The 65,262-nt window shown below is 46.7% G+C and overlaps 2 protein-coding genes across 3 annotated transcripts; one reads left to right on the top strand and one right to left on the bottom strand.

Moving 5' to 3' along the window:
- Positions 1–25,772: 25,772 nt before the first annotated feature.
- On the top strand, positions 25,773–49,372 carry LOC132574300 (uncharacterized). Of its 2 annotated transcripts, XR_009555602.1 has the most exons (3): positions 25,773–25,900; positions 46,625–49,005; positions 49,126–49,372. XR_009555602.1 is itself a non-coding variant. In XM_060242663.1 (2 exons), exon 2 carries the CDS (start codon positions 46,651–46,653, stop codon positions 47,788–47,790), a length of 1,140 nt encoding a protein of 379 aa, XP_060098646.1. In that variant the 5' UTR covers positions 25,773–25,900; positions 46,625–46,650; the 3' UTR covers positions 47,791–49,372. The 2 variants fall into 2 exon arrangements, 1 of the variants encoding a protein (XP_060098646.1); XM_060242663.1 differs by having other exon boundaries at positions 46,625–49,372.
- A 2,894-nt stretch (positions 49,373–52,266) lies between these two features.
- On the bottom strand, positions 52,267–60,385 carry LOC132574361 (PHD finger protein 23A-like). The gene is given in 7 exon segments (XM_060242723.1): positions 52,267–53,911; positions 53,914–53,964; positions 54,172–54,216; positions 54,762–55,350; positions 56,356–56,448; positions 60,200–60,246; positions 60,361–60,385. Coding segments are annotated over 7 exon segments (1,023 nt in total). The 3' UTR covers positions 52,267–53,738.
- Between the last annotated feature and the right edge of the window lie 4,877 nt (positions 60,386–65,262).

The raw sequence follows: 65,262 nt of genomic DNA on the forward strand, positions 1-65,262 counted from the left end.
TTAGGCCACACCCCCTGACATCACCATTGTTTCATGCAGTGCTTCTTTTGTAGAAAAGCCCAGCAGGAAGTCATTTGCATATGAGGCCACACCCCCTGACACAACCATTGTCTCACACAGTGCCTCTTTGGAGAAAAAGCCCAGCAGGAACTCATTTGCATATTAGGTCAACCCCCCCCCCCGACATCAGCATTGTTTCATGCAGTGCTTCTTTTGTAGAAAAAGTCCAGCAAGAACTCATTTGCATATTAGGCCACACCCCCTGACACCACCATTGTCTCACGCGGTGCCTCTTTTGTAGAAAAAGTCCAGCAGGAAATCATTTGCATATTAGGCCACACCCCTGACATCACCAGTGTTTCACGCAGTGCTTCTTTTGTAGAAAAAGCCCAGCAGGAACTCATCTGCATATTAGGCCACACACACCTCCCCCCAAACCCCAGATGCCAAGCCAGCTGGAACTACATTCCTGCTCAAAAAAGCCCTGTCTTTTACCTTCCTCCCGCACAACAAACACCCTGTGAGGTAGGTGGGGCTGAGAGAGCTCTCACAGAAGCTGCCCTTTCAAGGACAACTCTTGCAAGACCTATGGCTGACCCAAGGCCATTCCAGCAGCTGCAAGTGGAGGAGTGAGGAATCAAACCCGGTTCTCCCAGATAAGACTACACGCTTAACCATGACACCAAACTGAGCTATGGCTCAGTGGTAGAGCATGTGCTTTACATGTAGAAGACCCCAGATTCAATTCCCAGCATCTCCAGATAGAAGGCTGGTGAGGTCAAAGACCTCTGGCTGAGACTGTGGACAGCCACTGCCAATGTGAGTAGAGAATACTGACTTTGATGGACCAAGGGTCTGATTCACTTTAAAGCAGCTTCAGGTGTTTATGTGAAACCATCCTTGGCAAATGCTGGCATAGTTTGAAAAACAAAATATATGGGTGGAGCATCGTCAGCGTTAATGGCGGATGCGTGAGGGAGGGCCGTGTTTCCTGCCCTCTTAAGCCTCCGATCATCTCAAACTGCTGCGAAAAATGAAGAAAACAGAGGGGGGCAAACAACAAACATGGCGGATATGCTAGGTGAGGAGGAAGCGTGGGACGCCTATTCTGAGGCCTCTATGGAGGTATTCTTCCAGGCTACTCTTAAAACCTCCTTGCAGGCAATGGAAGAGTCTATCCTTGACAAACTGTCTACCCAGATGGCTGTGCTCTTGCAACCTATCAATATCCAACTTCAAGATCTTACAAAACCCCTCTCTCACATGGAACAGACGGCAGACACAGCCCTGAATCTTGGCATGGCATTGCAAGAGGAAAATCAACAACAAAACAATCGCATACTGCAGGGGTAAGGCAAAATAATCTCAAACTTCGGGGTTTTCCTCTTGCAATGCCATGCCAAGATTCAGGGCTGTGTCTGCCGTCTGTTCCATGTGAGAGAGGGGTTTTGTAAGATCTTGAAGTTGGATATTGATAGGTTGCAAGAGCACAGCCATCTGGGTAGACAGTTTGTCAAGCATAGACTCTTCCACTGATTTAATTGATCTACTATCGACATGGTTGGCTCAAGTGTTAAATTTATCAGATGATTTCCCCTTGATTATTCATATAGCCTACCGCATTGGAAACCCCAACAATCCCAACAGAAAGCTTCCCAGGGATATCTTAATAACACTGCCTGACCCCCGTATAAAAGCATTGCTGTTAAAAACTGCAAGAGAAAGGGGATATTTGCAATATCAAGACTGCAGAGTGTCCATCTTCCCTGACCTCCCTCAAGATGTGCTGGCATTAAGGAAGGCACTTAAACCGGTGACCATCAAACTGCAACAAGCCAATATCAAGTATAGGTGGACAATGTTGTATAAACTGCAAGTGAAACATATTGGCAAACAATACATGGCTTCTGACTTAGCCACAGGAACGACTTTACTCAAAGCTTTGAACCTTGAAGTTCCAACTGATACGATGAAGAAAACTGCAAAATGAAAACTCACTCTTACTCCAGAGGAAGCAGAGCAAGATTCCAGTCCTGGACAAGACTGAAAGACTTAAAACTCTGATCCTTTTCACCTGATGCAGACTCCTGAAAGAAGAATGTGAAAATTGCTGGATCCAACACCTGAAGCATATATCCTGAAAATATGTTATATGAGTATAAGGGGGGAGGGGCAGGGAGGTTACGTTCTCCTTTTCAGTTCTCCAACGTAGTATTAGGAATTGTGTGGTTTTTTTATGTTTAATTTTGCTTGTTAGATTAGGTATAGATATATTTGTAGATTAGAGTAAAATAGAACATTAGGATATTAGAATAAATAACAGAAAATAGATATTTGGAAGTTGAAATTTACAAAGTTAATATAGAACTACAAGTAGGGTATTTCATTTAGTGAATTCAACTAGCTTTGGAAGTAAGTGATCAGCCTACGGAGATCTTGAATCACTTAGCTTACATGATGAACTCCCTTAAAATTACGACATACAATATATGCAGTTTGAACAACAAAACCAAACAAAAGGACATACTAAAGCAAATAACGAAGGACAAACCAGATATTTTGTTTCTCCAGGAGACTCATCTAAAATCCAAAGATCACCCTGTGTTGAACTCCTCCTGGTTCCCAACGCTACTTATAGCTCCTGGAAATTCAAAATCAAGAGGGGTCGCCATCTTAATAGCCAAACACCTCAGTTTGAAGTCCAAGACTCTTTAATCGATCCTCAAGGCAGATTTTGGTTTGTAAAAGGCAGCTTAGCTGGGCTCCCCTTAACATTGGCAACACTCTATGCTCCAAATTTGAATCAATTAGACTTTTTTAAAAAGTCTTTGTAACAATTACAATCTATGCAATCCGAGAATATAATCCTGGGGGAGAGTCAGAGACTTTAATTTTTCCGAGAATATAATCCTGGGGGAGAGTCAGAGACTTTAATTTTATTTCTGATAAATTCTTAGACAGAACCCATGTGCAGCTATACCGTAGAAAATTAAATAATACAGACACAGGTCTAGCCTCCATATTAGAGAGTTTTGGGCTATACAATGCATGGCGTCACTCACACTCAATGAAATGAAAGAGATTATACATTTTATTGAGCAAGACATGATGTTTACACACGTATTGATTATGTTCTCTTATCTCAAGCTTTAATGCAATACTTACTGAATGTACAAATTGGTATAAAAGTATGGTCGGACCATACACCAATTGTATGCGCTCTGAAATCATTCACAAAACCAAACACAACACGGGGATGGAATTTTGAGAAAAAAAATTTATTGGATGAAGCTATAAAAGACCAAACTACCTTAGGCGTACAAAATTACTTTAAAGAAAACGACATACAGGAGGTCCCAATAAATACAATTTGGGACGCATCTAAGGCGGTAATTAGAGGCATTGTTTCTTCTTGCACAATCCACCTCAAAAAAGAAAGACAACAATTAATAATCAAAACACAGGAGAAAATAAAAAAAATTAGAATCCTTACACAAAGCAACCGGCAGCCCACTCATATATAGAAAATTAGAAGCAGAACGAAAAATTTTACAGGATAAGGAGACTGAAGCAATCCATAAACAACTGATGTATGTTAAGCAAAGATATAGGAAAAAATCGCCTAGAGCGATAAAAATTTTGGTATGGGGGGTGAAATAAAAGAGGCAAGCATCTCATATCTGCTCACTTAGGGACGCTTATGGTTCGAAACAGGTAGAAACACAAAAAATTGTTAAAGTCATGGCTGATTTTTACACCAAATTGTATACCACTACAGGGCCTGACTTGTCTAAAATGCAGGAATTTTTCCAAAAAAAGGACCTGTTATCCCGGCTGATTGACTCTCCCAAACAACTGATGGAGAAGGCTATCACAACTTCAGAGGTACTTGAAACTATACAATAGGGGTGGCCAACAGTAGCTCTCCAGATGTTTTTTGCCTACAACTCCCATCAGCCCCAGCCAGCATGACCACCCCTGCTATACAACAACTAAAACCTAACACTGCACCTGGCTGAGACGGCCTTCCCCTTGAATACTATAATTTTTTTAAAACCGAACTGGCTGGCCCTTTGACAACCTTATGTAACCACATTTTAGAATCTGGCTCCATGCCTTAAACCTGGTCAGAAACAAACATTATAACAATCCCAAAGCCAAATAAAGATCACCAAGACCCCGCCTCCTATAGACAGATATCATTGTTGAATGTTGATAACAAAATCATTCTAGTTGCCCTTTTCTGGACTTTTCCCAAAGGATATTATAGCATTGGAAAAAGTGCAGAAAAGGGCAACTAGAATGATTAAAGGTTTGGAGGTGTGTTAATCACCCTTTGGGTGAAGAAGGACTTCCTTTTATCCATTCTAACCCGACGGCTCAGCAATTTCATTGAATGGCCACGAGTTCTTGTATTGTGAGAAAGGGAGAAAAGTACTTCTTTCTCTACTTTCTCCATCCCATGCATTATCTTGTAAACCTCTCTCATGTCACCCCGCAGTCGACGTTTCTCCAAGCTAAAGAGCCCCAAGCGTTTTAACCTTTCTTCATAGGGAAATTAGCCTTCATAGGGAAGTTATAATAATAATATAATAATACATTTTATTTATACCCCGCCCTCCCCGCCGAGGCAGGCTCAGGGCGGCTTACAGGACATGGCAAAAGCCATATTAAAACAATAAAACAAGATTATACAGTTCAATACAGTTAACAATTAAATATTTAAATAATCTAAAAACAGTCTAAAAAATATAATCTAATAGTGCTATTATCTCAGTTATGTTAATGTTAATGATGGCGTGATGTTTATTCCAAGCTCCATCTTAGAAGGCTAGCCGGAAGAGAGCGGTTTTGCAGGCCCTACGGAATTGGCCAAGATCCCGCCAAGTTAGCCTTGCCCAGGGTCCCTGCCCACCCCGGCTCCACTCCCAAATTTCCAGGGGTTTCCCAACCTGGAGATAGAACCCTCCCCTCCCCACGTGTTTTATTCTCAGCCAGGGTCATTTCTGATATCAGACCTGGGGGGAAGTGAATGGGGAAAGGGAGGAAAACAATTTATTAGCAGGGAGCAGATTCTGAACTGCCTGCCTTTGTGTCCCTTTTGCTGTTGTTATTGGAAACACACACAACCCCCCATCAATTTCTGGATGTTGTGGCACCAGGGTTGCCATCCTCCAAGTGGGACCTGGGGATCTCATGCTATAATCTCCTCTCCAGATGACCACGATCAGCCCCCTTGTTGAAAATGGCTCCTTTAGAGGGTGGATTTTATGGCATTTTACCCCGCTGAAGTCCCTGTCCTCCCCAGGCTCCATCCCCAAATCTCCAGGAGTTTTGCAACCATGATCTGGCAATCCTATTCCCATCCCCCTGCTAATGGCTTGGGGGCAGGGCCAGATTAACAATTAGGCCAAGTACACATATTAACGCCGCAGCCAGGATTCTTTTGGCACAAAGATGGAAGCTTCAGGAGATTCCCACAAGAACGGACTTGGTGGGGGAAAATTCTGGAAACAGCTGAGCTGGATTACTTATCCCAGTTGCTGGCTGGGAAATCTAAGGAAGAAGCAAGAAAACACTGGTTGAAACTCTATATTTGGCTAGATACTCAAGACTCCTAAGATTCTTTGGTGTGAACTTCTATCTCCTTTCTCCTGTATTTTTCACGATAAGATTGCCTTTGTCGGAAATGTCCACTTGAATAGGTACTTTTAACGGAAGACTTAAAATACAAATGTATCACAATGCTGGTGCCCTAAAATTAAGAGATGATAATATGTGACGATTCATGTATTCTAAGAAAATATACTAGATGCAGACCTGTATTCTATGAAAGTATACTGCATGCAGATCAAATCAGATTTATGACTATCATTTCTTATTCCCCTTTACCCCTTACCCCCAATTTCTGAAAATTAATAAAACTCTTAAAATAAAAACAATTAGGCCAAGTAGGCACTGCCCTATGCCCCCCCCCCCGTGCCTTTAGGGGCTCCCGGCCAGCTCCCCCCCCCACCTCCTGGTTTCCCCCCTGCTTGCAGTCCTCAGAGCCTGCATGAGCAGCCAGCAACTGAGCCACTCTTTGCCCAATTTGCCAGGTGTGGCTGTTGCTGGTGTCGTCGCCAAGTCTGCCTCTCTCTGCTTCTTCCCCACAGCTTTGCCAAAGGGGCTTCCGAGAAGGTGGCTGCAGGCTGCAGTGGGGCAGGCACTCTGACTTTGAGATAATTTGCAAGGGCCCCCCAAGATTTTGACTGCCTAGGGGCCTCCACGGGGTTTAATCCGGCACTGCTTGGGGTGGGGGTGGCGGGAAGCTGGCAACCCTAGGACACTTCCATGTTTAAAGACACAGAAGTGCTGGCGTCCGAGCTAATTTGTCCCTTTACTGTTGTTTTGGACTGACATGGCTTTTTATTGGACCCCCGCATTAGTGGACTTGTACATTTGTAAACAAGCAGGTTTTCTCCAAAAGCAGAAGTATTCCCAGACTCCAATGATCTAGGAACAGACAGACAGAGAGAGAGAGAGACAGCGCAGGAAGAACATGGCCCAAGCTGACCTGTTACTCTGCTCCATGTGCCCAACAATCCATCCTTCTGGCTCTGAGACAAGAAAAATTCTGCTGACTGTGGCAGAAGAAACCATTCTTCTTTTGGCTGCCAGCCTCCCCAATGAACGCACGTTGCTTTTATCATGCAGCTCAGCAGCACACACCCCAGTCTCATTAGAAAAGCCCACATTAGCAAACCAATTAATCTCGAGACTCCCCTTTATTGTCTCTAAAGGGTGCTGCACACCAAGGAGGGGACTGTCTTTGTCTGTTGTGCTCTAAATAGGCTCCAAATATCATCTCGCGGATCCCCCCCCTCCTTTTCAGTGATTTAAAAAAGTAGCAAGAGCCTACAAAAAATACACTGACATTCTGCAAACTTCCCTCTCCTCCCACCAAATCCATGTACTATTAGCTCCAGCTGTAATAAGCTTCCACAACATTTTAAGCACAGAAACATAGAGAGTCTAGCACTGACAGGTTTTCCCTCCCTCTGCCGGCAGCAGAGGTAGGGTTGCCAACTCCAGGCTGGGAATCTCCAGGAGGTTTGGGGGTGGAACCTGGTTGAGGGGTAGGGTTGCCAGGTCTGTTTTGGAAAATACCTGGAGAGTTGGGGGTGGAGTTGGGAGAGGGCAGGGTTTGGGAAGGGGAGGGGCCTAGAGCAGCAGTCCCCAACCTTTTTGGCACCAGGGACCGGTTTTGTGAAAGACCATTTTTCCAGGGACCATGCGGGGGTGGGGGAATGGTTTCGGGATGATACAATTGTGTACTTTATTTCTATTAGTTTAGCGTAGTGGTTAACTGCATGGACTCTTATCTGGGAGAACCGGGTTTGATTCCCCACTCCTCCACTTGCAGCTGCTGGCATGGCCTTGGGTCAGTCATAGCTCTCGCAGAGCTGTCCTTGAAAGGGCAGCTTCTGGCAGAGTTCTCTCAGCCCCACCCACCTCACAGGGAGTCTGTTGTGGCGGAGGAAGGTAAAGGAGATTGTGAGCTGCTCTGAGACTCTGAAATTCGGAGTGGAGGGCAGGATATAAATCCAATGTCGTATCATTATTATTATTGTTATTACTACATTTGTAATATATAATGAAATAATAATACAACTCATGGCCTGGTTGCTAGCAGGCCACGGACCTGTTGGAGTTCAATCATGCACGTTACAGCCTTGCTCCTGGCTCCGCCCCAAAGTCTCCTGGCTCCACCCCCAAGTATCCCAGGTATTTCCTGAGTCAGACCTGGCAACCCTACCCAGCAAACTTCCATAGCAGAGTGGGAATTAAAATCTAGGTCTTCCAGGTTCCAGTCCAGCTAACCACTATACCACACTGTTCCAAAACTTCATTGCTCATTCAGTAGTTGCAATAATCCTAGGGCAACTTTTGGTTTCAACCTGCTATTGGCAACGTTCCACGCCAAGGTTGTTTCCTCTGATGCTTCACCAGTTTTCACAGAACTGCTGAGATCCCCTAAGCCTCTGCTTGCATTTCTCTTGTTTTCACCAGCCTCTTTCCTTTCCTCTAGCTGAGGACAGACAACTGTTACCTCAGACCACAGTCAAGAGCTACTGGAAAGCATAGTCCCTTACTCGATATTGCTATCACACCCAGTGTGCTTTGAGGATAAGATTGGTGAATTAACCAAATAAAACTCAATTTACAAAAAAAAAAAAAAATCAGGAAAAAGAATACACGGAAAGAAGGGGAGGGTTAGAAATATTATCTATGCTAAAATCTGACACAAACATTTCAACTTGAAGGAAAGAATATACATAGGGAGAAAAAAAGACAGTAGATACAGGAACTATTAATCTCCCTGTAGGTGGTGAGAAAGAAGAATGGGGTAATTACTCCCACTTTGGATCGCACCAATATTGCATTCTTCTGAATGGATTACAGCAGCGGTCCCCAGCCTTTTTTGCACCAGGGACCAGTTTTGAAGAAGACAGTTTTTCCATGGATGGTTTCGGGATGATACAATTGTGTACTTTATTTCTATTAGTTCGGTGTAGTGGTTAAGTGTGCAGACTCTTATCTGGGAGAACCAGTTTTGATTCCTCACTCCTCCACTTGCAGCTGCTCGAATAGCCTTGGGCCAGCCATAGCTCTTGCAGAGTTGTCCTTGAAAGGGCAGCTTCTGGGAGAACTCTCTCAGCCCCACCCACCTCACAGGGTGTCTGTTGCGGGGGAGGGGGGGAAGGTAAAGGAGATTGTGACCGCTCTGAAACTCTGAAATTCAGAGTGAAGGGCAGGATAAATTATATTATTATTACTACTACTACTACTATTATTATTATTACTACATTATAATAGAAGAACTGCAGATTTATACCCCGCCTTTCTCTCTGAATTAGAGACTCAGAGCGGCTTACCATCTCCTATACCTTCTCCCCCCGCAACAGACACCCTGTGAGGTGGGTGGGACTGAGAGGGCTCTCCCACAAGCTGCCCTTTCAAGGACAACCTCTGCCAGAGCTATGGCTGACCCAAGGCCATTCCAGCAGCTGCGAGTGGAGGAGTGGGGAATCAAACCCGGTTCTCCCAGATTAAGAGTCCACATACTTAACCACTACACCAAACTGGCTCTAATATATAATGAAATAATTATACAACTCACAGCCTGGTTGCTAGCAGGCCACGGACCAGAGGTTGGGGATCCCTAGATTACAGGACTAAAATGTGATATTTTGTGAGCAAAAATTCTGCTTCATGGGCTGCTGGCATTAAAGTTGTGAGCAAGCGATTTGGCTACTGCATACATGAGTTTCTTCTGGGGCCACCCTTCCCGAGCTAAGACAAAATGTGTGAGCCTGAGGATAAGAAACTGTGAGCTAGCTCACACTAGCTCAGCTTAGAGGGAACACCGAAGCTGACCTTCTCATCTCTCTATAGGTAAAACTGGAATGGAATATACTGGCTGAATAGCAGCATAGCCTCTAGGGAGGCAGGCCAGGGATCTCTTTTATAGACTTCCAATCAAGGGAAAAGTAAATCCTATGCAGATGGGCTCCCACAGCTGTTGTGAGGTTCCCCTAGCAACTGTAACCTTGAATTTGGATATTAAGCAGCAGAAGGTGCAAACTGACAGAGATCTGTTAATCCTCAGTCCATCCAAAAGGGAATAAGGTGTTCTAGAGGGACCACATGACTTCCTGGGAGGAAAGAGCTAGGGACATTGTGCTTCAAACAAAGTGACCCCGTTGTGTGTGTGAAGGCTAGCAAACAATCGTTACCTCTGCAAGTCCGGACTAAAAGCTCACACACCTTAAGATCATCGGGCAGATAGGCTTCCTGACAGGAACAAAAAGGGCGTCAAGGCAATCTGCTCACCTGTTCCAAGGCACGGATATTCTGTGTATTGAATTTATGAATGGAGCTATAATGCTGTGTGATGTTTTGCAGGCCTTGACCCAGAATGCCTTTCTTCGCTTTTTTCGCTTGTGTTTTGTTCAGCACAAACTGAATAAAGAGGGGATACATGCATGACTCTTGGCTATGCCATAAGTTCAGAGAAAGCGAGAGGAGACCCATATTCCCTCTTTTTTCTAGGTAGAATTAGTCCTCAACCCTATTATTATAGGGTTACCAACAACCTCCAAGAAAAATGTCCCATAGCAGTTTGATAGCCCTGAGCCCGCCTCGGTGGGGTAGGGCGGGATATAAATCGAATAAAATAAATAAAATAAAATTGATAGGATGTTATGTACTGGGTGATGTTATATACCAGGGGCGGCCAAACTTCCTTAATACAAGAGCCACACAGAATAAACATCAGATGTTTGGGAGCCACAAGACAAGAACGATGTTTGAGAGCAGCAAGACGGGAAGGCAGGCTGGCAAATAGTGAGGAAGGCTGCAGGGAGAGGTGAAAAGAAAGCACCTTTAAATGCATACTCCAAGTCGCCAGCTGGCTTGGCTTGGAGACATGATTTAAAGAGAGAAGTGCCTTTTCCAAGTCAGCTGATGGAGTGGCAGGGGCTTCAAAAGTCACACAATATGTGTGAAAAGAGCCACATGTGGCTCCTGAACCACTGTTTGGCCACCTTTGTTATATACCTTTCACTATGAAAAACTTCAGCTGTCCATTTCTCCATATTCAGCTGAATTTAAAGAGGCAGGACCAGGGCATTTTTTGTAGCAGGAACTACTATTAGGCCACACCTCCTGATGTAGCCAGTCCTCTAAGTCTTGGCCCCTCTTGTTTTGCCGGACCACCTCTCTCCCTATGCTTTGCAATGACAACTTTGCTCAAGTCAGCAGGGGCTTCTGCAGGTGCCACCTTGCAAATGGGCAAAATCAACAACTGCTCAGGCCCATGCTTTCTCTGTAGTGGCTCCCGCTTTATGGAATAGCCTGCCTGGGGAGGTCAGGAAAGCTCCCACATTCTAGGCTTTCCGCAAACTGTGAAGAACTGAACTCTGAAGAGGGCTTTTCTGTGCAGGTATTAGGACTGCACTGTACAAAATGGTTTCACAAACCCGCTTGGATAAATTATTCGGGACTACAGTCTATACATAAGAACATAAAAGAAGAGAAGCCCTGTTGGATCAGGCCAATGGCCCCTCCAGTCCAACACTCTGTGTCACATAAGAGAAGCCATGTTGGATCAGGCCAACGGCCCATCCAGTCCAACACTCTGTGTCACATAAGGACACAAGAGAAGCCATGTTGGATCAGGCCAGTGGCCCATCCAGTCCAACACTCTGTGTCACATAAGAACATAAGAGAAGCCCTGTTGGATCAGGCCAATGGCCCATCCAGTCCAACACTCTGTGTCACATAAGAACATAAGAGTAGCCCTGTTGGATCAGGCCAATGGCCCATCCAGTCCAACACTCTGTGTCACAGAAGAACATAAGAGAAGCCCTGTTGGATCAGGCCAATGGCCCATCCAGTCCAACATTCTGTGTCACAGAAGAACATAAGAGTAGCCCTGTTGGATCAGGCCAATGGCCCATCCAGTCCAACACTCTGTGTCACATAAGAACATAAGAGTAGCCCTGTTGGATCAGGCCAATGGCCCATCCAGTCCAACACTCTGTGTCACAGAAGAACATAAGAGAAGCCCTGTTGGATCAGGCCAATGGCCCATCCAGTCCAACACTCTGTGTCACAGAAGAACATAAGAGTAGCCCTGTTGGATCAGGCCAATGGCCCATCCAGTCCAACACTCTGTGTCACAGAAGAACATAAGAGAAGCCCTGTTGGATCAGGCCAATGGCCCATCCAATCCAACACTCTGTGTCACATAAGAACATAACAGAAGCCCTGGTGGATCCGGCCAATGGCCCATCCAGTCCAACACTTTGTGTCACATAAGAACCTAAGAGAAGCCATGTTGGATCTGGCCAATAGCCCATCCAGTCCAACACTCTGTGTCACATAAGAGAAGCCCTGTTGGATCAGGCCAATGGCCCATCCAATCCAACACTCTGTGTCACATAAGAACATAAGAGAAGCCCTGTTGGATCAGGCCAGTGGCCCATCCAGTCCAGCACTCTGTGTCACATAAGAACATAAGAGTAGCTTTGTTGGATCAGGCCAATGGCCCATCCAGTCCAACACTCTGTGTCACATAAGAACCTAAGAGAAGCCATGTTGGATCTGGCCAATAGCCCATCCAGTCCAACACTCTGTGTCATATAAGAGAAGCCCTGTTGGATCAGGCCAATGGCCCATCCAATCCAACACTCTGTGTCACATAAGAACATAAGAGAAGCCCTGTTGGATCAGGCCAGTGGCCCATCCAGTCCAGCACTCTGTGTCACAAAAGAACATAAGAGTAGCTTTGTTGGATCAGGCCAATGGCCCATCCAGTCCAACACTCTGTGTCACGTAAGAACATAAGAGAAGCCCTGTTGGATCAGGCCAATGGCCCATCCAATCCAGCACTCTGTGTCACATAAGAACATAAGAGAAGCCATGTTGGATCTGGCCAATAGCCCATCCAGTTCAACACTCTGTGTCACATAAGAGAAGCCCTGTTGGATCAGGCCAATGGCCCCTCCAGTCCAACTCTCTGTGTCACATAAGAACATAAGAGAAGCCATGTTGGATCAGGCCAGTGGCCCCTCCAGTCCAACTCTCTGTGTCACATAAGAACATAAGAGAAGCCATGTTGGATCAGGCCAGTGGCCCCTCCAGTCCAACTCTCTGTGTCACATAAGAGAAGCCATGTTGGATCAGGCCAATGGCCCATCCAGTCCAACACTCTGTGTCACATAAGAACATAAGAGAAGCCATGTTGAATCAGGCCAATGGCCCCTCCAGTCCAACACTCTGTGTCACATAAGAACATAAGAGAAGCCCTGTTGGATCAGGCCAGTGGCCCATTCAGTCCAACACTCTGTGTCACATAAGAACATAAGAGAAGCCCTGTTGGATCAGGCCAACAACAGCCCATCCAGTCCAACACTCTTGTGCCAAAAAAAAAATACCAGGCACCATCAGGAGGTCCATCAATGGGGCCAGGATACTAGAAGCCTCCCACTGTGCCCCTCCCAGCACCAAGAATACAGAGCATCACTGCCCCAGTGCATGTCACAGCATCACTACTGTGCATATCTTATTGTAAGTAGGACCCTCCTATTTATGTAATTTCTGTGCTGCTTAATGTGTCATGTAAATACTTATGCTATGCTTCTGTTCTTTCTGGTGGTTCCACACTTCTAAAATCCTAATATATTTAGTTACTTAATGTCCCCATTTTGTTGATTGTATTGATTCACTACGTGTAATCTGCCTTGAGTCCTTGTGACTCAACAAATGAAATGAAACAAACAAATGAAAAACAATTTCTAAGTTGCTTTCTATTGCAAAAAACCCGGGACATATCCTTGAACTCATGCTATGGTATTCAGGAACTAATGGGGTGTGTGTGTGGCAAAGTTATACCTTTCTTGAACTCATAAAATACCTTGAAACACCCCTGTTGAACATATGAAGCTGCCTTATACTGAATCAGACCCTTGGTCCATCAAAGTCAGTATTGTCTTCTCAGACTGGCAGCGGCTCTCCAGGGTCTCAGGCTGAGGTTTTTCACACCTATTTGCCTTTTTTGGAGATGCCAGGGATTGAACCTGGGACCTTCTGCTTCCCAAGCAGATGCTCTACCACTGAGCCACCGTCCCTCCCAGTTGTTCCTAGTTGCATCCTTTCTATGTACATGAATGGTTGCCGTTAAGTTCAATGGAGGAAAGCAGTGCATTTGAAGAAATGCATGTTTCCCCCTCTGACTTTCAATGGTACATTGCAGAGATGCAATGTACCAGTTCACATACCCTAACAGAGAGCCAGGCTGGTATAGTGGTTATGAACGGCAGACTCTAATCTGAAGAACCAGATTTGATTCTCCACTACTCCTTACATGAAGCCAATCGGGTAACCTTGGGCCAGTCACAGTTCTCTCAGAGCTGCTCTCTCAAGAGCAGTTTCTGTCAGAGCTCTCTCAGCTCCACCTACCTCACAGGGGGTCTGTTGTGGGGATAGAAAGGGAAGGAAATTGTCTGCTGCTCCGAGACTCCAGTGAAGGGCAGGTTATAAATCCTTCTTACCTTTTTCTTCTTACCTAAAATGAAGATGGGCATTTGGCAATCTGTTATAACACAGTCACCGTGACCTGGAAAGCTCAGGCTAGAGTCTAGACCAATCTGGTTAGATCTTGGCTGCTAAACAGGATTGGCCCTTGTCAGTATATGAATGGGAGACCACCAACAAAGTCCTGGGTGAGGCAGAGGCAGGCAATGGCAAACCACCTCTGAAGGTCTCCTGCCTTGAGAAGCAAATATGGACATATGAACATATGAAGCTGCCTTATACTGACTCAGACCCTCAAAGGTCCATCAAAGTCAGTATTGTCTTCTCAGACTGGCAGCGGCTCTCCAGGGTCTCAAGCTGAGGCTTTTCACACCTATTTGCCTGGACCCTTTTTAGTTGGAGATGCCGGGGATTGAATCTGGGACCTTCTGCGTACCAAGCAGATGCTCTACCACTGAGCCACCGTCCTTCCCACTAAACATATGAAGCTGCCTCATACTGAATCAGTCGCCATAATCAGTTGTGACTTGATGGAGCTTTCCATCACCGCCAATAATCTAAATACTGTGATTAGGAGTTTGCCACTGGTTTCCCTTTTTCGCTGTTACAGTAGCTTACCACACAGAAATTAAGCCAGTGACGCTTTAACTGCGTGGAGATTTACTGGCATTGGGAACATTTTACCTTGCATACGTCTGGGCTGCTGTTAAAGGCACATGAATGGGCGCACGAAAAAAAGATGGAAGCCCTAGTCGTAATCAGTGTTCCCTCTAAGCTGAGTTAGCGTGAGCTAGCTCACAGATTTTTAGCCTCCAGCTCACACATTTTCATCTTAGCCCAGGAAGGATGACCCCAGAGTGCAATAATTTATGCAGGAGCTCACAACTTCAGTGCCAGTAGCTCACAACTTTCATGCCAGTAGCTCACAAAGTAAAATTTTTGCTCACAAGGCTCTGCAGCTTAGAGGGACCATTGGTTAGGGTTAGGAACATTGGTTGTAATTAAGATTAGGAACATTGGTTGTAATATATATATTTTGGTACATATATTTTGTACATCTGAGCAGTCAGGTTAAAACAGATAAAAGGAAGTACTTCTTCACCCAAAGGGTGACTAACATGTGGAATTCACTGCCACAGGAGGTGGTGGCAGCTGCAAGCATCACCAGCTTCAAGAGGGGATTGAATAAAAATATGGAGCACAGCTCCATCAGTGGCTATTAGCCAATGTGTATATATATTGGCCACTGTGTGACAGAGTGTTGGACTGGATGGGCCATTGGCCTGATCCAACATGGCTCCTCTTATGTTCTTAAGTTCTTATCTACGCCTCGAGGGCTCAGACAATTGCAACACATACAGTAATCCAAGAACTCCTTCAGCCGACTTCAGTTCCTAGAAAGCTTTAGGCGTTAGGTAAGGCTCTTTCAGCATTAACCCTAAAACAACTAGACAGTTTTGCATAAACACGTTTTGGACCTCATGGATTTCGACCACTTTCAGACCAATGCAGCCGTTAGTGAACCATAACTAGGGGTCATTTAATAGAAAAAGAGGTGCCGGAGCTCATTAGCACAACTCATTTGACAACTCATATGCATATGCCACACACACCCCTGACATCACCAGAAGGTGGACTAAATTATATCAGCTCAGCATCTACCTTAAAATGCTTCTTGAATTATAATGGTCATCATAAAACCTTACTCCCATCATACTTTTTAAATTACTTTCGTCTATGCGGCCACAGTGGCATGATGAAGACTTTCCATCCGGCTGCTTTATATGTTTTGGTTATTTTCCCATTTTTTGTGGGGGAAAATATTAGAAAGTTTGTCAGATCTTCGAGATCAGCAAAATTCTCACAGGGGGTTTGAAAAATGAAGCCCAGAAGCAAGTATTTTTTGGGGGGGGGGTAAGAAAGAAAGAGCACAATAAAATTTAGAAGCATGACAGTTACACTACAGGTTAATTAAAATCTGTAGTGCAGTGCAGAGGCTGTTACAGATTTGTCTTGCCTCACAGATGCCTTTGGCTGCTCTGGTCTACCCTGCTGCTTGGGGCTAAACTTGGGTGCTGAGAACCAAGCGGTGTTTAGAACTTTACTTTCCAGCCCCTCCAAGAACTTCTTTCTCCTTCCGCTAAAAAAGAACCATCGAGAGATTATTGGAGTCAAGCTGAGGAAAAGTGGAAGCAAAGGGGACTCCTAATCTGCTTTATTAATTATTGTGCTTTGAAAGTTACTTTGGTCAGTGGAATGGTTTTATGGTCAGCCAGATGTGCAAATCGATCTGCAGCTGGATTTGCAAACTGATCTGATATGTGAGAAGGAGAAGCAGCAGCAGCAGAAATTGGATTTATATCCTGCCATCCACTCCAAATGTCAGGGCAGCTCATAATTACCTTCCTCCCCCACAACAGACAACCTGTAAGGTGGGTGGGGCTGAGAGAGCTATCCCAGAAGCTGCCCTTTCAAGGACAACTTTGCAAGAGCTATGGCTGACCTAAGGCCATTCCAGCAGCTGCAAGTGAAGGAGTGGGGAATCAAACCTGGTTCTCCCATATAGGACTCCGCGCACCTAGCCACTACACCAAACTGGCTCTCGAAGATCTATACACTCAGAGATCTATAGTTATACTCAAAGATCTTTAGTTATAGATGCTATGTTATTAATTTGGAATAAGCTATGTTGTAAATTACTTCCCCAAACCTCATTTCTAGCTTAAGCAGTAATGGAGCTTCCACCCTAAACAGGTTGGTCTAGATTTCGGGGTAAACAATGGATGCATGCTGGCTTAGCTCACTACTGTGATTTAATTAATGATAGCAGAATGTTGTCCTATGAAGTTATATTCCAATGTAGTAATAACAGCACCCCTCTGTATCAATATTTGCCAATGAAAAACTGTATTGTTCAAAAATGATGTGGAGCTTGAGAAGGTGCTGAACAAATCTGAATTTTGCAAATAAACAGGGGTATGCATTTTTTCCCCTTCCCTGACCTGATTGGCCCAGGTGAGTCTGATACTGTCAGATCTCAGAAGCTAAGCGGAATCAGTTTTGCTTAGTACTTGGATGGGAGACCACCAGGGACATTCAGGGTCATTACGCAGAGGCAAGCAATGCCAAACCACTTCTAAACGTCTTGTGTCTTGCCTCGACATCCTTACAGAGTCGTTGGCTGTGATTTGGCTGCACTTTCCACTAGCAGCACTATGTCTTTTTATAATTTTGCATTAGAGAAAGATCATAGGGAGACTCCAAGATAGTAAAAATGGAGGAAGTTCTTGAATGATAATACAATAAAAATGGAGGAATTTCTTGAATGATAATTTTGTGTGCGTACTCTTTTTAGAGGTAAAATTTTATATCAATAGCATATAACCTGTTAGACTTGCTAGGGTTTATAAAAATTGAACCAGTTAATGCTAGTTTTTTCATCAGTCACATGCTCTACTCAGTTCAGTGTTGACTGAACAGTCAAATGCTGATTTTTTTTTTTAAATACACGTGGCGATATCCTGCAAGAGCCGAATACTTCTGGGAAATGATAATGAATTCATTGTCTGTCGCTTTTGCAATCAGACCAAAAGGTTCAATTGAATGTTAATAATGTAAGCCTAGTACCAAGATTAGAATATTGCTCTCTACTAATTGAGAGCAGCTGGGTCAATTTTTTTTTTTTTGGCAAAGGTCTGAAAGTCTAAGTTGCAACCACGAAAACAAGATTGGTTAAACAGCTCAAAGGAGCTTTATCTGTTGAAGTTAACAATCTTATGACATGGAAAGGAAGTGAAATCTATTATTTAAGAAGCTGAAAAGCCTCGATAAGTGAGTTAAACTTGTTTGATTGTTATGATATGCTATGAATTGGTTGGATAAGGATTTCCCCTCCCTTCTTTTTGGTTGGATAAGGATTCTTCTTCTTTTTTATGCTTAGAAATGTAGGAGTCTGGTTACTAACTTTTCTAAAAAATATATTCTTTCTATTGTGAAAAACAATTTTGTAACTTTTTTTGGTGGTTTGTAGATATGCCCTGTGCACAGGTCCAGTTAGGGTTGCCCAGGTCCCCCCTGGTCACTGGTAGGGGGTGGGCGGATAGGGCTGTCAGATTCAGGTTGGGAAACTCCTGAAGATTTTGGGATGGAGCCTGTGGAGGACAGGATGTCAGGAATGTAATTTGGGATCTAACTGCCCCATTCCAACTGATAAGTCTGTGCGTTTCTGAAAACATCTTTTCCTAACAGATACCTCCTTGATATCTGGAGAGTCAGTTTGGTGTAGTGGTTAAATGTGCGGACTCTTATCTGGGAGAACCGGGTTTGATTCCCCACTCCTCCCCTTGCACCTGCTGGAATGGCCTTGGGCCAGCCATAGCTCTGGCAGAGGTTGTCCTTGAAAGGGCAGCTGCTGTGGGAGCCCTCTCAGCCCCACCCACCTCACAGGGTGTCTGTTGTGGGGGAGGAAGGTGAAGGAGATTGTGAGCCGCTCTGAGTGGAGGGCGGGATATAAATCCAATATCTTCATCTACCTCACAGGGTGTCTGTTGTGGGGGGAGGGGAAGGTAAAGGAGATTGTGAGCCGCTCTGAGACTCTTCGGAGTGGAGGGCGGGATATAAATCCAATATCTTCATCTACCTCACAGGGTGTCTGTTGTGGGGGGAGGGGAAGGGAAAGGAGATTGTGAGCCGCTCTGAGACTCTTTGGAGTGGAGGGCGGGATATAAATCCAATATCTTCATCTACCTCACAGGGTGTCTGTTGTGGGGGAGGAAGGTAAAGGAGATTGTGAGCCGCTCTGAGACTCTTCGGAGTGGAGGGCGGGATATAAATCCAATATCTTCATCTACCTCACAGGGTGTCTGCTGTGGGGGGAGGGAGGAAGGTAAAGGAGATTGTGAGCCGCTCTGAGACTCTTTGGAGTGGAGGGCGGGATATAAATCCAATATCTTCATCTACCTCACAGGGTGTCTGTGGTGGGGGGAGGGAGGAAGGTAAAGGAGATTGTGAGCCGCTCTGAGACTCTTCGGAGTGGAGGGTGGGGTATAAATCCAGTATCTTCATCTACCTCACAGGGTGGCTGTTGTGGGGGAGGAAGGTGAAGGAGATTGTGAGCCGCTCTGAGACTCTTCGGAGTGGCGGGCAGGATATCAATCCAATATCTTCATCTTCTTCTTGAATTCCGCACAGCTATAAATTACAGACTTCACATGTGTTCTTGCTTAGATCGATATAGCATGCTTTGCATGCAAAAAAACTTCGTAAAATTAGTTACATAGGCATAGACAAATGTTTAGCAGGTTATGTATTCCCTCCAGAGAGGAAGCTTTGTAAGTTAAGTTGCACAAACACAACAAGCAGTCCTGTGTTATCCCGATGGCTAACAATTCGTTACTAGCAATTTGTTTCTTTAAAACATTTCTATGCCACCTCTCTTTCCAATTCAGGATCCCTGATGCAGCAAACATTAAAACATTTCAACAATTAAAAACATTTATCATTTAAAGAAGCATTTAAAATACAAATAGAGGGGCCAGCAAACAGGGCACAGAAGATGAGGCCTTTAAGGGTTGCCTCCTGGTGCTGAGATTCAAATGTGGAAGTTACCCTTAAGAAACCATGCCTAGTGGCTAGTAGCTAGCTAGTGATAGTCATATGAACATATGAAGCTGCCTTATACTGAATCAGATCTTTGGTCCATCAAAGTCAGTATTCTTCTCAGACTGGCAGCGGCTCTCCAGGGTCTCAAGCTGAGGTTTTTCACACCTATTTGCCTGGACCCTTTTTTGGAGATGCCAGGGATTGAACCTGGGACCTTCTGCTTCCCAAGCAGATGCTCTACCACTGAGCCACCGTCCCTCCCCTTCATATCCTCCATGAATCTGTCTAATCCCCTTTCACAGCCATCTGTGATTGTGGCCATCACGACATCCTCTGGCAGTGAATTCCATACTTTGTTTAATCACTCATTGAGTAAAGAAGGATGTCCTTTTCTTAAAAGGTAAATTAGCTGGACAGGAAAAACTTCTGGGAAAGAAATGCTCTTATTTTGACTCAGGCTTATTAGCAACAGAATAGTTAACAGACATTCTCACATTCTACATGTTACTGTTTTATTGGTTTCCCATGCTAATGCAACCCAGATCAAAGGTTTGCTGAATTTGTTCATTTTACTATTCTGCTGTTGGATTTTAACTTTGAACCACTTTGCATTCTAAACCCCAGAAGCTATATGTAGCTCTGCTTACTATACCTCATTCCTCGTCTGAGGTGTGTATGCCCATGAAAACATACATTCTGAATAAAAATTTGTTGGTCTTAAAGGTGCTACTGGACTCCTGCTTTGTCCTTTTGTCTGTCCTCTGCCCAACAGATTCACTGGATGCCCCTGAAGTTCTCTCTAGCCACTTTTTAGAGCCCATGCATAATAGTATAAACTTCTATATTGTTTCTCTTTAGTTGTCTCTTTACTAAAACGAAAAGTCCAAAACTCTCCAGTCTTTCCTCATAGGAAAGGTGCTCCAACCCGTTAATTATCTTGGCTCTACTGTACTTTTTCAGCTCTGCAATGTTCTGTTTGAAATACATGGATCAGAACAGCACACAGTATTCCAAATGATGTCCAACCACAGTTCTATACAGGGGCAGTATAATATTGGCTGTTTTGTTTTTAACCCCTTTCCTAATAATTCCCAGCATAGTTGCCCTTTTCACTGTTGCAGCACGCTGGGTCAGCATTTCATCCAGTTATCCACTATGACCTCAAGGTCTCCTAATGTCTCGGTGTCAGCAAATTCAGATGAAATTAGCATATATTTAAAGCTACAAATCCCAGCTACAAATACAAGTTGATGGGGTGTGAACTGGCAGAGACTGACCAAGAGAGAGATCTTGGGGTCGTGGTAGATAACTCACTGAAAATGTCAAGACAGTGTGCGTTTGCAATAAAAAAGGCCAACGCCATGCTGGGAATTATTAGGAAGGGAATTGAAAACAAATCAGCCAGTATCATAATGCCCCTGTATAAATCGATGGTGCGGTCTCATTTGGAGTACTGTGTGCAGTTCTGGTCGCCGCACCTCAAAAAGGATATTATAGCATTGGAGAAAGTCCAGAAAAGGGCAACTAGAATGATTAAAGGGCTGGAACACTTTCTCTATGAAGAAAGGTTGAAACGCTTGGGACTCTTTAGCTTGGAGAAACGTCGACTGCGGGGTGACATGATAGAGGTTTACAAGATAATGCATGGGATGGAGAAAGTAGAGAAAGAAGTCCTTTTCTCCCTTTCTCACAATACAAGAACTCGTGGGCATTTGATGAAATTGCTGGGCAGACAGGTTAAAACGGATAAAAGGAAGTACTTCTTCACCCAAAGGGTGATTAACATGTGGAATTCACTGCCACGGGAGGTGGTGGCCACAAGCATAGCCACCTTCAAGAGGGGTTTAGATAAAAATATGGAGCAGAGGTCCATCAGTGGCTATTATATAAAAAAAATTTGCCACTGTGTGACACAGAGTGTTGGAATGGATGGGCCATTGGCCTGATCTAACATGGCTTCTCTTATGTTCTTATGTTTAAGCTGGGATTTTTTTGTTCAGTATGCATCATCTCAAAAAACACAGATATTGACAAACAACATCCCCAAACAAGAAACTACAGATAACTCAGAAATATTCTACACTTGTATGTTTGCATTTTTCATGGGAAATTTTTAATGAACAGCACCATCTCCTGGTGGAAGTCTTCCATGGTTTAGATCAAAGCAGAAGTCAAGTGGCCCCTTTAAGACCAACCAATTTTTATTCAGAACGTAAGCTTTCATGTGCTCTCTTAAGCACACTTCATCAGACGAGGGGATTAGGTATTGTGAGCTGAAATACAAGCAGTTTGTTGATAAAGAGGGCAAACTAACTGATCACACGGTCACATAAAACAGTGCGGCTTGGCCATTTGGTCTGGATAGCCATAAAAGGTAATAAAATTCCCTGCCAAATGGTGTTTCTGCAAATCTAGGTGACTCACAAAAGGACATGTATATCACAATTGTAGTCCACTCAATCAGGTGTAGCCAAACTTTACTTAACACAAGAGCAAAGCAAAGTCCAGTAGCAACCTTTTAAGACCAACAGAGTTTTATTCAGAATGTAAGCCTTTGTGTGCTCTAAGCACACTTCATTAGGCAGCAGGATGGAATGGCAAGCAGTCCTAAATATAGAGAAAGTGGGCAGTGAATCAGCATGCAAAATTATGAAAATGTCCCTTAGCAGATTAAAAGAATCACAAGCCCGGGCCTAGCGACTGCCAGCCTGTGTCCACTGGGCTAAAGCAACAAAAACAGTAATAAATGTCAGAATAGCAGATTGATGTCCATTAAGTATCCTGCAATAAATAAGATTCTGCTCTGGGTTAAAAGGAGGGCATAAGGTTCTCAGAGGCTTAATTTAAACATGTAACAGACATATAAAAACATCATTCTAGTTTGCCATTATAAAAAAATACATTAAAATAGTGGAAGATGGGTTAGTATATATAATGAGATAAACAGCCAATATCCCTTATTTATGTCAATACAAAAAACATTTTTATACACTATTCTAAAAGCGAAATACATTGCAATACTGTGGACATATAGCTATACTTGGTGAAAGTGGGTTTAGTATATGTAATGAGATAAAAATCCAATATCCCTGTTCAGTCCTGGGGAGGTGCTTGTTCCAAGTTTCATAATAATTTGTAATTCAGCAATTTCCCTCTCCATTCTGTTCTTGAAGTTCCTTTGCAAAACAACGGCTTTGAGGTCACCCATTGAATATTTTGGAAGATTAAAATGTTCTCCTATTGGTTTTTCAGTTTTGTGATTCCTGATGTCAGATTTGTGTCCATTTACCCTTTGTCAAAGAATAAATGTCAGAAATTTGAGAGCCACAAGGCCCGTGAGATGTGATGTTTGAGGGAAGGAAGGAAGGAAGGAAGGAAGGAAGGAAGGAAGGAAGGAAGGAAGGAAGGAAGGAAGGAAGGAAGGAAGGAAGGAAGGAAGGAAGGAAGGAAGGAAGGAAGGAAGGAAGGAAGGAAGGAAGGAAAATAGATGGGAGAGGGGGACGGGAAGGGAGGTGGAAAGAAGGCAACTTTAAATGCATTCTCTATGCTGCCAGCTGGCTTGGTGAACTGAGTTAAAGAGACAAAGCTGGCTGGTGGGGGTTTCGAGAGTCACACAATTTGTGCGAAAGAGCCACATGTAGCTCCCGAGACAGTTTGGTCACCTCTGGTTTAGATAGTGAGGGGAAGGAAAAACGAAATGCAGATATGTGAGTACATATGTAGAGAAAGGAGGAAAATCACTGCAAGGCATAAAAAGAGTAACTTCGCTCCCCCCACCCCCCAAAACCCACAGCAGCAAGGAAAGAGCCTCTCTAGACATCAGTTGATTGGGATTTTTCACAGGTACCTCATATTTGACAATGTGATCCACAGAAATCCGGCTGCCTCCAAGTTCTCAGCTTGATCAGAGGGTGCGTTGCCAGGTCCTAAAGTGCCCATGGTGGGGGATGGGATGGGGTGGTAGGGTTGAGTGATCTTGGGCAAAATCCCGTGATAATTGGATGTGGTGGACAAAGACACAAACATCCCCGCCTACCAGATATGTCACTCGTTCCCGGCCTGCCTCTTCAGCCTCATTGACCATCTTCAAGGGTAAACAGCTCCTCTGAACCCTCAGCAGGGGAGAAATTACTTTCTGATGTGTTGACAGACGATATGATCTCCAAACGGAGGCTGCTGGGCACCTTCCTCACAAGCATTGTCTGCATTGCCACCCAGGATTTGGTTAGGGTTGCCCATCCCTGGCTTGGAGTATAATTTTGGCAGTGGAACATGGCCGCTGAAATGGGAGCCATGACAGGGACTCTTTCATGACAGGGACTGTTTCTTGGATCGTCACAACCCAAGTAGCAGGAGATGGGGTTTTTTTTAGGGTGGGGGGATTGTCATCCAAACACAACTCCCCTGGAGAGGTGGAGGGTGCTACTGATCCTGCCTAGTAAGAAGTCACTCAAAAGAATTTTGAGTAAACTTGATGCTACATGAAAACATTAAGGTTTGGTGTCTTTTGTTATAATCTACCTATTTGGTGTGAAACCTGAATAAATCCCATTTGAGTTGTACTTTCCCCTTGCTTCATCTATCAGCAAATCCTGAATTTGTTTTCTTATTTTTGAGGGGGGGTTTCCAGGACGGTCTTCCTCGCCTGCCATTTTAATAGCACAACTGTCCACGAATTACAGGGATTAATTTCTTTTTGACATGAAAATTCTCCCGGAGAAAATGGTTGCTTCGAAAGGGGGACCGGATGCTATTATACCCTACTTCTCCCTATACCCCACTCTCCCAGGCGACACCCTCCAATCGCCAGGTAGTTCCACACCTGGAGATGGCAATACCCTATTTCCTTTCATAGAACTTCAATTTTTCCCGCCTAAAACCCAGGCCTGTAGCTAACCAGGAGCCCATGGGGCCTGGCCCCCTGACAGCTTGGGGAAGCCCCTCACCCCCCCATCCCAGGGCTGCCCCTCTCCCTCCTATGTGATTTAAATTGTGCAGGAGGAGCAGCCACTGCCCCTCCCATGCCACTTAAAGGGCTCACAACCAATAATCCCTCTCAACTGTGGAGTCTTGTGAGCCAAAAATTCTACTTCCTGAGCTACTGGCACTAAAGTTGCGAGCGTACATTAGTTTGCTCTGGGGCCATTTTTTTCCTGAGCCAAGACAAAAATGTGTGAGCCTGGAGGCTAAAAAAAAATGTGAGCTAGCTCACGCTGACTCAGTTTAGAGGGAACACTGCCCACAAATCGGCTGATCGGTGGGCTCTAAATCATGCGGCAGGAGCAGTCACCAGCCTCTTGCACAATTTAAAGGGCCCCCTTCGCCTGTGGCCCCCCGCCTCCCATGTCTCCTAGCTACTTTTTGGTGTTCAGTCACACAGTCGAGTTTGACTCTTTGCAACCCCATGGACAAAGTCACGCCAGGCCCTGTCTTCAACTCCTCCGAAGTCTGCTCAAATTCGTGTTAGTTACATCAGTAACGCTGTCCAGCCATCTCATCTTTTGCCATCCCCTTCTTCTTTCGCCTTCTGTCTTTCCCAGCATCAGGGTCTTCTCCAGGGAGTGCTCCCTTCTCATTGGGTGGCCAAAATATTGGCACTTCAGCTTCAGCATCCAACCTTCCAGGGGACAGTCTGGGTTGATTTCCCTTAGGGCTGAGTGATTGGATCTTCTTGCAGTCCAAGGGACTCTCAAGAGCCTTCTCCAGCACCACAGCTCAAAAGCATCTCTTCTTCTGCACTCCACCTTCCTTACGGTCCAGCTCTCACAGCCACACATTACTACTGGGAATACCATCGCTTTGACTATAGGGACTTCTGCTGGCAGGGTGATGTCTCTGCTTTTTATTCTACTGCCCAGGTTCGCCACAGCTGTCCTCCCAAGGAGCAAAGGTCTTTTAATTTCATGGCTACAGCCACCATCTGCAGTGCTCTTGGATCCCAGGAACGTGAAGCCTGTCACTCCCAGCTACAGAGCTGCTAAAACCCCGCCGAGCTTCCACCCGGCGCGGGAAGAGCGGCAGAAAGGGTAGCGGTGGGGTGGGAAACCGCGGAGCCTTTGCGCACGCGCCGCTTCCCGTCGCGTGCACCAGGGCGGGGGGCGGAGCTATCGGCCCGGAGGCGCACAATTTGCGCGCGCGCAGACCGCCGCTCCCCCGCTCTGTGCTTGTCGGCGGCGCTCTCCCGGAGGAGGCTGGAGCTTTGCAAAAGTTTTTTGGGGTAGGCGCGTGGTTTTGCAACGGGGTGCGGGGGGAGAGAGGAGGAGGAGGGGGGTCTTGAGCCTGGTTGCGGAAGTTGTTTGCGAGTGAGAACGGGTCTCTTCCGTCCCCGGGAGAAGGCAGTGCGGGGGGGGGCGTGGTTCTACAGCGGTGCGGTTTGCTTCGGTTTCTGGGTGAAGTTTCCTGGGGAGGGGTCGAGGGCCAAGCCGTTTCAGGTGGGTGGGTGGTTTGGGCGGGGTCGCGGGGTTCTCTGCTCGGGAGCTCAGGTGCGCTTGGAGTGCAGCAATCCGAAGCGCTTTCGAGAGGTCCCAGGGTGCGTTCTCACTAAACAGTGACCGGTTTCACACTAGGCTTCGAAGCCTGGTTTAGCCCTGTCCCCGAGGTGACATTCTACACTAAAATCATAGAGCCGAGTTGCAGCTTTAAGACCAACCCATTTTTATTATTAGGGTTTGTAGAATCTTTCGGGCTCAAGTGCCGTGAAAGTTTTCCTTCCAGATGTTTCGTTTTCAGCTGGAAGAAAAACTTGCTCCATTAGAACACGGCACGTGAGCCCGAAAGATTCTACAAACCCTAATGATGATGCCAGCCGAGGAAACCTGAAATCTTTGACAACCAGTTTTTATTTAGAACGTAAGTTTTCGTGTGCTCTTAAGCACGCTTCGTCAGAGCTGGATTCCTCGTCTGATGACGTGTGCTTAAGAGCACACGAAAGCTTACGTTACGTTCTAAATAAAAACGGGTTGGTCTTAAAGGGGAAACTTGACTCCTGCATTGTTCAGCTGCTTCAGACCAACACGGCTGCCCGCTTGGATCTATGGAGTCATAGAGTTGGTTTCTATGATTCTGATGTAGAATATCGGTTTGGGGACGGAGTTAAACCAGGATTAAAGGTCTAGTGCGAAATTTGTGGAACCCGTTTTGCTACTGGGTTTTTCCTGTGTGGGTATAGCGAAAATCCAGTTACAAAACACATTATTTAGGGTCATGTGAACGCACCCCAAGAATGCAGTCCTAAAGCAAAGAGTAGATAAGGGCCACCGAAGTGAGCATAGGGGCTAGCGCGTCTTTGCTGGGGGGGGGGGGGGGGGAAGATGGCTGCGCTTGTGGTGGTGGGGTTAAGACCTATGTTCCCTCTAAGCTGCAGTGTCTTGTGAGCAAAATTTTTACTTTGTGAGCTACTGCCATTAAAGTTGTGAGCTCCTGGCATTAAAGTTGTGATCGACTGCATACATGAGTGTGCTCTGGGGTCATCCTTCGTGAGCTCAGACAAAAACGTGTGAGCTGGAGGCGAAAAAGCTGTGCGCTAGCTCAGGCTAACTCAACTTAGAGGGAACACCGGTTAAGACTTAATTGTTAAATGATGAAGGGCATGAAGGAAAGTGTGTAAAGACTTCTCCCTTGAATAAAACTTCATTGGGCTCAAAGGTGCCACTGAACTCAAACTTCTGTTCTCCTTTCACTGTAATACTGAAGTGTGTGGGGGTCATGTGCCTAAACTGGTTCAGGGTCTATAAAAGGAAATGATATTTCTATTACAATTGACTTTGGCTGCGGGGCACAGTTGCAGCCACTAGATTAACAGGTGGTAAAAGGGGAGGGCGGCCCGATCTTGTCCTCTATTGGAAACTAAGTCGGGTCAGTCTTGGTCAGTGTTTGGATGGGAGACCACCAAGGGATACCAGGGGTGTGGCAGCCAGGCAGGCAATAGCAAACCACCTCTGAACTTCCCTTGCCTTGAAAGCCCTGCTGTGACTTGACGACACTTCCAAAAAGGAACTAGGCAGCTTATTGGTTATTAGTTGTGAGGGTTTAATGGAGCCTCCGTGTTCAGAGGCAGTATATCTCCGAGTGCCTGAAAGTGGGGGAAAGCAAGAATCAGAGGCGGGGTGGGGTGGGGCAAACTGTGGCTCGGGAGCCACATGTGGCTCTTTCACACATATTGTGTGGCTCTTGAAGCCCCCCCCCCCCAATCAGGCAACATGGGGAAGGCATTTCTCTCTTTAAATCATTTCTTCAAGCCAGCCAGCAGCTTGGAGAATGCATTTTTAGATAAAAAGCTGCTTTCTTTCCACCTCCCCCTCCCCCTGTCTGCTTTCCTGTCTTGCGGCTCTCAAACATCTGATGTTCATGTCTTGCATCTCTCAAATGAAGTTCATGTCTTGTGGCTCGCCCAACATCTGACGTTTATTCTATATGGCCCTTGTGTTAGGCAAGTTTGGCCACCCCTGATCAAGGGAGTCTGGTTGCTTTCCTGTCCTGCTTGTAGGCCGGTTGCCGTTGGATGCTTGGGAGAATAGAATATGGGTCGCTTGGTTAGTCTGTAGCTGTAGAAAAGAGTAAGAGTCCAGTAGGACCTTAAAGACTAACACAATTTGTGGCAGGGTGTGAGTGTTATGAAAGGTCGTACCCTGCCCCAAATTTTTGTTAGTCTTTAAGGTGCTACTAGACTCCTACTCTTTGCTAGCTCCGAGAGCTAATTCCCTAAGTACTTGTCCTCTGTCTTCCCCATTTCTCTGCCTAGTATTTGCTTGGAGTTTTTATTCTGTAGAGAATCTTTCCCATCTGGTTAACAGAAAATCATATTGTCTTTGTATAGAAGGGTCTTTGCAGGAACAAGGAGCAGTGATATGCCCTGGCATGCCTCGAGAAGGACTGAGTCACTCTGCTCCGCAAGTGGTGTTTCGGTTTTCATATTCAACACTGTCTCTGCCTCTTTTCTTTTTTTTTTTTGGTTTCTTTTTTTAACATGATCTGTAGTAACAAATGGCTGAGAGGAGGGCTGTCTTTAGTGGGGAAAAGTTGCAAGGAAGCGATGTAATGCCATTGGTTAGGCCCAACCAAATTGACTCAAAACATTGTGCAAACTTTTGAACTCCTTGAAACTTTGTATGTGACTGGATGTTACAAAATGTAAGAAAATGATAGAGCAGGATGGGGGAAAAGATGTTCTCAATTTAACCCAGCCTCGAGGAGAAATAGAGCAATTAACAGACTCCGCATTTACGGCCATTCTTACCATCATTCTCCAATTCCAACATGTTTATTATCTTTTGCTGTTTTCCCACACTATTATCCAGGCCAAACTGTTATTCTTTCCATTTGTTAATTTCACTATTTTGCCACTGAGTTCTAACTTTGTACTATTTTGCATGCTTAACCCTACCCACAAACTATACGTAGCACTGCTTAACTGTACCGCATTTCATTGTCTGATGAAGTGTGCTTCTAGCACACGAAAACTTACGTTCTCGATAAAACTATTTTTGGTCTTAAAGGTGCTACTGGATTCCAACTTTGTTCCATAGCCTGAAAAATCTGCTTCTCAGAGGTGTTTTTGTCTACCCAATATACTTTTTAACATGTGGCACAGCATTATAAATATCTTTTCAGGCTATGGTTTTATGACCTCGTCTTCCGAACAACCTCTGTGGAATACAAGGGAGGATGGGGCTTAAGGCTACTGCAGTGTCAGGTTACAGCACATTCTCTGGAGAGGAGTGTTTTGATGCCACCTGCTCCTTGTCCACTCAGAAATCAAGGAAGAGGTGAACAAGAAGGCAGCGCAGTGAGAAACTAAACTTAATTTCACTTGAGGATCCTTATGGATTTTGCTTGCAGCTTCATCAGGAAACAACAGTTAGTTAAAAAATAAATAAAGGAAAGGTCCCCTGTGCAAGCACCAGTAGTTTCCGACTCTGGGTTGACGTTACTTTCACAGCGTTTTCACGGCAGACTTTTTACGGGGTGGTTTGCTATTGCCTTTCCCAGTCTTCTACACATCCCCCCAGCAAGCTGGGTACTCATTTGACCCACCTCGGAAGGATGGAAGGCTGCGTCAACCTCGAGCCAGCTACCTGAACCCAGCTTCCGCCAGGATTGAACTCGGGGCGTGAGCAGAGCTTAGGACTGCAGTACTGCAGCTTTACCACTCTGTGCCACAGGGCTCTTACAAGTTACAAACCCCTTTTTAAAAAAGCTTTCAATCCTAAGCATAAACATTTCATAAATTTAAAAACCAAAGACTCTACAAAAATACACACTGAGCGTGGTACAGCAATTTACTGGAGCCCTACACAGATGTTGTCTTATCCGGAGATGAAGTGGTTGAGGGTGTTTTTTCTTTTTTTTGTACGACAGGCAGCCATATTTATAGGCTGAGCTGTTTCTACATACTTGCAGGGTCACAATCCATAGAAAATTGTCACTGACATAACTTGTAGGGTGAAATAAAGCAACTGAATCCAGTAGCACCTTAGACCTGGCCTGGAGGGCCCAGTCTAGTCCACTCTTATCAGATCCTGCAGGGTTGGGCCTGGTTAGTATTTGGATGGGAGACCACCAAGGAATACCAGGGCTGTGACGCAGAGGCAGGCAACCTCTTAATATCTCCTGCCTTGAGAGCCCTACAGGGTTGCCAGGAGTCAGCTGCGACTTAGAATCTTGGAAGGGATCTCCAGTGTCATCTAGTCCAACCCTCTGCACAGTGCAGGAAATTCACAAATACCTCCCCACCACCACCACCAGTGACCCGCTGCTTCATGCCCAGAAACCTCCAGGATCCCTGGCCAAACTGGCCTGGAGAAAAATTGCTGCCTGACCCCAAGTGACGAACAGCATTTCCCTGGGCATGTAAAAAAGGGCCATGAGAACTAAGCATAATGCAACCCTTCCTACCCCCCTTCCCGTGATCTGCCTAAGAATCCATACTGCTGTCAGATGGTCCTCTGGCCTTTTTAGAAACCTCCGAAGGAGACTTGTGGGTGCTTTACACACAGCATAGCTCCCTACAGACCGACAAGATTTTTTTTTTGGGGGGGGGGTGGTATGAGCTTTCAAGAGTCAAGGCTCCCTTCATTAAATTCTGTCCAGATAAAGTTCCTGAAGTTAAAGGTATAACTGGGAAGTACCTTCCCGCACTGTTACAGTGATCAGAGGATGCCCATATTAAAGCTGCCTCTCTGCCGTGAAGATCAGTGGGTAGTAAGCCAGTCACATTCTCTTAGCTTCGCCTACCTCGCAGGGTTGTTGCGGGAATAAAAAAGGAGGATCAGGAGAACTACGTATGCTGGTGGGTGCTCCCTGAAGTAAGGGCGAGATACAGGCGCACAAAATACATGAATCGGCGCATTTGACTCAACAGACTTCGGCTCATGAAAAGAAGGTGATTATGATATTGGATTTGTGTCTCACTCCGAATCTCAAAGTCTGAGTGACTCAAAATCTCCTTTATCTTTCTCCCCTGCAATAGACCTGTGAGGTGAGTGGGGCTGAGAGAGCTCTCCCGGAAGCTGCCCTTTCAAGGACAGCTCTGCAAGAGCTATGGCTGACGCAAGGCCATTCCAGCAGCTGCAAGTGGAGGAGTGGGGAATCAAACCCGGTACTTCCAGATAATTGTCCGTGCACTTAACCACTACACCAAACTGGCTCTCTGCTGTAATAAATTTAACAGATCACAAAACTGTGTTTGGAGATGAAACAGCGGTGACAACTGAGGTGAGAGCAGCTCAAGGAAGGGGACTGTTGGAAGCAGCCCCCAACCAGGGTTGCCAGCCTCCAACAAGCATAGGCACTGTGTACCATTGACTCATGTAGCAGAGTTAACCCTTGACAAACCAATTCAAAAAATGTGAAAATGTGTCCAAAAATACTTATTAATTCAGATGGTGAACATCGACCACAAGGGTATAGACAATTTCTCCAATATCAAAAAATTAGTTTCCGCAAGGGAATGAAACTGTTTCTTGGAAGTGTTAGAATGTTATGATCTTTGAGAGTAGAAGTTGTTTTGTAAATTGAATAAACAAAGGCTTAGATAAAGCTTACAGCGAAACAAGGAAAAATAGACCTGTTTTGAAGCTGACAGGCAAAACCGGTCTATTTTTCCTTGTTTCGCTGTAAGTTTTATCTAAGCTGTAATATTTCGCTGCAAGCTTTATCTGTATATATATATTTAATTGTGTTTGTGTCCTTTGTAAAGTTTATATCTCTGCTACCTAATCTTAACTAGGTACACACATGGCCTGGCCCAACATGGCCCAGCCCAACAAGGTCTCATTTATATCAGATCTGGTCCTCGTAACAAATGAGTTTGACACCCCTGGCTTATGGCATTATAACCCTACTTTTCTCCCTTTCTCACAATACAAGAACTTGTGGGCATTCGATGAAATTGCTGAGCAGTCGGGTTAAAACAGATAGAAGGAAGTCCTTCTTCACCCAAAGGGTGATTCACATGTGGAATTCACTGCCACAGGAGGTGGCGGCGGCGGCTACAAGCATAGCCAGCTTCAAGAGGGGATTGGATAAAAATATGGAGCAGAGGTCCATCAGTGGCTATTAGCCACAGTGTGTATATATATGTGTATAAAATTTTTGGCCACTGTGTGACACAGAGTGTTGGACTGGATGGGCCACTGGCCTGATCCAACATGGCTTCTCTTATGTTCTTCTGTGACACAGAGTGTTGGACTGGATGGGCCATTGGCCTGATCCAACATGGCTTCTCTTCTGTTCTTATGTGACACAGAGTGTTGGACTGGATGGGCCATTGGCCTGATCCAACAGGGCTTCTCTTATGTTCTTATGTTCCTACTGAGATTCTTTCTCTCTCTCAACTGCCCTCCCCAAGCCCCACCCCCAAATTGCCAGGAATTTCGCAACCTGGAGTTGGCAACCTTATGCAAATCACAAGACACTGTGGAGTTGAAATAATAAGAGGGCCTTGGGAAAATTAGCTGGAGTCTTGTGTGAGTGGGCACAAACTCACACAGCTTTCTGCTTCTAATTAAATGGCTTCTGTGCATGTGCAGTGCTTTATTAACAGTGCAACCCAACCCTTACAATGGGAGTAAGCTGGGGTGCCAGCCCAAGAAATTCTTGGGAGATTTGGGGGTGAAGGTCGGGGGTGGTTTGGGGATGGGAAGGACCTCAGCAGGGTTCCATGCCATAGCCCCGCCCTTCAAAGGAGCCATTTTGTCCAGGGGAACTGATCTGTGTCAACTGGAGGCCAGTTGTAATTCTGGGAGTCAGTTCTCACTTTTATCCAGAATTGAACTTTGTCTTGAAGGTGCCATTGGACTCACTCAACCTCCTTCTCCCATCTGTTAACTCTTGTATTTGTATGCTAATTTACTGCCATTCACAGATCTTAAAAAGGTAAAGGTAGTCCCCCTGTGCAAGCACCAGTAGTTTCCGACTCTGGGGTGACGTTGCATCACGACGTTTTCACGGCAGACTTTTTACGGGGAGGTTTGCCACTGCCTTCCCCAGTCGTCTACACTTCTCCCCCAGCAAGCCGGGTACTCATTTTACCGACCTCGTAAGGTGGAAGGCTGAGTTAACCTTGAGCTGGCTACCTGAACCCAGCTTCCGCCGGGATCGAACTCAGGTCGTGAGCAGAGAGCTCAGATTGCAGTATTGCAGCTTTACCACTCTGCGCCGCAGATCTTACCAACTCCCTTAATCTAATCTCAGCTGTAATCACCCAGTCCTTATGCATCTTGCCTCTAACTGGCCCTTCCTGACAACCAGCCCCCATAGGTAATAACTGAGTGAATTCTGTTCCACTGTAGCTGAAGAAGTGTGCTTGCGCATGAAAACTTATACCACGATTTAACTTTGTGGGTCTTAAACTTCGTTCTGCTGCTGCAGACCAATGTGGCTCCCTCATCTGTTCTGTGATTGTCAGTGGAGCTCAGAGGAAGAGGTTTTGCGGAAGAGTAGTGCACATCCAGGTGCGTTTTGGGCAGGTGCATGGTTTTGCAAAAGTGTGTGAGGGGGAGGGTCTTGATCTTCGTTCTGGCAGCTGCTTAAGAGTAGGAACACTTCTTTTTCTCCCCTTCCCCTGTGTGGTTTGTCTGATTAGACATTCTTTTAAAACGAGGTGGGGTTTTTTTTTGTTACATCTGGGATTTCCATCCAAAATATTCCAGTAGAGAAGCAGCAGACCATTCTCCCTAGGTCAGCTTTTTCTGACTTCAAAGCCAACTATCTCTGCTCTGAGATAACGCCTCAGAATAGGCTAGCGGTAATTTATGCTTTGGGTACCCTCTAGTGGTCAAGAGATTTCCCCAAACCACGCCTCTCTTTGGAAGTCTTTTATCTTGGTACAGTTCCTCCTTAATCTAAGGAATTGATGTTATGGCACAGTTCTCTTAATGTGTGTTGGATGGTGGCTATCAAACCTTGAAAAAGAATTCTCTGTAGGGTTGGGTTTTTTTTTTTCAAATAGGCCTGTATAGACGTTCCATTCCTTGATGCAAACCATAATGTCCAGGAAGTTACTTGCCAAACTTGCAAAAGTTTACTTACTTTGGGACACAGAGGGCATGCATTTGTCCCAATTCCTTACCGAATTGGTCCTCCCAGTGTTATCATCTGGGTGTACTGGGTTCCAGAAGTAGACCAGTGCTTGCTGTATTGCAGTCCTTCAATGTAGGGGAATATGATTTGGGGTGGCCTAAATTTGGAGGAGCAAGTTTCAAAGCCCCTTTGTCCCACAAGGAGGCCTTGAGTGAAGGACAAGAGCACAGTACTGGGGAGTGGATCGTTGCTACCTGAGGTAATGAGCCACCACCAGCCTCTTTAAGATATTCCTCAGCTGATAGGCAGTTTGGTTAAGAGTGGCAGACTCTAATCTGAAGAACCAGGTTTGATTCCCCACTCCTGTACATGCAGCCAGCTGGGTGATCTTGGGTCAGTCTCAGTTCTCTTAGAGCTCTCTCAGCCCCACCTGCCTCATAGGGTGTCTGTTGTGTCCTTGCCTTGGCACTGTCTCAGCCTGACCTGCCTCACAAGGCTGTTGTGAGGAAAAGATGGAGGAAAGGAAGGAGATTGTAAGCCACTCTGAGTGAAGGGCGGGGTATAAACCCAAGTCCTCCTGAGAGACTGAAGGACCCAGTCTCCAACCCTACTGGCTGTTAATCGAGAAGTTATCCCTGCCAGGTAGGACACTTGTAAGATGAGTTCCACAGTTATTTGGTAGCTGTAGCCAAAAGAGGCCAAAGTACTGGGTTGGAAAGGAAAGGTCCCCTGTGCAAGCACCAGTCTTTTCCGACTCTGGGGTGATGTTGCTTTCACAACGTTTTCACGGCAGGCTTTTTACCGGGTGGTTTGCCATTGCCTTCCCCACTGGGTTGAGAAGCCCCCAAAACCCAAATGACATCCCAGGAGTACAATTAACTAGGTTTATTAAAAAGAAACGTGCAAAAGCATGGAGTTATAGAGGCATTCAAAGCAGGGGGGAGGGGAAATAATAAAGCTAAATAACTGTCTCAGAATTCTTTTTCAGGCTTTAGTCATTTGCTCTAGATGTTATCTGGTCAGACTGAAGGTACAGTGTCCAGATAAAACTCCAGAGTCCAACATTCAAGATAGTGATATCCGCCCTGTGTGGTGTGGTGGTGAAGAGTGTTGGATTAGAACCTTAAAAGACACAGGTTCAGATCCTTGCCTTGGCACTGTCTCAGCCTGACCTGCCTCACAGGGTTGTTGTGAGGAAAAAATGGAGGAGAGGAGAACAATGCAGGCCAGTTTGGTGTAGTGGTTAAGTGTGCGGACTCTTATCTGGGAGAACCGGGTTTGATTCCCTACTTCTCCATATGCACCTGCTGGAATGGCCTTGGGTTGGCCATAGCTATTGCAGGAGTTGTCCTTGAAAGGGGAACTGCTGTGAGAGCCCTCAGCCCCACCCACCTCACAGGGTGTCTGTTGTGGGGGGGGGGGAGAAGATATAGGAGATTGTAAGCCGCTCTGATTCAGAGAGAAGGGCGGGGTATAAATCTGCCCCCACCTCACAGGGTGTCTGTTGTGGGGGGAGAAGATATAGGAGATTGTAAGCCGCTCTGATTCAGAGAGAAGGGCGGGGTATAAATCTGCAGTCTTCTTCCTTGTTGGAGCGAAAGGCGGAGTAGAAATGAGCAAAATAAAGTCAAAACTTGGTGGCAGGAAGCAAGGTCTGAAGGTCTACATTAGAATGAATTATCTTTATGTTAGACCACCTACAGCAGGCCTTATCTGTGTACCTCTGCAGCTGGCACGGGCCCACAATTGAGCAGCACACCCAGTAAGTAAGTTTTTATTTATATTTATACCCAGGCCCACTAGTGCAACCCACCTCTGGCCTTGAAGCTCCCAGGCCATGATCTCACCTGCACCTGTGTCCTGCCTTTACCTCATCTCTTATCTCTCTTGAAACTGCATATTGTGACAATGATAATCCAGAGGGAGCCTTCAGTAGGCCCAAAAGCCTTACCAAAATTTGAAAGTCCGAGAAACGTCTAGACAAGACCAGTTTCTTGACAGGGATAAGTGCCTCCATATTCGTCGTCTGCATTTCACCCTGGGCTACCCCACTTTGGATCAGTTAGCCCAGAAACTAGGTTTTGAAACAGGAAACAGCCTCCCCTTGTAGGGCAGAATCTCCTGAATGTGGGGATTACTATCTGTGGCAGTCCAAAGCTTAATGCTGGGTGCAGAGGTTTGTAAGTGTCGTCAATATCTGTGGTTGGAGTCATGAAGAAGGAACCATGAAGTGTGACTAAGGAACTGGGAACCAACTTGAGTGTCATTCCCATACATGCTACAAGATAGCTTTTAACTGGAGTAGGCAAGGATTGACCTTGGGATTTACTCCATTCAGAGTTTAAGAGCCAGTCTGGTGTAGTGGTTAGAATCTGGATATCCAGGTTTGAATCCCCACTCTGCCATGTAAGTTGGCTGGGTGATCTTGGCCTAGTCCCTACTCAACCCTAACCTGCCTTACAGGGTTGTCGTGAAGATAATGGGGAGAGGAGAACAATGTGAGCTGTTTTGGGGCCTCATGGGCGCAGAAAGGTGTGTTATCCATAAAGTAACCACAGCAGTGGATATTTCAGGTTTGGCTATACTGCAGTGGCTTCCGTACTATAGCATCTTTGGGAAGTGTGTGTGGGGGTCTTCTAATAACCACCCATGTTGAAAAAACATAAATACATAGTTTTTGTCTTTATTGGGGGAGGGACATTTCCCTGCCCATTGCTTCAGAATTTCTGGACGTACACTTCTTATTTCCTAATCAAATATTTCAGTTCAGAACATACACTTATAATGGAATAATGGATAATGCATGGGATTGAGAAAGTAGAGAAAGAAGTACTTTTCTCCCTTTCTCACAATACAAGAACTCATGGGCATTCGATGAAATTGCTGAGCAGACAGGTTAAAACGGATAAAAGGAAGTACTTCTTCACCCAAAGGGTGATTAACATGTGGAATTCACTGCCACAGGAGGTGGTGGCGGCCACAAGCATAGCCACCTTCAAGAGGGGTTTAGATAAAAATATGGAGCACAGGTCCATCAGTGGCTATTAGCCACAGTGTATGTGTGTATATAAAATTTTTTGCCACTGTGTGACACAGAGTGTTGGACTTAATGGGCCGTTGGCCTGATCCAGCATGGCTTCTCTTATGTTCTTATGTTCTAATACTTGATTTTTTAAATTAAACATAAGTCAAAATAAATATTCTAAATCAGATAATGCTGTTTGGGGTATTGGACAATTTTCATATTTGTGTTTTTTTCAGAAAACTCTGGGTGTGATAGATCAGGGATTTGATGAATAGGTTAAAAATACCACGCCCTTATGTTTTGTCTTGGACTGTCCTAACTTGTGCTCCAAGTGATATATTGTTTGAGTAGCTTAAATTGGTATTCTTTTTGTTATTGGGAACAGATTGCTGACTGCACTGTTAGTGGAGTACAAGCGTTGGAAATAAGCATCTTTGTAACTGGTAAAGTGTAACTTCTTAACTCATGATAATAATAATTTAAGCTTGTAATAATGGGTTTAAATTAAGGGTGGGAAGGTATCGACTGGATATTAGGGAAAATGTTTTTACAGTCACGAGTTGTTCAGCAGTGGAATCAACTACCAAGGAAGGTGGTGGTGAGCTCCCCTTCACTGGCCGTCTTTAAGCAGCGGCCATATTGTGTGGCTCTTGAAGCCCCCACTGCCTGGCTTGGAGAAGGCATCTGTCTCTTTAAATCACTTCTCCAAGCCGAGCCAGCTGGCAGCTTGGGAAATGCATTTAAACCTGCTTTTTTTTCTACCTCCCCATCTATTTCCTTCCTTCCTTCCGTCTTGCGGCTCTCAGACATCTGACGTTCATGTCTTGTGGCTCTTACGTTAAGCAAGTTTGGTCACCCCTCATCTAGCTGTATGGATACTTGCTCTGACCTGGATGTCCCAGGCCCGATCTCAGAATCTAAACAGGGTTGTCTGCGATTAGTATTTGGATGGGAGACCACCATGGAAGTCCAGATCTACTATACAGAGGAAGGCAGTGGCAAACCACCTCTGTTAGACTCTTGGTTTGAAAATCCTATGGGGTCACCGTGAGTTGGCTGTAACGTGAGAGCACTTCACACACACATGAATTCTTGGGAGGTATCTCCCTACCCCAGGGGGGGAAGGTGCACAGAGAAATGACTTTGGTGCAAATATATGTCTGTGTTAATGAGGTCTGGGTTAGAAAGAAGAGGTCCCTGCTTGCTCCCAAGAAAGCTACACTTTTCTAATTATTACTCCCACACAGTCCTCAGGCCCCCCAAGAGATTTTCAGGTATTTAGACCTCACGAGAGACTCTTAGATTAGAATAAACAGCTTTGAGAGGAAAAGCCCCAGATTTAGAAACAGAGGACTGACTTGGGAAGTAGGAATGGTCCTTGTGCTCTTCCGGCCTTATACTTCAGAAAACAGTTGCTGAAGGACTTTAATGGTGCATATTACACCCTTGTGCTGTGATGAAACCCCCAGGGCAGCATCTTAGAAAGAATTGCAACCAAAAACATGATTGTGACCAGGCACCTCCAGACTTCTTTTGATGGGTTCAGTGACAGCTAAATATATTTACAGTAGACTGGACGAAGCTTTGGATTTGGCACAACTTCCTTGGTCAGAACTGCTCATGCTAAGTGGCGATGTCAACAGAGCTGTCGCTAAACTTATAAATATCTTATTTTGACAGAGAGACAGCCTATGGTAGATATTGGCACTCGTAGCGCTCGTATAGTCCATAATAAAGTGAAAGCAAAGCAAAGTCTTACCTCACAGTTTTGTTTTGTTCTCATAATGATTATTTTATGTATGATTTTAATATGTTTTGCTGTTTTATTATCTGAAGTACGTGATAATCATTAATAGGGAATTTTTTTGCCTTAATTTTTGTACAATAATGAAAACGTTGTCCCATCTTCATACAAATATATATATTTTTTATCAGTAAAAAGGTGTGTGATGGCTGGTATGGGGATGGTGGAAGCCAGATGATAACTTTTAATGAAGTCCCAGTTTTACTTTGAAAATGCTAACTTATTGATAGGCTGAAATCGTTCAGTAATTTGTCAGTATTTGGCTAAGGTTTTTTTTTTTTTTTAAAACTTGGCCAGTAAAATCAGTAATTTTGACCCTTTTGACTAGTTTCCAGACTGTACTGATTTTATCTGAGTTATCTATATTGAGTTACCTCAGAAATTTTACCCTTGATTTCACCTGATCTTTCCCTACTGTATTAAATAAAATATTTTGTTAATTTTGAATTTCAAAATGTCCTGAGTGCCATTCAAGTGAAAGGGAGCTGCCAGGCCTTCCCTCAGGTTACTGGGCTGAGCAAACAGCCAAAACGATCATATGAACATATGAAGCTGCCTTATACTGAATCAGACCCATGGTCCATCAAAGTCAGTATTTTCTCAGACTGGCAGCGGCTCTCCAGGGTCTCAAGCTGAGGATTTTCACACCTATTTGCCTGGACCCTTTTTTGGAGATGCCAGGGATTGATCCTGGGACCTTCTGCTTCCCAAGCAGATGCTCTACCACTGAGCCACCGTCCCTCCCCACCGTCCCAATATTACACTGTGACCAGCATTCCCTCTAAGCTGCGTTAGTGTGAGCTAGCTCAGTTTTTTTTTTAAATCTTAGCTCAGGAAGGATGACCCCGAAACAAACCAGTTTATGCAGTAGCCAAATTGTTTGCTCACTACTTTAATGCCAGTAGCTCACGAAGTAGAATTTGTGCTCACAAGATCCCATAGGAGGATTGACTGTGACAAGGTGCGACATCCAGAGTTCTTCAGGAAAGAAGAAAACACATTACTCTAGGATGACTCTGTCAGAGCAGTCGAAGAGAAATTGAGGGGGAACCTTGCCTCTGAGGGAAGGAAGTAGATGGGGTTGGTATAGGGGGCAACAATGGGAAGGCTTCTGGAGTTCTAGCCCTGGTGGTGGACCTCCTGTGGCACCTGGGTTTTGGCCACTGTGTGACACGAACTGTTAGAGTGGATGGGCCCCAGGCCTGATCCAACATGGCTTCTCTTGGGGATGGTCCTGATATTCAGTCTCTTGTGGAAAGTGAAAGTTAAGAGAATAATTGTGCTAGCCAATTTGGCAGAACATTTAACTAAACAGAACCCATTCAGGTTCCTCTAGTTCAGGGGTGGCCAACGGTAGTTCTCCAGATGTTTTTTGCCTACAGCTCCCATCAGCCCCAGTCATTGGCCATGCTGGCTGGGGCTGATGGAAGTTAGGCGAAAAACTTCTGGAGAGCTACCGTTGGCCACCCCTACTCTAGTTGAATTCAGTCAGCCATGTATGTTCATCAGCTGCTGCCACCTGTGCCCTACAGACTCCAGAGGCCACTGATGAGCATTATGTATTGATAAGGACTTTTGTCTTGTTAAATAACAGGCTCCAAAATTGCAGTTTGAGAGCTGCTGGGAGTTGGGATTCATATGCAGATTCCCCGAGTAGCGGTGGAAATCTCTGTAAAAAGCTGTTACCCTTTGGAGGTTACTCAAAAAACAAAGGGAGCTTTAACTGCATCTTAAGCGACCTCTTCATGTAGCCCTTGAAAGCTGATGGTTCAGTAAATCTGTTTGATTTCTGAGCTTTCTGCAAGATTATTATTATTATTTTTTGCTGCAACAGGCTACTGTGACTTCCCCACTGAAACATAGAGGTGTTTTGATTCCTGTCAGGTTTTCCAGTTAACGTAAATAAGGCCCAGTAGTCCATTTAGACCACTGTCCTGTCTTACATAGTGGCCAGCTAGTTTCTCTGGACCATCAACAACAGGGCATAGAGGCTGAGACCTTCCCCTAATGTTGTCTCCTGGCTCTAGGATTCAGAGACTTAGTGCCTCTGAATGTAGAAGTTCCCTTCAACCACGATGATCCTCCACGAATCTATCTAACCAATTATTCTAATCCCCTTGTAAAGCTGTTCTGTTGTCCTCACTGCATCTCTGGCAGCGAATTCCACATTTTAATCACTCTCTATGTAAAGTAGATGCAGGCGGGCTGCTGTGTTGGTCTGAAGCAATAGAACAAGGTTTGAGTCCAGTGGCACCTCTAAGACCAACAAAGTTTAATTCTGGGAATAAGCTTTTGTGTGCATGCACACTTCATTAGAGACATACAGAAGTGTGCATGCACACACAAGCTTATACACAGAATTAAACTTTGTTGGTCTTAAAGGTGCCACTGGACTCAAACTTTGTTCTGTGTAAAGAAATATTTCCTTTTGTCCAACCTACTGCCCATCAGTTTAATTCAGCTCCAGTTTTGGGTGGGTCACTCTCGGGTTAGATTCTTTGTTGTGGTCTGAATTTCAGTTTCATCAGTGACACACCTATTTCTTGGTTTGTGTTCTGGCCTCACTTTGTGGTAACTTCTGCAACTAAGGAAATGGAAACCAAGTTCAGCCTTTCATCACCTCTGAGTTATACATGCGTCTCTGTATAACCCAGCAGCCCCGTGGCGCAGAATGGTAAAGCAGCAGTACTGCAGTACTGTGGTCTGAACTCTCTGCTCACGACCTGAGTTCGATCCCAGCGGAAGCTGGTTCAGGTAGCCGGCTCGAGGTTGACGCAGCCTTCCATCCTTCCGAGGTCGGTAAAATGAGTCCCCAGCTTGCTGGGGGGAAAGTGTAAAAGACTGGGGAAGGCAAGGGCAAACCACCTCGTAAAAAGTCTGCCATGAAAACGTTGTGAAAGCGACGTCACCCCAGAGTCGGAAACGACTGGTGCTTGCACAGGGGACTTTCCTTTCCTTCACTTTTGGGGTTTTCTTACAGCTACCAGTTCCATGTTGGGAAATACCAGGAGATTTTGGGAGTGGAGCCTGAGGAGGGTGGGGCTTGGGTGGGGAGGGACTTTGGTGGGGTATAGCAATGCAGAGCCTGACCTCCAAAGCAGCCATTCTCTCCAGGGGAACTGATCTCTGTTGCTGGGAGATCTGTTGTAGTTCTCAGAGGTCTCCAGACGTCACCTGGAGGCTGGCAACTCTAGTTCTTGATGATGTTGTCTTAATATTTTTGCTCTATTAATAGTTGTTGATGTTGATTTTTATATGGGGTTAGATTTTTTTTAAATCATTCCAGGATGCTGTTAAATGTTTGGTGTAGTGGTTAAGTGCACGGACTCTTATCTGGGAGTACCGGGTTTGATTCCCCACTCCTCCGCTTGCACCTGCTGAGATGGTCTTGGGTCAGCCATAGCTTTCATAAAAGCTGTCCTTGAAAGGGCAGCTGCTGTAAAAGCACTCTCAGCCCCACCTACCTCACAGGGTGTTTGTTGTGGGGGGGTGGGGTTAGGGTTAGAGGAGATTGTGACCGCTCTGAGACTCTGAGATTCAGAGTATAGGGCAGGATATAAATCCAAAATCTTCATCATCTTCTTCTTCTTTTAAAAATGCATTTGGAGCGGTAAAACTGAAAATGGGCATACATTTATTTTTTAGGAGAGGCATATGCTACCCCTCCAGGTCTTGTATGTTCTAACTCTGCATGCAAGAGGATATGGGAGGGAAAGGGTTAAGAGAATTCTCTCTTTGGTGTACACTTGGGCAACCCCTCCCCCCCAATCAGTTAGATGTTGAACCTCTTTGACCTTTACTTGCCTTTTGTGTTTCATCTTCCCTCTCTTACCTGGGCTTGTAGCTGTAACAAGTTTGGAAGTTAATCTGTTCACAAGTTAAATGTCCCAACGTGAATATATCATGTAACAATGTGCTTCTACTTTTGTAAATAAAGTTTCTTTCTCTTGTTACCTTTGGTGCTTCTTTGTAATTGGAATAACATTTTCCCCTGAACTGGGAAATGTAGAGAATCAGGAACACTCTGAAAAACCTTCTGCGTTTCCAAAGCAAATGTTTTTTTTAAACCTTTAATCCAGTACCAGGGACTCTAATGCGGAATAAAGAAAATACAAAATTAAATTACTTTCAAAACACTTCTCTTCTTCCACGGCCTGGGGGAATGTTGAGAGTTTTCCTCAGCCCAGCCAAAGCTAATTGCCTAGTGAAGTGATTCCTTATCTCCCCTTTGTTATAAATGGGGTTGGGTGGGACCAGTTGGCTGAAGGCAGAAAGTTGGATGAATGTTTTGTGCTCTATCAGAGGAGGGGGAGGAAGATGGACAGCTGATTAAGAAGAAGATATTGGATTTATATCCCATCCTATACTCTGAATCTCAGAGTGGTCACAATCTCCTTTACTTCCCCTCCCCCACACCCTGTGAGGTGGGTGGGGCTGACAGCGCTCTCACAGAAGCTGCCCTTTCAAAGACAACTCCTGCGAGAGCTATGGCTGACCCAAGGCCATTCCAGCAGCTACAAGTGGAGGAGTGGGGGATCAAGCCTGGTTCTCCCAGATAAGAGTCCGCACACTTAACCACTACACCAAACTGGTTCTCAGGTGCTCCTTTCTGCAAACCGTGCAAAATGGAATTATTCGAGAAGCCTTTTCCATGCAGGCAGTAGGGAAGCACTGTACAAAACGATTCACAAAATTACTTGGCTAAATTATTAGGGACTGTGATCTGTACTGCTGTGTATAGTTTCCAGCAGCCTGGCTTGCATTGTGTGAGTTTTGCATCCTATAATGTGTCGTGTTCATGCCGACAGTTTGCTTCAGTTCTGTTTTTAGACTTCTGGTTGGATCTACCGCCCCAATCCTATTTCACTGTTTATTGAATGCCCAATCTTGTTTTGTATACTCAGTCTGGGTAATCAAATCCTGGCTTCAGGTTCATTTTAGGGCTGAGCCTAATAGTCTTATTACCTACTTGTTGAGGGACTCTTATACTTCAGCTTGGTCAGTGGCCCTTTTGTCCAAACTTAACCAGTTAGGGTGATCTGTCTACTTCTGATGCATCATATATCTTCAGTTGTATTAAAGAAAAATTACTTGACTCAGAGAAATTTAAATTATGCCCAGCTAGCCCTAACGTCTGCTCTCCAGCTACTTTAGGTTTGGACATCTGTAAGATGCACAGATATTTAACTGATTTAGTGATCCCTACACATCATAGGGGCTTTTATGTTGGCCAAATTGAATGTGTTTCCCTCCAGTGTCTTGCAGGGGAGATATCTCCAAATTCCTTTTCATGAAACATTGTTCCTAGGGTGCAAACTCCCCTGACACAATTTTTCACTTATTGAGTAACTCTCATCTGGATGAAAATCCCCGTCAGGAATTGTTTTGCAGATTCTCCCCTCCTACCGTCAATCACAACTATTTGTCTTTCTGTCTGTTTTTCTTGAATGGCTCTAATTCAGAAATTACCTGTGCTGTTGCAAAATTTTTGGCCACCATTCTCCAATACAACTCTGGCTATGCTTGATTTTATGTCTCACCTAAGTTCAATTCTGACTTATCTTGTCTATCCAAATCTTTTTCTGTATTTTATGCTATGCCATTAAAGGTTTGAAATTGAATGCAATGCCTGTCTTGTTTTGTATACTCAGTCTGGGTAACCTGCCTTGAGTTCTGACGATATCAGGCTAGGCCTGGTAGAAGCTTTCAAATAGAAATGTTTTATAGTGTCATGGTCCTCACGGATTCCGTTTTAGAAGTGTAAATCTCTTAAAAAAACCCCAAGTTCATTTAGAAGATATTGGATTTATAGCCCGCCTTCCACTCCGAAGAGTCTCAGAGCGGCTCACAATCTCCTTTACCTTCCTCCCCCACAGCAGACATCCTGTGAGGTAGATGAAGATATTGGATTTATATCCCGCCCTCCACTCTGAAGAGTCTCAGAGCGGCTCACAATCTCTTTTACCTTCCTCCCCCACAACAGACACCCTGTGAGGTAGATGAAGATATTGGATTTATATCTCGCCCTCCACTCCAAAGAGTCTCAGAGTGGCTCACAATCTCCTTTCCCTTCCCCCCCACCACAACAGACACCCTGTGAGGTAGATGAAGATATTGGATTTATATCCCGCCCTCCACTCCGAAGAGTCTCAGAGCGGCTCACAATCTCCTTTACCTTCCTCCCCCACAACAGATACCCTGTGAGGTAGATGAAGATATTGGATTTATATCCCACCCTCCACTCCGAAGAGTCTCAGAGTGGTTCACAATCTCCTTTACCTCCCTCCCCCACAACAGACACCCTGTGAGGTAGATGAAGATATTGGATTTATATCCCACCCTCCACTCCGAAGAGTCTCAGAGCGGCTCACAATCTCCTTTACCTTCCTCCCCCACAACAGACACCCTGTGAGGTGGGTGGGGCTAAGAGAGCTCTTACAGCAGCTGCCCTTTCAAGGACAGCCTCTGCCAGAGCTATGGCTGACCCAAGGCCATTCCAGCAGCTGCAAGTGGAGGAGGGGGGAATTAAACCCGGTTCTCCCAGATAAGAGTCTGCACACTTAACCACTACACCAAATTGGCTCTCCATTTAAAAACCTGATTTCATTTAAAAGTATTAAGAGTATTTAAACAGCATCTTATTTCCATTTGCTCAGTTTCCTGGACTCTCAATAGGTGCACTCCTTTGTTGAATTTCCATCAAAACCCTCGTCCCTTCTGCTTTAACTGGCCGGATGAGAAAGAGAGAGTGAAATGGCCCCTTAATGATTTTGCCGCTTCTGTTACTCAGTGGTTGAGATGTATTGCATTCTGCTACTTGCATTCTAATGCTTTTGCAAGATTTCTAGTAAAATCAGCCTGATCGTATCCAGAATCCTATGAGTTAGAAGCGTTTATTATTAAAGTGAGAAAAGGCGGCTGAAGTGAGACCACAGTGGTGGTTATAAATATTAAGGGCACCTTATGTCCCACGGGAAGAGCCCCGTGGCGCAGAATGGTAAAGCTGCAGTACTGCAGTCCAAGTTCTGTTCACAACCGGAGTTCGATCCCGGCGGAAGCTGGGTTCAGGTAGCTGGCTCAAGGTTGACTCAGCCTTCCATCCTTCTGAGGTCGGTCAAATGAGTACCCAGCTTGTTTGGGGGGGGGGAAGCGTAGATGACTGGGGAAAGCAATGGCAAACCACCCTGTAAAAAGTCTGCCGTGAAAACGTGATGCGATACTGGTGCTTGCACGGGGGGCTACCTTTACCTTTATGTCCTACTGGAGATAAGCGAGATTCGAATCCAGTAGCACAAGATCTTCAGGGCATGAGCGTTCAAGAGTCCAGAGCTCCCTTCTTCCGATACCTTCTGCTGAAGTGTATCTAAAGAAGAGCGATAGATAAAAATAGGCACCTGTGCGAGTCTGTCTGTAGCAGCAGAAAAGAGCCGGGAGTCCAGCAGTACCTTAAAGACTAACCAAATTTGTGGCAGGGCCCAGGGACGAGCTTTCGTGAGTCACTGCTTTTGAATACAGGGAACTCACTTGTCTTAACAGGTGTCTTGGGGTTTTTTTGCAAGCCGTTTACCTTTTTCTTTATTTTGTCCTTGCAGAACAAGAATTTCCCCAAAGCTAAACAATGGGCAGACCCAGAAAAACCGCGGACGTGTCCTCCCCTCGGCCGGCTGCCACGGTGCCGAAAGCAGCCCCGGCAGCCCCTCGGTCTTCAGCTTCGTCCAGGGCGACGCCTGCTAGCGGCAACGCTTCAGCTGCCCCAGCCGCCAAGAGCGAAGGTAGCAAACGAGGACAGGGAGAGAAGCTTGCCTCCGTCCCGAGCTCCAGCGCAAAAGGGCAAAGTGGCCAGACCAGGTCCACAGCTGTGCCCGCCGGCGGCCAAGGAGATGGGAAGAGCGGCCGTGGTGCCAGAGCCAAGACTTCCACTGCCAGTGGAGGTGGGAAATCTCATGCCGCTGCCGCCAGGGTCTCGGTGGATAGCTACGCCAGCCCGTCGCAAACTACCACCAAAAGGCAAGGCAAGGCGAGTGATTCTCCCCCTTCGCTGAATGTGGCTGAAATAGAGAGCAAGACGCGGGGTCAGCGGACAAACCCTGAATGGCACAAATGGAGGGAGAACCGTATCACAGCTTCGGTGGCCCCCAAGATTGCCAACAGCAAGTTTGTCAATGGGAAGAGTTCTGAGGTACCGCAGTCCTACCTTAAAGCCGTGGTGGAGTCGGGTTCCGGTTTCATGACCCCAGCCATGTCCTGGGGCGTCCGGAACGAGAAGAAAGCCGTCGAGGCCTATGAAGCCATCAAGTCCAGCAAGGCCAGAAAGCCGGTGACGGTGGACGATTGTGGGCTCTTCATTGACAAGAGAAAGGCGTGGCTTGCTGCCAGCCCCGACGGGATCGTCAAGGAAGCTGGTACCGGTAAAGAGCTAGCCGTTTTGGAAGTCAAGTGTCCGTATAAACACAGAGACAAGACGGTGACGGATGCCTGCAAGGATAAAACCTTCTGTCTGGAGAAGGAGGGCGAGTCCTACACGCTGAAGAAAGACCACCCCTACTACACGCAGGTTCAGTGCCAGATGGGGGTCACCGGCCTCAAGAAGGCCGACTTCGTCGTTCACACTAACAAAGAGACGGCCATTGCCCCTGTGGATTTTGATCCCATTTTCTGGGACACCACCGTGCCCAAGCTGGAGAAGTTCTACACGGATGCTGTAATCCCGTACCTGGAACAGAAGGGAAATGCTGCGGCTTGGGCTAAGGAAGAATAAAGCAGCAGGGAAGTCCGAGCTTCTGGACTCTCTGAAGTGATGTGCCTTCTACCAGTCACTGTTAACTCTTTCTTCTGGTTTTCCCACCTGGTGTTAGAAAAATGATTCACTCCATTCCTGTGCCTGAAAATAGGCTTACCGATGGTGATTAGAGTTCCTGCCACATCACCCCTCCATGTCCACTTGCAGACCGCCAGCTATGCAAAAGGGCAGTAGAGATACAATAGCAACGTCTGTATTTTCTCCAGGCCTTCTAGAAAAAAGCAGACTGTGTTTGCTTCGGGCAATTCTAGATCAGGTTGAAGCTGCCACAGTGCTTCCCTGCTACAAAGGATGACGCTTCCCCGTCCAGGTATCGCGACTTCTGGAAACACGCAGGAGAAAGTACAGTCCTTGCTGTTCTGTTCTCCAAAGGCCATTTCACTGCCAGCTGAATTCCACTTTTGCTCCTTCGCCCAGAAGCAAGTTATTCTTTCTGCTTCCCAGCCGTCAAAAGGATCAGTGAATGCTGCCTATGGACACAGGGGATGATTAAGTTCAGCTTTTTGAGTAGGGATTCTGATTTTCCTTCCTCTTTAAAAGGCTAGAGTCCGCACAATTGAGAAGGAAATGCCAGTACTTCGTGAGACCTGTGCAGGAGACTTCTGTTTTTCCAAGAGAAGCCTACCCGTGATCCGTAGTTCTTGCCGTCAGAACTGGACGAATGACTGGGTGATGAAGAGCCGGAGTATGGGCAAGGTCGAGTTCAAAGGCGCAATTCGTATATAAGGGAGCAAGTGCCACGGAAGTCTGGGGACCTCACTCCTAAATAAATATGCAGAGGAGTAGGATGATAAAGGTTCTGCTGATTTCACTACTACTAATATAGTCTTCAGAGTAATTTGTTGTATAGCTATGCAGGGATCGAGATGAGGGGCTTTCCTGTTCTTGCACATTTAAACAGATTCTATTTTTGGTGCGGTTGCCAATTTCAGAGTTACTGTTTTTTCAGTACCAGAGAACAGATATCTCACCCTCTGCTGCCCTTTGCCACTTGGGAGGGCAGAATAGCCTTTAGATAATATTTCGTTCGTCTTTTTTTTAGAATTGCTTAGTTTAGTATTAGACATTTGTTTACAGGGCAAAACAAAATATCCTTTAGAAAACGTTTTATATGTCTTTAGAAAAATCGGCTTTTTTTTTTTGAGACTCGCTACACTTATTTAGAAAAGCTTCGTTTACTATCAGGCACTTGTTTACAGGGCAAAACAAAATATGGTTTAGACAAGGTTTCATTTGTCTTTAGAAAAATTGACGCTTTTTTTGAGAATTGCTACTTTATTTAGAAAAGCTTAGCTTACTATCAGGCATTTGTTTACAGGGCAAAACAAAATATGGTTTAGACAAAATATCTTTTAGAGAAGGTTTCATTTGTCTTCAGAAAAATCAGCTTTTTTCTTCCTTTTTCTGGGAGAATTACTATTGAGGAAAGTTAAGTGGGCAAAACCAGCCGGCTGGATTGTATGCTGTGATTGTTTTGGTTCGGCTGTGACTTCTGTTGAGCAAAAAAAAAAAATAGTAATAATAAAAAAAAATGACTGAACTTTGTAGTCTTGTGATTCATTGCTGGAGCAGAAAAGAGGATGGGAATAGGCTAGCATGGGCAACAGGTCTGAGTTGAGGTGGGGCGGCTGGAAAAGGGGCAGGAATGCAAATGATGAAATCAGGGCTCCCTGGTGTGTTGCCCCCTGGGTGCCTTGGCACCAGATAACACTCTTGCCTGGTGCCTGCTACATGCTTTTAGAAAGTAGGAGGGCCTAGCAGGTGGGGCATTTGCTCAGCAGGGTTTCTGATCGACTGTGCAGATTAAAAAGCATCCTGTTTAACAGGGCCTCTGCTTCATAAGTTGAAAAAACCTTGCTGCATGGCATTTTGTGATTGTGCCCATCACTCTGGGTCAGAATTCCAAAGATGCCAGCAAGTTCTGAAAGGCTGGGAAAACCCCTGGCTTAAATGGTAAGAGTTTATGATTTCACACCTTTCTGCAAACTCCTGAACAACCGTCCCTGCTGCTAAGGCTGTGTGCAGATCCTATGGCACCTGCTGTAAGTGCCAAGAAAGTGGGCAAGACCATTGCCCAGTAGCTGGATCTGTGCTTGGAATTTTTTTTGGGGGGTGGGGAGTTGCAGCTGCCATTGGAGGATCTCCCAAGGTGGGTTATCAGGCAGCTCCCATTCCATGCCCTGTACGTACTTTGTCCTGCCATGGGGCATCTGCCAGCTGCCATCCTGGGGCATGAAAAGAAAGCTGCCAGTGAAGAGCGAGATATCAAAGGCAGATGAAGGTGCAGCCACTATGTCTGACCATTTAGGTTAGGGCTAGACAGCCCCTGGCGCGTGTACAACCAGCAGCATTTCAGCTAATTTTATTTAAAACATTTTTATATTGCTTCTCCAGGTGATTCAGGCCCAGTTTGCCAGGTCTTTGCCTGAGCTACGAGAGAAGGCAGCTGCCACCATCTATGCCTCTATCTCTTCCCAGATCTGCTGTATTACCAGCTAAGGCAAAGGTGGATTTTTGCTGGCAAACGCTGTCAGGGCGTGACTTGCATGTCTGACCAAGTACCAAGCTTGGGACCCTGGCCCCATTTTCTTTGCCAACATCTTTGCAAGTATATACTGTGTTTTTTTGCTTGGCCAAAAGTGTTGCCTACTCTGGAGGATTGCTTTATTAAATACTAAAGGTAAAGATAGTCCCCTGTGCAAGCACCAGTCATTTCTGACTCTGGTGACGTCTCAACACGTTTTCACGGCAGACTTTTTACGGGGTGGTTTGCCATTGCCTTCCCCAGTCATCTACACTCCACCGCCCCCCCCCCCCCCCAGCAAACTGAGTACTCATTTTACCGACCTCGGAAGGATGGAAGGCTGAGTCAACCTGAGCCGGCTACCTTGAACCCAGCTTCCCCTGGGATCGCTTAGGTTGTGAGAAGAGAGCTTGGACTGCAGTACTGCAGCTTTACCACTCTTGTGCCACGGGGCTCTTATTTGCTATCTACAGAGAAGCTTTTTCATGCCCATTGGGCAGGGAGCTTCAGTGATGCTCGAGTTACATGTGGTATATTTTTATTGAAGTGCTATTAGGTTGAAGGATGCTGCTTCCTGAAGTAACCTGGAACAAGATTGCAGCCTTAAAACGTATGAAGGTGCCCAGCTTTGACTCCTCCGTAAAGCATTTGACCCAAGGGTCTTATTTGGACCATTTTGTGTCCCATTAGCTGAGATCCTTTTACCTGGAGATGGCAGCATGTGAACTTGGTACCCTATATAAAGCAATACATTTCTCTTCTTCCTCCTCCCCCAAAAGTGTGCTTACTCTACGATCTCATTCGTTTCTAATGGCCAAAGAAATTGTTAATTTAAAACTGATCAGTCCACTTCTGCAGCAGCTGGCTACTGGGGGGGAGAAACCTGGCTACCATCAGATGCCTGAGCTTGGATAAGTTTGAGAATAAAGTGAATGGTTGCCGCCAGCATATGCAAACAGCCTTAACCCTCACCCATAAGACAAGTCCTGGAGTCTGCCCAGTCTTTCAAAACCAACAAAGGGGACTAGCTTTTTGTGGCACTCGTAGTGGGTTATCAGTGTGCCAGGATGCATCATGTTACCTTTAGTTGTCCATGGAACCCAGTGGAGCTGGTCACTACTGGAAAACTGATACCCAAACAAATTGACTTTCCATTGTCTTACTTTGGAAAAGGAAAGGTCCCCTGTGCAAGCACCAGTCGTTTCCAACTCTGGGGTGACGTCACATCCCGACGTTTCATGGCAGACTTTTTACGGGGTGGTTTGCCATTGTCTTCCCCAGTCATCTACACTTTCCCCCCAGCAAGCTGGGGACTCGTTTGACCGACCTCAGAAGGATGGAAGGCTGAGTCAACCTCGAGCTGGCTACCTGAAAACCCAGCTTCCACCAAGGATCAAACTCAGGTCGTGAGCAGAGCTCAGGACTGCAGTACTGCAGGCTTTAACACTCTGCACCATGGGGCACTTTAGGTTTAAGCGAAAAGGCACATCATACACCAGAACCAAACACTGGTATTATGTGCCTTTGGGAGAGGAGGGGCAAACTGCTACATGCACCCTGTCCTTGATGATTCAGTGACATTTACTGCACTGTTCTGCTCATAAGAATGCCTTCAGTATCCCCAGTCAATGCACACAACCAAGTGACAAGCGTGAGGTCTGCCTCTCACTTGTTAAGAGAATTCTATTCAGAATAGAACTTGAATATTTTGCTTAGCCCCCCTTAAATGACAATTTAGTGTAACCTAACAGGCAGCTACTGTGGAAAGGGAAGTCTTGCTAAGAGCCTTCATGTAATTATAAATTATAAATGCCATCAGTTACACAAATCGGAAGCGAAAGGATGCTGCATGTCACCACAAATTCCTCCTCCTCTTTGTAGTGAAATAAACTGCAGTGATTTAAAAATGATTACAATTAAAAACAGCTTTTATTCTATACATGTAATTCCAGACACTGAACAGACAAGGACCAGAATATACTACTATACATCTTTAATAGAAAGTGACTATAAAAGTGTAAACATCTGGGAGGGAGAGAAGGGCATTGACTGAACCATGGGGTAAGTCCCTATAGCCTTCGTGCAGCATGACAACGGGGCAGTCGGTCCCTCTTAAGTAGAAGGGGAAAAGTGAGACTGCTGTTACTGGCACAGCCATTGTGTGAAATGCATAGACAGAAGGCACATGGGGTCAAAGAAGAGGCTTGGGAGGGCAGGGTATAGCGATCCTTTGCTGGAGAACTCGCCTAAGAACAAGGAGCAGTGGTTTGCATAGCAGATTTTTCTTTTACTGTCTCCCGCCTCTGCTAACCCAAGGTTGAGGATCCTGAGCTGGGAGAGAAATCTCACAACAAAAAAGCAGGACCCAATCTGCTTTTCAGCGCAGCTCACTGCTGTGGAGACTGTGGCCTACCCCTCCCCCCCCCAGTAGTTTGCAAAGTCTTGCCTCTTCCACTAAAACGAGCTTTGGTCTTCTCCCACACTGCCTGTATTCCTTTTCAAATAAGACACTAGTGCAACAGGTGGTCTAGAAGGGGAGGTGGATACTTATGGAAATATAACTAGTCATTTTCTAAGTATCTGTATACAAAGTATTTACAAAAAGCAGATACTGGCCTTGCCTCTCTTCTCCCCCACCCTCCAATCACAGACTAGCCTGTCTAAGGCCTTGCCAGCTTGCGAACATAGCAGACTTTCTAAAAGTTCCAGAAGCTATCACCTCCATCTCCAAGTAGGATGGCAGTTGGCCAAGGCTGCCATTCATTATGCTGAAACACAGGAGCTGCTGTTTCTGATACCCGTTCTACGTCAGAAGGAAACTGCCTTATGATGTAGATGTGGTTTTCCCTCTGAGAAAACAGTTTCTGGAGATGAAAACTGACTTGTTTTAAAGGGGTGGTTTAGGCTTTGTCAGAGAACTAAAACAAACAAAGACGACCCAGGAAGTATAACTGCAGAAACCCAGGTGGCTATTGTACCACGCTAGCACTAAATTTGGGCTAACCCCTCCACTAAAGAAAGGCACCAAGCTGTATCTGCAGAAGGGCAAAAAAGGCATCTGGCTAGCGTAGTGCATTGTGCACTGGAATCCACCCAACCAGTCACTTGTGTCTGCCAGCTGCCTTCGCATCTCCTCCTCTGGTATAACCCTGAGATCAACAGCATCCCGTACAGGCTCTGTCAAGGAGAGAGCAGTGCCCACCAGCCTTAAAGATACCTTTCACTGTCCTAGAATCTGAAAGCATTGGGGGGGTGGGGACAGGACCATTTTTATTATAGGAGTATGCCCCTCCCCAGGAAGCAGTTCTCGCATTTTGATTGTCTTGCTTCTCTGGGATCCGGTTTGACATTAAAGGGAACCCATCCACCCCTTAAGCCAGAGTCAGTCACAAAAGCGCTTGCGTGGCACGGTGCGGGCACGGTTGGAGCGACGGATCTCTTGCTTGGCATCGCGGCATCGCTGGCAGATGAAGATCTCAGGCACGTTGGATTTGCGGATCTTGGCACACGAGAGGTGGATCCAGGTGGTGCATTCGTTGCACTCTATCATGGGTCTCCGGCAAAAGGCTTTAAGCAGAAGCAAGTGATCAGATCCCATGCGTCGTCCTCTGCAAGAAACACAGCAACAAGCATAACTTTTAGGAAAAAAACAAACAAAAACCAGCAAAAAAGTGAATAGATGTTCCAGAGACTCTGGAAATAACTTCTATAGATGAGGTATTGAGCAACAGAGCATCGTGCTAAAGGCTTTCCCCAGCTCAGATGTAGCGATGTTTGCTCCCCCTACCGGAAACTTGAAGTATCTACGTACTTACCATCCGCTTTGCTGTCTGAGGGAGCTGCAAATTCCTGGCATGATGCTGGGGGGAGGGGATGGGGGTGGGGAAGAGAAAAAAAGAAACCACATAAATAAGAGTGGCTCGCATCTGTACCGTTATCCTGACTCTACTGCTACTCTGCCAACAAGAGTTCTTAAAACAATTATTTACAGCTCCCACTACTAAAATCAAGACACCTAGTCTTCAAGTTCCTCTTCTTACACTCAAGTATTCCCCAATGATTTAGCAAAGATGTCCTGCCTACAATACTTTCTGTTAAAAGGGGAAAGCCACGGCTCACTGACAGAAAAGATGCTTTGCATGCAAAGGGACCCACATTCTATCCATCCACATTACCAACTGAAGCATGCATGGTGTCTCGATTAGGGCGTTTTGGGCTAGGATCAGACAAATCCCTACTGTGCCATGGCAAGTTGCTGGATGACCTTGGGCCAGTCACTCCTAACCTCCCTTTGCTCGATTCTTACAAGGATAAAACGGGGAAGGAGAAAAACCAGTTGAAAATATAAGCATCCACCAGTTTGAAGACCTCTACCTGATACCCTTAGGATTTGCGGACTACTTACTATTGAGTTGGAGGTCATCTCTACTGATCTCTTCCTCACTGCTCTGCTCTCCTGTGTTCCAAGAGGCAGCACTGACTCTTTCCTCCTCACGCATGCTCTGTTCCTTGGGCCCAAGAGCGCTAGTTAGTGGCTTTTCAGGTGACTGCTGCACCCCATAGCTCCAACCTTTCTCCTCTTTTATGTATTGCTCCAAGAGGGATTTGGACTGCAGTTCTTCCCTTGGGAGGCAGGAGTCCAGCTCCTCTCCCTTCCCATGAGTCTCTCCCCCTGGCTCAATCCTTTCCTGCTTGATTTCCATCACACTCAATGGCATCACTCTCTTGTCAGCTTCTTGGTCCAACATGAGCTTCTTCACCGACTGCTTCTTCTTCTTCGCTTGATGGGGTCGAGTAGGGCAGAAGGTGTTGGAAACATCAGAGCAGTTCCGGAACAGGTCCGCAGCCCCTTCGAATTTCGTGTTGCTGTTCCCTCCATCGTCAGACAGCACCTGGGAGTCACAGGACTGGGATGAGGTGCAGCTGTCGCTGTCTCGGGTGCTTCCTGTGCTGTTCTGGGGGCTCAGGTTGCCCCTAAGAGGCCACGGCTCATTCTAGAATAGGAAGGGAGAGAGTGCCATCAGATGGTCTGTCTTGGAATTCCACTGAGAATATTTTATTTAAAATATTTTTATGGCGCCTTTCCAACTGATCAGTCCTCAAGGCAGCAAACAAAACACACTGAAATATTTGAACAAGTAGAAACAACTCTAGAAATTATAAAATAATTCACACAAACAAACAGGACCAGAACGAGATCAGAAGAAGATTATATTGGATTTATATCCCGCCCTCCACTCCAAAGAGTCTTAGAGCGGCTCACAATCTCCTTTACCTTCCTCCCCCCCACAACAGACACCCTGTGAGGTAGATGAAGATATTGGATTTATATCCCGCCCTCCACTCCGAAGAGTCTCAGAGCAGCTCACAATCCTTCTCCACAACAGACACCCTGTGAGGTAGATGAATATATTGGATTTATAGCCTGCCCTCCACTCCGAAGAGTCTCAGAGCGGCTCACAATCTCCTTTACCTTCTTCCCCCACAACAGACACCCTGTGAGGTAGATGAATATATTGGATTTATATCCCGCCCTCCACTCCGAAGAGTCTCAGAGCGGCTCACAATCTCCTTTACCTTCCTCCCCCACAACAGACACCCTGTGAGATGGGTGGGGCTGAGAGAGCTCTCACAGCAGCTGCCCTTTCAAGGACAACCTCTGCCAGAGCTATGGCTGACCGAAGGCCATTCCAGCAGCTGCAAGTGGAGGAGTGGGGAATCCAACCTGGTTCTCCCAGATAAGAGTCTGCACACTTAACCACTACAGGGGAAGAAGGTCTATGAGAGCTATGGCTGACCCAAGGCCATTCCAGCAGCTGCAAGTGGAGGAGTGGGGAATCAAACCCGGTTCTCCTAGATAAGAGTCTGCACACTTAACCACTACACCATTACTGGGGCTAAAAAGCCAGGGGAAGGAGAGAACGTGAATCCCCAACTCCCTGAGCAGAAAAGAGTAAGTGGGAGGATATACCCAGTTTTTTCCCAGGATGCTCTCTTACCTCCTTTGGGTATGGGATATAGCCTGCATAGGCTAGCACAAAGGTGCAGAATTGGTTGAAGTCTTCTACAGTTCTTTGTCGTTTCTGTGGAGGCTATGAAGGTATAAAGTTTCACAGGTGAGTCAACCAACAGAGAAGAGCTCAGATACAGACAGTATCCATTGTCTCAAAAATAAATACCCCTTTCTCTAGGTACTGCATGGATCAATACTCTCAAAAAACACAGTTGCTTTTAACTCAGAAGATGTAATACAGGAAAGCAAGCGCCACAATTATCCTAATGAAGTACAGAAAAAGATGACTTCAAATAGTCGTCTTCCTGCAAGATTAGATTTTGCCTGTAGAGTTTTCTATTCAAAATCGGGGAAGAAATAAACAGATTCCACTAGAGGGGTTTCAGAACAGCAGGAGACAAGTCTCTGGAGAATGGAGCTATCCTGCTATTGGATAATAATAGTAGTCTAGAAATGTTGGGACATTTCCCTGTGGATTCCCTATCAGGGCAAACAAAACAAGATGTAGCTCATGCCCCTCCCCACAAAGGGAAGTAGCAGTAGATCAAATTAGTGCTGCCATCCTTCTCGCATCGCTAAGCAAGTCACGGTATCCACTCAAAAAGGCATCCACTCAAAGCTATCTTTGCAACTGCTGGGAAGAGCTTCAATGAGAAGAATCCTCTTAAAGCAGACCACACCTGCAATCCCCCCAGTGCCCCCAAAAGAAACTGACAGAAAACCAAAGCCCAACCCTAGAGATGGCGGCTCTAATTCCCATGTACACCTGCCTCACTAGGGATGGGGGAAGCCTGCAATCCCAGAGTTGGTATTAACTGAGAACAAGGTTGGAAAAGGGCAGCATGTCTTTGCAAACACCATCCCGCAAAGCCTTCTGCTTCTGTAAGAGGCTGCCCGAAAAGGGGGACAGAGCCTAAGCCTTCCAGAGAAAAACTTGGGTGGGTTTTACAGTTTAAAGTTAAGACCCCAGAACTGTGGAAAGAGACCCCCAACTAGTGTTCCCTAAGTGTGTGAGCAGCTGCTCATTAACACAGAAAGCCCTGCTCAGCAGCAGTCTAGAGCCAAGCTGTGTCTTGTGTTGACCATTAGGTTTACAGCAGTGATATTTTGCTCAGGATATGAACTGCTCCACTAGGTAGGGGAAAAAATTAGCTAGAAAATTGACCCCAACCCTTTCTCAATGTGAGATCAAGAATCAACCCTGCACCAGATCCCAAAGGAGAATGTTCTTGAATCACCTATCAGTCGTCCCCCTCCCCCACTCAGGGCCGTAGCCAGCAGGATGGGGCACAGGTGTGGTGCCTCCTATAGAATCTGCAGCACCCCCACTGAAAAGGGAAAATTGGGTAGGGGTGCTGCAAATTCTAAAGGGGGCATTGCACCTGTGTGCCCCCCTGCTGGCTACAGCCCTGCCTCCACTTCAAAGAAAGGATGTTCAGAAAGGAAGTTGCCCCCCTCACCTGACAGGGCAGCCAAGATAAAGGGAGAGGGGATGCAAAAAAAGCCCCTCTGCAAGTGTTTTGGGAGGGGTGTGGCGGGGGGGGGGGGGCGGTGGCTTGGGGGCAGTTAGCCGTGTTCATCTTCTAAAGCAACAAAACAAAGAGTCCATGGGGCACCTTTAACACCAATCAAGTTTAATGCAAGGTGTTGGTCTTAAAGGCGCCACTGAACTCTTAACTTTGTTTTGCATGCTGTCCCGGTCCCAGGGAGTCCCAGGTTCAATCCCTGGCATCTCCAGTTAAAAGGGCCAGAACAGGGGTGGCCAAGCTTACTTAATGTGAGAGCCACATAAAATAAATGTCCACAGGTCTGAGAGCCACAAGACAGGAAGGAATGAAGCAGAAGAAGATGATATTGGATTTCTATCCCGCCCTCCACTCCGAAGAGTCTCAGAGCAGCTCACAATCTCCTTTACCTTCCTCCCCCAGAACAGCCCCCCTGTGAGGTAGATGAAGATATTGGATTTCTATCCTGCCCTCCACTCCGAAGAGTCTCAGAGCAGCTCACAATCTCCTTTACCTTCCTCCCCCACAACAGACACCCTGTGAGGTAGATGAAGATATTGGATTTATATCCCGCCCTCCACTCTGAAGAGTCTCAGAGCGGCTCACAATCTCCTTTACCTTCCTCCCCCACAACAGACACCCTGTGAGGTGGGTGGGGCTGAGAGGGCTCTCCCAGCAGCTGCCCTTTCAAGGACAACCTCTGCCAGAGCTATGGCTGACCCAGGGCCATTCCAGCAGCTGCAAGTGGAGGAGTGGGGAAGCCAACCCGGTTCTCCCAGATAAGAGTCCGCACACTTAACCACTACACCAAACTCGCCTAGCGAGCAGGCAAGGAAGGCAAATAGACTGAGGGAGGGGGAAAGAAAGCAACTTTAACTTTAAATGTATTCTCCAAGCCACTGGCTAGCTTGGCTTGGAGAAGAGATTTAAAGAGACTAATGCCTTCTCCAACCTGGCGGGCAGGGTGGTGGGGGTTTCAAGAGCCACACAACGTGTGTGTGAAAGAGCCACATGTGGATCCCGAGCCACAGTTTGGTCCCCCCTGGACCAGCCAGAAGGTGACACGACAGATCTCTGACTGAAACTCTGGACAGCCGCTGCCAGTCTGAGTCGTGACATCGGGCTGCGATGGCAAGCACTAAATAATGCACTTTCCAGCTGGATTTGACTGAGCGAACCGGCAAAAGCCAGTAGCAAAGTGCATTATTCAGCATGTGCCTTGGAAGAGCCTGATTCTCTATAGGGCGGCTTATCGGGATCAGGAGAGCGCCGCCCGTTGCAAGCCTCCCTCCCTGCGAGGCCCGGCGCAGAGAGGCAAGCTGGGGTCGCCCTCCCTCCCTCCCTCCCCACACCTGATGGCTCCCAAAATGGCGCCTGAGCGGCCCAGACCGTCCCGGCGAGAGCCCCCCCTCCCCCGTTCCCTCAAATGGGCCTGAGTTGGGGGGGGGCGAAAAAGGCGGGCAGCCCCGCCCCAGGGTCCCCCCTCCCTCCCTCCCTCCGCCGACGAAGCGAGAGAAGAGGGAAGGGGGCGGAGCCGCCCTCGCGCCAAAAGCCGGAGCCAAACAAACAAGCGGGCGAGGCGGCCCCTCAGGCGACCCCCCCCCAAACCCCTCCGCCGCGAAAAAAGAGGCCCCCTCGCGGGAATCACGGCACTCCCCCCCCACCCACACAGCACACCCCGACGGCGCCTCCCGGGCCCTGCCTGGCGGGAGGGGGATGTCTGGAGTTCGCCTCTCCCGCCCCACAAGCAGGGGAAGAGGGTCACGACGGCGCCCACCCCTCCTCCTCCGAGGGAATTCCGCCAACGAGGCGGCCAAGGAATGGCGCTGCTCGTCGCACACGGCCCGCAGCCCGCGCCCAGGAGGAGGCAGCCGCCCCGCCTCCCTTCCTATCCCGCTCGCCTCCCGCCCCGCACACTTCCCTCCCTCCTTTCCTCTTTTCCCTTCTTTCCTCCCTCCCTTCCCTTCTTTCCTCCCTCCCCTCCGCCTTCCTCCCTTCCCTTCTTCCTTTCCTCCCTCCCTTCCCTTCTTTCCTCCCTCCCTTCCCTTCTTTCCTTCCTCCCCTCCGCCTTCCTCCCTTCCCTTCTTCCTTTCCTCCCTCCCTTCCCTTCTTTCCTCCCTCCCTTCCCTTCTTTCCTTCCTCCCCTCCGCCTTCCTCCCTTCCCTTCTTCCTTTCCTCCCTCCCTTCCCTTCTTTCCTTCCTCCCGCCTTCCAAGGGACCCTTCTCGGCTTCTCGCTCGGTCCCCGGCGGTGCCCTTTGCCCCGCTGGCACGCCCGCCCCGCCCGGGGAAAGGCGACGGAGAAGCGCGGCGGCTGCACGACTCACCTCATCGAACAGCGGGCAGCAGCCCGGGCTGGGCACGGGGCTGGCTGCTGCGGGGGAAGAAGAAGGAGGGAAAGGGCGGTCAAGGCGAGGGCGGGTGGAGGAGCCGCCTCCTCTGCGCCCCCCACCCCCGGGGCACAGCAGCTCCCCTCCCCTGCTCTCACCTGCATCCTCCTGCGGGCCGCTCATCCCCTCCGGCGGGGCCAGCTGCAGCGGGGGCAACGCCGAGGCGCCCTTCCCAGCCGCCGTGCCCGGCGGGACTGAGGCGTTCTAGGCAGGCCGGAGCGGCGGCGCCGACCACGGGGGGCTGGTGCTGCGCGGGAGGAGAAGGCGGCGGCGGTTCCTGCTGCTCCCGTCTCCCTCCGTCCCTGCAGCCGGCGCCGGCTCCCCCGAGCGGCAACTCCGCCTCTGGCCCCGCCTCCTCCTTGCAGGCAGGGCTGGCGGGAGGCGGGACCACCTTCGCGCGGGGGAAGGAGGGGGGATCCGAAGGAAGCTCGCGGAGTGGGAGCGGTGGCGCGAGGCGCCACGCCCCCCTTCCTCCGTTGTCACTTGGGCTCGTCCGCCGGCTGTGGGGGGGGGGGGGGAGGGAGTGGGCTCTGCGCTTCGGCTCCGCGGCGGGGTTTTTGCGCTTCTCCCGCTGCCTCCGCCAGCAGCGTTGGAGGGGAGGCGGAGGAGGGCTGGATGGAGAGGGCAGGTCTCCCTCCTCTTTGCAAGACGGTTATTGGGGAGGGGGGAAAGATCCAAGCGGGCAGCCGTGTTGGTCGGAAGCAGTTGAACAAAGCAGGAGTCAAGAGTCACCTTGAAGACCAACCCAGTTCTATTTAGTAAAGAAAAATAACAGTGAAATATAGGTTTGGGGGCTCTGAAAATAATTTGGCTTCCAGTATGGTAATTGCTTTGGAATACATTCTAGTAAGTTTACCGAAAGAGATTGCATTGGTCCGACAGAATTGTTTTGGGAAATGGAATGTGCATCTCAGTGCTGCTTCAGATTTGCAGTGTTTGCAAATGCGTACCTAGAATTCCCTTTCTGAATTGGTTGGTCTTAAAGGTGCGGATTGACTCCTGTTTTGTTCACTTGGGGATGGGAGGGCGCTCTCCCTCCCTGGGCTTGTCCTTGGCCACGGTGAGAGGAGGAGGAGGAGAGGCATTTCCCGGACTTGGCGTGTGCTGTTGGGCCAGAGACAGACCGGGGCGGGGGAGCCCGTGCTCGGTGCAGAACGTAGCGTACGATGGGCGCTTGCAACGATGATGAGGGGCTCGGCCGGAAGGAACCTAGTTTGGTAACCCTGCCCCGGCAATAGTCCTTCTAATCCTGCCTCCCGCCGCCTGCACACACACACAGGGGCTGTGATCACGCATGCGAAATAATGCACTTTCCAACTGGATTCTGCCAGTTTATGCAGTAAAATCCGGTCGGGAAGGGCACTCTGAATAAAACTTGGTCGGTCTTAAAGGTGCCACTGGACTCCCGCTGTGTTGCACTTCTTCAGTGTGCGTGATCGCGGCTTGAGCGGAGCAGCTGATCTGAGCGGAAGCTGTCGTTTCCAAACGGGCAGAGATCCTGCGCGGCTCCAGATGGCGCTTCCCGTGGGCACGAGCGGCGGCAAGGCTCGGGAGAGCTGCGCAGCCCCTGGAGAGGGAAGGTCGAGAGAAGGCGGCTGAAACAAAGTAGGAGTCAAGTGGCACCTTTAAGCAGGACTGGATCGACATGTTTTTTGAAGGGGGGGGCAAAATTAAAAAATGACGCCTCCTTATGGGCCATTTTCTTATGGTCCCATAGAATACAATGGATTCCATACCCAATTTAGCATCCCCCCCTCTGTGGGCACCTGGGGCAAGCACCCCCCTCTGCCGCCCCCCCCCCCCCTCAGATCCGGCCCTGTCTTTAAGACCAACTAAGTTTTATTCAGAATGTAACCTTCGTGTGCTCTAAGCACACTTCATCAGACGAGGAATCCGGTACAGACTGTTTTTGGCTTGGCTCCTCGCAAGCATTTCTTTTCTCCTCCGCTGGGAACCGGCGGCGTGGATCTCTTTGGTTGCACTCACCAATGTTCCCTCTAAGCTGCAGAGTCTTGTGAGCAGCAATTCTGCTTTGTGAGCGACTGGCATTAAAGCCGCGAGCTGCTGCGGAAATTAGCGTGCTCTGGGCTCGTCCTTCCTGAGCGAAGGCAAAAACGTGTGAGCTGGAGGCTCAAAGTCTGTGAGCTGGCTCACGCTACCTCAGCATAGGGGGAACGCTGCTCACCACGTTGCGTCTCCTCCAGCAGCCAGAAAAGCACTAGGAAAAACCCTCCCCCAGCTATTGGGGAAAGGCTATCGGAAGCCTTTAAAAAAAAAAAACTCGCAGTAACCCCCGGGTCAGCTGGCCTTTGCTTTGGACCACGTAGAAATGCAACCTGGATATTTCTACATGGTCACTCAAAAGCAAAGGCCACGGCTTACGGGGGGCTACTGTGAGTTTTTTTCTGCAATCTGTTCAAAAACAGGCCAATCTCTGATTGAAACAGAAGCTTGGACTCTAACTTTTAAATATCGGTTACGGATATTTTATAGGGCTGAACCAGCTAGCTTGCTCAGCTATCTAAAAAGAGACCCTGATGATTCTTCTTGGCAAGATGGAATCATGGCGAAGCTCAAACACATGGGAATTGCGATTGGCGGCCTATTTTTATCCGATGAATCTTAGATCTAGAATCTCATAAACTGTGTCCTGCCCAATGTTATGCTTGCTCTCCTGCCTCACTTGGACTTGATCAGACGGCCAGGAAAACGGCCAAATATTTATCTCAACTAGATAATCCGCAACATCGGAGAGCTTTTATGCTGGCTAGGATGAATGCATTTCCCTCCAGTGTTCTCTATGGGAGATTTCTTCAAGTCCCTTTTAGCGAGAGACATTGTCTATGCGGGTCAAGCTCGCCGGATACCATCCAGTATATTTTATTGAACCGCCAACTAATCTCCAAAAGGTTCTGTTAGAATTAGTCTTTCCTTACTGTCCTACATTCAAGAAGATAGGATTGATTGCCGTTTCCTGTGAAATGACAACGTAATCGATATCACAAAAGCTGTTGCCAAATTCTTGGCTGAAATTGTTAACAATTATTCTAAGCAGGTTTTATTGTGATCTTAATCTTAGTTTAGCCTTTTATGCTTTGAACAGACATATCTGATGGTTGTTTGGTTGACAAGTCTCTGTATATCTCTGTTCGTTATGCCAATCAAGGTGTGATTGGAATGAGTAACCGCGTTTGTGCGGTCAAAAAGAGCAAGAGTCCAGTAGCACCTTGAGGACTAACAGAAATTTGTGGCAGGGGATGCGCTTTTGGGAGTCCCTGCTCACTTTTCCAGATTCACGTTTAGACTGGTGTTGCATGGCTGCTGTCCTGCGCACCTTTGTTTTGGGAAGAAGCCCCCGTGTGGGATGCTTATATTCAGGCTGTGGAGGGCAAGGGTTTTTGGAGAAACCCTCACCCTAACCGAGCCCAAGAAACTCGAGCTTCTAGCTCAGTGGTGGTGGCCAAACTTGCTTAACGTAAGACCCACATAGAATAAACATCAGATATTTGAGAGCCGCAAGGCATGAACATCAGATGTAGGTAGGTAGGTAGGTAGGTAGGAAGGAAGGAAGGAAGGAAGGAAGGAAGGAAGGAAGGAAGGAAGGAAGGAAGGAAGGAAGGAAGGAAGGAAGGCAAATAGATGGGGGAAGGAGGGAGAGGTGGAAAGAAATCACCTTTACCTTTAGATGCATTCTCTTGAGACACTGGCTGGCTTGTGGTTTAAAGAGACAAATGCCTTCTTCAAGCTGGCTGACAGGGCGGTGGGGGCTTCGAGAGCCGCACAGTATGTGTGAAAGAGCCACATGTGGCTCCTGAGCCGCAGTTTGGCCACCCCTATTCTAGCTCATAGCCCCTTTCTGTATTATGGGGAAAATCTATTCTGTGCATCCTGTTTCCCTCCAGAGACCCAGAGTGGACAAGAGAGACCTGGCTTCAGCCCCCTTCCCCCACTGTGCCAGGACACCCAGCTGGTCCCAGGGAATCGAATTAAGAACATAAGAGAAGCCATGTTGGATCAGGCCAATGGCCCATCCAGTCCAACACTCTGTGTCACAGAAGAACATAAGAGAAGCCATGTTGGATCAGGCCAATGGCCCATCCAGTCCAACACTCTGTGTCACAGAAGAACATAAGAGAAGTCATGTTGGATCAGGCCAATGGCCCATCCAGTCCAACACTCTGTGTCACAGAAAAACATAAGAGAAGCCATGTTGGATCAGGCCAATGGCCCATCCAGTCCAACACTCTGTGTCACAGAAGAACATAAGAGAAGCCATGTTGGATCAGGCCAATGGCCCATCCAGTCCAACACTCTGTGTCACAGAAGAACACAAGAGAAGCCATGTTGGATCAGGCCAGTGGCCCATCCAGTACAACACTCTGTGTCACAGAAGAACATAAGAGAAGCCATGTTGGATCAGGCCAATGGCCCATCCAGTCCAACGCTCTGTGTCACAGAAGAACATAAGAGAAGTCATGTTGGATCAGGCCAATGGCCCATCCAGTCCAACACTCTGTGTCACATAAAAACATAAGAGAAGCCATGTTGGATCAGGCCAATGGCCCATCCAGTCCAACGCTCTGTGTCACAGAAAAACATAAGAGAAGCCATGTTGGATCAGGCCAATGGCCCATCCAGTCCAACACTCTGTGTCACAGAAGAACATAAGAGAAGTCATGTTGGATCAGGCCAATGGCCCATCCAGTCCATCACTCTGTCACATAAGAGAAGCCATGTTGGATCAGGCCAGTGGCCCATCCAGTCCAACACTCTGTGTCACATAAGAACATAAGAGAAGCCATGTTGGATCAGGCCAATGGCCCATCCAGTCCAACACTCTGTGTCACAGAAGAACATAAGAGAAGCCATGTTGGATCAGGCCAATGGCCCATCCAGTCCAACGCTCTGTGTCACAGAAAAACATAAGAGAAGCCATGTTGGATCAGGCCAATGGCCCATCCAGTCCAACACTCTGTGTCACAGAAGAACATAAGAGAAGT

This window comes from Heteronotia binoei, chromosome 6 (genome assembly GCF_032191835.1).
Source record: "Heteronotia binoei isolate CCM8104 ecotype False Entrance Well chromosome 6, APGP_CSIRO_Hbin_v1, whole genome shotgun sequence".
NCBI lineage: Eukaryota > Metazoa > Chordata > Lepidosauria > Squamata > Gekkonidae > Heteronotia > Heteronotia binoei.

Excerpts from the sequence above, each read along its gene's own strand:
- LOC132574300 (XM_060242663.1), top strand. The coding sequence starts at position 46,651 with ATGGGCAGACCCAGAAAAACCGCGGACGTGTCCTCCCCTCGGCCGGCT.